Source organism: Monodelphis domestica, chromosome X (genome assembly GCF_027887165.1).
Source record: "Monodelphis domestica isolate mMonDom1 chromosome X, mMonDom1.pri, whole genome shotgun sequence".
Taxonomy (NCBI): Eukaryota; Metazoa; Chordata; class Mammalia; order Didelphimorphia; family Didelphidae; genus Monodelphis; species Monodelphis domestica.
This window is the reverse complement of record NC_077235.1, coordinates 72,621,294-72,693,382: the sequence shown is the minus strand read 5'-3', so window position 1 is coordinate 72,693,382 and position 72,089 is coordinate 72,621,294. Positions and strand designations below refer to the sequence as shown.

The window sequence follows — 72,089 nt, the reverse complement described above, 5'->3', positions numbered from 1 at the left end:
ATAGATTAAAGTATATCTAAAACATATTCCTAAAATATTTGTGTATATGTATAAACACATAAAAGACAAAAGTATATCTATAAAAGTATATCTATTTAAAAGGTTATATTTTCAAAAGAATATAAATATAAGTGTATGTATGTAAAATGTATCTATGAGTATATATGTGTATGTAAAGAAAGTATATGTATGTTTTATATAAAAGCATATCTATGCAAAAGGCTATACGTATATATTTTTGTTTGTTTGTACAGAGATGTTTGTCTCCAGGTTGTCTTCCCCATTAGATTTGGAGCCTGTTGAGAGCAGGGATTCGTCTTCTGCCTTTCTTCATTTCCCCAGCACTGGCACAGGGCCTGGCACACAGTGGACACTCAATATATGCCAGCTTCCTGAAAATCCCACTTCAGATTGGGAGAATGACCAAGAAAGCAAAATATCATTGTCCAAGGGGCTGTGGGAGGATGGAAAGTCAAGCTCAATGCTGGCGGATGGGTGAAGTGGCCTAGCTGATCTGGCGCCATGTTCCAAAGTCACTGGACTTCAGGAGTATATACATACCACGATAGTATGTGTACCCAGTAAGACCACAACTGGGCCTGTACTCCAGAGATCAAACGAAGAGGGAAAGGATCTCTCCCCTGAGTGTGGAGAGACACTCAAGTCGGGGAGATCTAAGAGAAGGCCTCTACGATTTTCCAGCTAGGAGGTGATGAAGGCCTGCCTGCCCCAGGGTGGTAGCTGTGGGAATGAAGAAAGTGCTCTCTATAACAGAGATACTGAAAGTAGAGACAAGACTCGGTAACAGATTGGATGTGTGGATGACACCAAGGTTGTAAGCCTTGGGGACTGGAAGAACAATGGTGCTCTGGACAGTAATAGGGAGGCTGAGAAGAGGAGAGAGCTTGAGAGGAAAGAAAATGAGCTCTGTTTAAACAGATTGATTCTCAGGTGTCTAGAGGAATATAGGTATGGGTGTCCAATAGACATCTGGGGATCCTCAAGTCTAGTTCAAGAGAAAGACCAGACTTGAATATGTGGACCCACGAGTCACCTGAACATAGATGATGATGGAATCTGTAGGAGTTGATGAGATCGCCAAGGGAAAATGTGTAGAGAAGAGGACCCAGGACAGAGCCTTGGGGGATCCCTCCAATTAGTAGGTGTGCCCTGAAGGAGCATGGGTCATAGAAATAGGAAGAGAATCAGGAGAGAGTAGTGTCACAAAAACCAAGTAGGGAGACAGTACCAAGGGGAAGAGGCTGTTTGATAGCATCCAAAACTTGGCTGCATAGAGTTTGAGAAGGACAAGGTTTAAAAGGCCAGTAGATCTGGCATCTGGGGGCAGCTGGGTAGCTCAGTGGATGGAGAGCCAGACCTAGGGAAGGAAGTCCCAGGTTCAAATCTGGCCTCAGACACGTCCTAGCTGGGTGACCCTGGGAAAGTCACTTACCCCCCATTGTCCAACCCTTACCATTCTTCTGCCTTGAAACCAATACATAGTGTTGATTCCAAGATGGAAGATGAGGGGTTAAAAAATCATCTCTCAGCTATGGTAGGAGCAGTTTCAATTGAACGATAAAGTTTGAAGCCAGAATGTAGAACATCCAGAAGAGACTGAGGAAATGGGGGTACCAACTGGACTTTGTATGGAAGAATTTAGCCATGAAAAAAGAGAACAATAACTATTGAGGAGAAACAATTTAAGTGAGAATCTTTGAGGATGAGGGAGACATGGGTGTGTTTATATGCAGTAGGGAATCAGGCAATAGTTACTTAACCCTCCGTCTGCCTCAATTGCTTCACCTGTAAAATAAGGATAGCACCAGACTCCTAGGGATTGTGAAGATGAAATGAGGCAATATCTGTAAAGCACTTTGCAGACTATACATCTTATAGGAATGCTATTATTACTCAATCAGAAGAAATGATGAATTCAGAGAAACTGGGGAAGACGTGAATGAACTGATGGAAAATGAGGTAAGCAGAAGCAGGAGCATAATTTGTACAATAATTAATACTGTAAAAATACCGTAGAAACACTTAAGAATTGCAATCAATGAAATGAGCAACTATAAGTAGAGAGGACAAGTGGCTGGCCTGGTGCCCCCTCCCAAAAGAGAGGGGAAACATTTACAGTACAGAAGGGGCTGCCATTTTGGCATATGGCCAATGTCCAGATTCATGTTGCTTGACTGACATTATTTCTTATAAGATAGTTTCATTCTTCTTGCCATACTATAGCCCCCCCCCAAAACAATAGAAAGATTCATTGGGGAGGTATTTTTTAAAAATACATAGAAGAGAACAGAAGGCAGCTCAGAAGGAGACAAAGATAAGCAAGATCACTTGGAAACTAACGTGGCAATTTATGATATGCCGCTTAGAAAGTAAGGAGCACAACGCCACATTTGGGATTCATGTACCATCCTCATCCTTGTTTGTCCCTTTGCTGGTGCTTGTCAAGCTGATATTAAGAAAAGAGAAAGATTACTTTTAGACCAAGAAGGGAGCTTGCCTCATGACCAGTGTCCTCCCTCTCCTTTCCCAAACAACAGTGGCAACCAAGTCCCAAAGAGCTGAAGAACTGGGAAAGGGACACTTTGTGAAAACTGTCTTGGAAGATTTCGTAAATCCGTTTTAACTCTTTCATTTTTTCAACTAGGGGTGGGGAGAAGAGAGAAGAAAACCAAGAAGTTGAATGAGTATGCGATTCTTAGGAAACTCCTCTCTTTCTCTCAGGAACTTGTCTTATCAATCATCACCTCCCAATTGCTCCAAGATGGCCTCTCTTTCTCCCCAGTGCCTAAAAGCACACTCAGATCTGCCCATCCTGAGAAACTAAACCCAAACAAAGAAAACCAGCTTTCTCCTAGGCCCTAACATTTGTTCAAGCTATCTTCCCATGCCAGCCTCTGCTGAATTTTGAGAAAAGGATCTTTGGTACTTCCTAATCCCCCATTTCCTGCTTAACCTTTTGCAATGTGGCTCCCAGACTCACCGTTCTCCTGAGCCTGTTCTCTCTACAGGTCAATAAGGACCTCTTCATTTTCCTAAGGGCCTTTCTCAGGTCCTCATCCTCCTGCAAACTGCTGTAACATTTGCCACCAAGCTGACACTCCCCATTCCAGTCCAGTCTCTCCTTGTCAGGTTTCCATGATTTGGCACTTTGATGTTCTAGCTGTCCGACCACTCCCCCAGGCACCTTCACTGGCTCATTGTCCTCCTCCTACTCCCCAATTGGGGCTATTCCCTCCAATTCTATTGCAGGCCCTCTTCTCTTCTTTCTCGCTGCTCATCCCCAGTGAGCTCATTCCCTCCTATGGATTCACTTCTCTCTAGGCAGGTGACCAACTCCAAAATTGACCCATCCAGGCCCACTGATTCTCCTCCCAACTCCCTCAGTTCAAAGCTGAATGCCCCTCATCTTCCTCCCTCAACCCACCCATTCTCTAAACTCACCCTTTTCTGTTCAGAGCACCACTATCCTCCCAGCCTCTTTGGTCCAATCTTTGACTCTTCCTTCTCCCCACCCCAAGTGCTATCAATTCGAACCCTACTCTTGTACGCCTTCCCTTCTCTCCATCCACTAGAGTTCAGGCCCTCATGGCTTCTCACTCATTCCACAAGTAGGAATGACACAGGTACTAGATAGCATGCCGGTCCTGGGCCTTGGGACAGCCTCTTGCCTGGACCACTGATGTAGCGTCTCTAGGGCTCTCCCTGCCTCCAGTCTTTGCCCTTCCCAATCTCTGGATCACTAGACTGTCCAAATAATCTTCCTAATGCACGGTTCCGGCCATGCCACTCCCCTGCTCAGAATCCTTCAGCGGCTCCTTTTTGGCCACAAGACAGAGGAGAAAGCCAGGCATTTCAGGCCTTCGACAGGCTGCTCCTTCCTACCCTTCCAGGTTTCTTTCACAGTGCTGCCCTCCACACACTGTGTGTTCCAGCCAAATCCAATTCCATACTTGCTTGTCCTGTGAATTCAACAGCCGGTCTCCACTCTCTAGGCGGTTGTCTAGGCTGTCTCCCCTCCCTCCATCCCCGTCTTCCCTCTCCCCTTCACCTCAGCCTATTAGACTTCCTTGTTGGAAGAGTGACTTCCGGTCAAGATGGTGGCTTAGAGAAAGCTAAAGTTCAGATCTCCTGAAACCCTTCCTTACCGATCTCAAACCGAATGCTCCTAGGACACCGAAATTCAAAATGATCAACAGCATAGACCCCGGGAGTCCTCCTCCTGGACCTGGACCTGGATCAAAAGGTACGGCCCCCCCCAAAAGCCAGAACCCGAGACCACTCGGACCTAAAGGGTAGGCAGAAGGAAGGTCCTAGGACCTATCCCCCCCAACCCAGAGCGCTAAGTCCGAGTCCAAGGCAGCAGAGGCAACCTCAGAGCCCCATGGCCTGCTATTCTGAAGGCTGCTTCCTGAAAACAACCCAACCCAGTGGAGGGGGCACCCAGACAGCAGGGAAACAGAGAGATGGGGGAGCTCGTAACCCCCTGGGAGGAGCCCTCGGAGCTCCGGGAAGCCGCGGCCCCTCCCCCTCAGAGAGCAGGGGCTTCTGAAACAACAGCAACCCTCAGGACTGGCAAAAGGGCCTCGGGAGCCGGCTACTCTGAAGGCTGCTTCCTGAAAACAACCTGACCCAGTCGCGGGGGCACCCAGACAGCAGGGAAACAGAGAGTGGGGGGGGAGCTTGTAACCCCCTGGCTGGATCCCTCCATCCAAGTCTCAAGTCCCTGCCTCAGGGCACACTCAATTCAATCCAGGGAAAGCTAATCTTCTTATCAGGAGCCCTCAGCTGCGGCCCCTCCCCCTCAGAGAGCAGGGTCTTTGGAAACAACAGCAACCCTCAGGACTGGCAAAAGGACCCCAGGGCTGGCTATTCTGAAGGCTGCTTCCTGAAAACAACCTGACCCAGTCACGGGGGAAAATTGCCCAGAGATTCTAGAACAAGGGGGCAATACAGCCACTGACAGAGCTCACAGAACACCCTCTACACTAAACCCCCAAAAGACAACTCCCAGGAATGTAATTGCCAAATTCCAAAACTCTCAAACAAAAGAAAAAATCCTGCAAGAAGCCAGAAAAAGACAATTTAGATATAAAGGAATGCCAATCAGGGTCACACAAGACCTTGCAAGTTCCACTCTGAATGATCGTAAGGCATGGAACATGATCTTCAGAAAGGCAAGAGAGCTGGGTCTTCAACCAAGAATCAGCTATCCAGCAAAACTGACTATATACTTCCAAGGGAAAGTATGGGCATTCAACAAAATAGAAGACTTCCAACTTTTTGCAAAGAAAAGCCCAGAGCTCTGTGGAAAGTTTGATACTGAAAAACAAAGAGCAAGGAATACCTAAAAAGGTAAATATGAAGGAAAGGGAAAAGGAGAAAAATGTTATCTTCTTCTTTTACTCAAACTCTCTTCTATAAGGACTACATTTATATCAATCTATGTATACTAACAGGTAGGGAAAATGTAATGTGTAAATAGGGGGAAAAGAAAGACCAAATAGAATAATCATTCTCACACAAAGATTCACACGGGAAGGGGAGGGGAAGAAAATGCCTATAAGCAGGAGACGAAGAGAATTTTTACTTAAACCTTACTCTCAGGGAAATCAACTCTGAGAGGGAAAAACATCCAGATCCATTGGGATCTTGAATTCTATCTTACCCAACAAGGGTAGGGAGAAGGGAAAACCAAGGGGGGGAAGGGGAAAACAAAAGGGGAGGGAAAGAGAGGGGGGAGGGGTGGGAACAAAAAGGGAGGGACTAAAAAGGGAAACATATCAAGGGAGGGGATAAGGGGGACTGATTCAAAGTAAATCACTGGACTAAAAGGTAGAGCCGAAGGAAAAAAGGTTAGAATTAGGGAAGGTTATCAAAATGCCAGGGAGTCCACAAATGACAGTCATAACCTTGAACGTGAATGGGATGAACTCACCCATAAAACGTAGACAAATAGCAGAATGGATTAGAATCCAAAACCCTACCATATGTTGTCTTCAAGAAACACACATGAGGTGGGTAGACACCCACAAGGTCAGAATTAAAGGATGGAGTAAGACCTTCTGGGCCTCAACTGACAGAAAGAAGGCAGGAGTGGTAATCATGATATCTGATAAAGCCAAAGCAAAAATAGACCTGTCAAAAGGGATAGGGAACGTAATTATATTTTGTTAAAAGGGACTTTAGATAATGAGGAAATATCACTAATCAACATGTATGCACCAAATAATATAGCACCCAAATTTCTAATGGAGAAACTAGGAGAATTGAAGGAAGAAATAGACAGTAAAACCATATTAGTGGGAGACTTAAACCAACCATTATCAAATTTAGATAAATCAAACCAAAAAATAAATAAGAAAGAGGTGAAAGAAGTGAATGAAATCTTAGAAAAATTAGAATTAATAGACATATGGAGAAAAATAAATAGGGATAAAAAGGAATATACCTTCTTCTCAGCACCACATGGCACATTCACAAAGATTGACCATACATTAGGGCACAGAAACATAGCACACAAATGCAGAAAAGCAGAAATAATAAATGCAGCCTTCTCAGATCACAAGGCAATAAAAATAATGATCAGTAAAGGTACATGGAAAACCAAATCAAAAACTAATTGGAAATTAAACAATATGATACTCCAAAATCGTTTAGTTAGAGAAGAAATCATAGAAACAATAATTTCATTGAGGAAAATGGCAATGGCGAGACATTCTTTCAAACCTTTTGGGATGCAGCCAAAGCAGTAATCAGAGGTAAATTCATATCCCTGAGTGCATATATCAACAAACTAGGGAGAGCAGAGATCAATCAATTGGAAATGCAAATAAAAAAACTGGAAAGCGATCAAATTAAAAACCCCCAGCAGAAAACCAAACTAGAAATCCTAAAAATTAAGGGAGAAATTAATAAAAACGAAAGTGATAGAACTATTGATTTAATAAATAAGACAAGAAGCTGGTACTTTGAAAAAACAAACAAAATACACAAAGTACTGGTCAATCTAATTAAAAAAAGGAAGGAAGAAAAGCAAATTAATAGCATCAAAGATGAAAAGGGGGACAGCACCTCTGATGAAGAGGAAATTAAAGCAATCATTAGAAATTTAGTTGCCCAATTATATGGCAATAAATACACCAATTTAGGTGATATGGATGAATATATACAAAAATACAAACTGCCTAGACTAATAGAAGAGGAAATAGAATTCTTAAATAATCCCATATCAGAAAATGAAATCCAACAAGCTATCAAAGAACTTCCTAAGAAAAAATCCCCAGGGCCTGATGGATTCACCAGTGAATTCTATCACACATTCAGAGAACAGTTAATCCCAATACTATACAAACTATTTGACATAATAAGCAAAGAGGGAGTTCTACCAAACTCCTTTTATGACACAAACATGGTACTGATTCCAAAACCAGGCAGGTCAAAAACAGAGAAAGAAAACTATAGACCAATCTCCCTAATGAATATAGATGCAAAAATCTTAAATAGGATACTAGCAAAAAGACTCCAGCAAGTGATCAGAAGGGTCATTTACCATGATCAATTAGGATTTATACCAGGGATGCAGGGCTGGTTCAATATTAGGAAAACCATCCACATAATTGACCACATCAACAAACAAACCAACAAGAATCACATGATTATCTCAAGAGACGCAGAAAAAGCATTTGATAAAATACAACACCCATTCCTATTAAAAACACTAGAAAGTATAGAAATAGAAGGGTCTTTCCTAAAAATAATAAACAGTATATATCTAAAACCATCAGCTAATATCATCTGCAATGGGGATAAACTAGATGCATTCCCAATAAGATCAGGAGTGAAACAAGGATGCCCATTATCACCTCTACTATTTGACATTGTATTAGAAACACTAGCAGTAGCAATTAGAGAAGAAAAAGAAATTGAAGACATCAAAATACGCAAGGAGCAGACCAAGTTATCACTCTTTGCAGATGACATGATGGTCTACTTAAAGAATCCTAGAGATTCAACCAAAAAGCTAATTGAAACACTTAACAACTTTAGCAAATTTGCAGGATACAAAATAAACCCACATAAGTCATTAGCTTTTCTATATATCTCCAACACAGCTCAGCAGCAAAAACTAGAAAGAGAAATCCCATTCAAAATCACCTTAGACAAAATACAATACCTAGGAATCTATCTCCCGAGACAAACACAGGAACTATATGAACACAACTACAAAATGCTCTCCACACAACTAAAACTAGACTTGAACAATTGGAAAAACATTAACTGCTCATGGATAGGATGAGCCAATATAATAAAAATGACCATCCTACCCAAACTTATTTATCTATTTAGTGCCATACCCATGGAACTCCCAAAATATTTCTTTACTGATTTAGAAAAAAACATAACAAAGTTCATTTGGAAGAACAAAAGATCAAGGGTATCCAGGGAAATAATGAAAAAAAACACATATGATGGGGGCCTTGCAGTCCCAGACCTTAAACTATATTACAAAGCAGCAGTCATCAAAACAATTTGGTACTGGCTAAGAAACAGAAAGGAAGATCAGTGGAATAGACTGGGGGAAAGCGACCTCAGCAAGACAGTATATGATAAACCCAAAGATCCCAGCTTTTGGGACAAAAATCCACTATTCGATAAAAAACTGCTGGGAAAATTGGAAGACAGTGTGGGAGAGATTAGGAATAGATCAACACCTCACACCCTACACCAAGATAAATTCAAAATGGGTGAACGACTTAAACATAAAGAAGAAAACCATAAGTAAATTGGGTAAACACAGAATAGTATACATGTCAGACCTTTGGGAGGGGAAAGACTTTAAAACCAAGCAAGACATAGAAAGAATCACAAAATGTAAAATAAATAATTTTGACTACATCAAACTAAAAAGCTTTTGTACAAACAAAACCAATATAACTAACATCAGAAGGGAAACAACAAACTGGGAAAAAATCTTCATAGAAACCTCTGACAAAGGTTTAATTACTCATATTTATAAAGAGCTAAATCAATTGTACAAAAAATCAAGCCATTCCCCAATTGATAAATGGGCAAGGGACATGGATAGGCAGTTTTCAGATAAAGAAATCAAAAGTATCAATAAACACATAAAAAAATGCTATAAATCCCCCCATTAGAGAAATGCAAATCAAAACAACTCTGAGGTATCACCTCACACCTAGCAGATTGGCTAACATGACAGCTATGCAAAGTAATGAATGTTGGAGGGGATGTGGCAAAGTAGGGACATTAATTCATTGCTGGTGGAGTTGTGAATTGATCCAGCCATTCTGGAGGGCAATTTGGAACTTTTCCCAAAGGGCGCTAAAAGACTGTCTGCCCTTTGATCCAGCCATAGCACTTCTGGGTCTGTACCCCAAAGAGATAATGGACAAAAAGACTTGTACAAGAATATTCATAGCTGAGCTCTTTGTGGTAGCCAAAAACTGGAAAGCGAGGGGATGCCCTTCAATTGGAGAATGGCTGAACAAATTGTGGTATATGTTGGTGATGGAATATTATTGTGCTAAAAGGAATAATAAAGTGGAGGAATTCCATGGAGACTGGAACAACCTCCAGGAAATGATGCAGAGCGAGAGGAGCAGAACCAGGAGGACATTGTACACAGAGACTAATACACTGTGGTATAATCGAACGTAATGGACTTCTCCATTAATGGCGGTGTAATGTCCCTGAACAATCTGCAGGGATCTAGGAGAAAAAACACTATGCATAAGCAAAGGATAAACTATGGGAGTGGAAACACCGAGAAAAAGCAACTGCCTGAATACAGAGGTTGAGGGGACATGACAGAGGAGAGACTCTAAATGGATACTCTAATGAAAATATTAACAACATGGCAATGGGTTCAAATCAAGAACACATGTGACACCCAGTGGAATCACACGTCGGCTATGGGGGGTGGGGAGGAAGAAAAGAAAATGATCTTTGTCTTTAATGAATAATGCATGGAAATGATCAAATAAAATATTATTTAAAAAAAAGACTTCCTTGTTCTCCCTTCAGGTTTGAGCTCAGGTGCTCAATCTTGAGTCAAGCCTTTCCCCATTCCTTCCACACTCTCTCCCACTCTGCCTCCCTCAACCCCACTCCAAGCAACAAGGGTCCTCTCCCTTCACCAGGCTTCACATTGTCTCTCCTCAAATGCTAATACAACTTACCTTCAAAGAATCAAGTTTCCAAGAACTTGTTGGACACCCCCTCGCTCCCATTCCGCCCTAGGAAAACTCCATGATGGCAGTGGGAAACGTGGGGATTCCCAGCACCCGGCAGAAGACCCACCACACGTTCGTCTGACAAATAACAAGGCACCCCACGGCCCCCTGCCCCAGAGATGTGAACCATTCCCCATCAGCTAGACCTCAAAGGTTTCTGAAGCACTTTGCTCAGAGGCCAGAGAGTTCCTGAGCTGGAAGAGACCTCAGCAAACATTTGTTCAGTCCTTTCTTTGTCTAGATGACTCAATGGGGGCTCAGGGAGGCATAGACATATGCCAGATGTCACCTTGCTAGGAAATGGCCCGTCCAGGGGCTAGCTAGGATGCTTCCTTCCCTCTTGGAACCCTCACTTCACGGTATTCCTTCTGTGCCATGATTGGGAGGGAAGGGAACAACCAATACCCTCAGGACAACCTATCCCCAGAGTGGCTGCTTGCCTTTGAAACGAAAGGATGTTCGAGATGGGAAAACCGGAGCCCTGAGAAGGAAAAGGACTTGGCCCATGCCCCAACGTAGCCCATTGAGGAGGCTTCCCAGTGCTGGCGTGAGCCTCTGAAGAGTCATCTCCCAACCAGCTGCAACAATGGAAGGCAGCAGAGGCCATCGCTACTCCCAGAAGTGTGAATTACCCAAGAAGGCACTGGTATTTGGCTTTAGAATGCATTCTAGCTTCCACAAGTCTCTGGCAAGGCCTGATATTCTAAGAATCTACTTCAGACAAAATGATGAAGCCACATTGTGCATTTGCTGAGTCAGGAAGAACTGGAAATCAGTCCCATTTCCCCTCACGGACCCCTCTTTCATTCTCCTTCCCTCCCTCTGTTCCCCCTCTTGGAAAAAGCCCCATACTTGGGACTGATGCAAGGTTTGCCCTCTCTAACCTGCTCTGCAGAAGCAAGGGAGTTCAATGGTTAGGCATCTGGGGACTTCTCTGCAAACAAAGGCAGTAGACCTTTAGAGTGGCCATGTCCCAGAAAGCCAGATGGGTCTCATCTAGTTCCCAAGTCCTTGAGCATTTGTTCAACACACATTTAGTAAGCATTTCAACACAAAACCCACTAGGTATAGCTAGAAAGAGAAATTCCATTTAAAATAACTTTAGAAGGCAATTTGGAACTATGCCCAAAGGGTGCTAAAAGACTGCCTACCCTTTGAGCCAGCCGTATCACTGCTGGGTTTGTACCCCAAAGAGATAATAAGGAAAAATACCTGCACAAAATATTTATAGCCAGACTCTTTGTAGTGGCAAAAGAACTGGAAAATGAGAGGGTGTTCCTCGATTGGGGAATGGTTGAACAAATTGTGTTATCTGATGGTGATGGAATACTTTTGTGCTCAAAGGAATAATAAAGTGGGGGAATTCCATGTGTGAAGAGTGAATCAAACTTTCTTTGTCTATCAATCAGCAATTTTTAAATTAATCAATGAAGAGCTTAAAGTACTCTTACCAGTCACTAAGTAGGAGAGTTCACAAGCCAATTGCCAAAGTGGGTGACAACTCCAGAGGTCACTGACCACCCCTTGGGCAGTACTAGGCAAATTTAAAGACTGCAGTTGGTTCCCATAAAGTGGAGGAATGTACAGGAAGTGATGTGGGTAAAGGACTATAAAAATTCCAGAACTTCCTGTCAAGAGAACCTTCAGATTGGATCTTCTCCTTGGAATTGCTCCTGAGGCTTTGCTTTTGGACTTCTCTCTGAATTCTGCGCCAGTGAGCTGGGTGAGTAGCTGGCCTTCCTTTCCAGGTTTCTGGAGAGATTGGTTCCAAAGAGGCCTTCTTTTCCTGGAGGAGGCTGTGTTGGTAGAACCTTTGCTAAAGACACCACCGGACTTTTGACTGAGGATTACCAGAAAATCCACATGGGGACAAGGGATGTGGTGAAGCCCGGCTGGGGCTGAGCCCCACACTGGAGCCGTGTTTAGGGTGATAGGCTGGATAATTCTCTACCCTCTTCTTACATTTTCCCACTTTCCCTCTTTCCATCTCTCTGTAAATAAAGCTACTAAAAGTAATTTTGACTTAAGCTATAATGTTTTAAAATCAGCAACCATAATATTACTTTAGAACTTTCATATTAGCATAAAACCTAAATTTTTAAATTCTTACACATGTGAACTGGAAAGACCTCCAGGAATTGATGCAGTGTGAAAGGAGCAGAACCAGGAGAACTTTATACACAGAGACTAATACGTTATGGCATAATCTAGTGTATGGACTTCTCTACTAGCAGCAATGCAATGATCCAGGACAATACTGAGGGACTTATGAGAAAGAACACTATCCACATCCAGAGAAAGAAGTGTGGGAGCAGAAACACAGAAGAAAAACATATGATTGACCACATGGTTCGATGGGGATGTGACTGAAGATTTTGACTTTAAATGTCACTCTTATTGCAAGTATTAATAATATGCAAATAGGTTTAGAACAATGATACATGTAAAACCTAGTGGAATTGCTTGTTGGCAGAGGGGGTGGGGGGGGGGAAGAACAATTGTTCATGGATAGGCCAAACCAATATAATAAAAATGACAATACTGCCTAAATTAATTTCCTTATTCCATGCCATACCTATCAGATGACCAAGGAATTATTTTATAGAGCTAGAAAACATAATAATAAAATTCATATGGTAGAACAAAACCTTTCAAATATCAAAGGAATCAATAAAAAAATCAACGAATAACAGAAGATAGACTAAAAGTACAAGATTTCAACCTTTATTACAAAGCTGTTATCATCAAAAGAATTAGTATTTGATAAGGAACACTATGGTAGGTCAGTGGAATAGAATAAGTATGTGATACTCAATAGTAAATGTACATAGCAATATAATTTTTGATAAGCACAAAGATTCAAATTGTTGGGGCAAGAACTCACTAATTTTACAAAAACTGCTGGGGAAAACTAAAAGTAGTTTGGCAGAAATAATGCAAAAGCCAACATCTCATACCATACACCAGTCAAAATGGGTATCTGATTTAAATATAAATGGTCATATCATAAGCAAATTAGGAAAGCATAGGGAAATTTACTTGCAAAAACTATGGATAAGGGGAGAGTTTGTGCCCAGAAAAGAGATATAGAGGATCACAAGAGGTAAAATGGATAATATTCATTACACAAAATCAAAAAGTGTTTTGCATAAATAAAACTAATACAGCAAAAATCAGAACGCAGGAAACAGTTAAAAATTATAGTAATTTTCTCTGATAAGGATTTCATTTCTAAAATATGCAGGAAACTAAATCAAATTTATAAAAATAAATATATCTACAAAGTGCTAGGTTCTTTAGAAAATGGATGCTTTGATAGAATAGGAGTCCTGCTTTCATGGAACCTGTAGTCTAGAAGACGATTCATTCTGGTGTGAACAACCTGAGCCCTTCCTTAGTAGAACTAAGAGATTTTCCCAGGAACCAGCAATCTAAGCTTTCTAGGATTGTTAGGAGAATCAAATGCAATAACATTGTCAAAGTGGTTGGTAAACCTTAAGCGCTACATAAAGGATAGTTATTATTTTTTAATTATCTGTTAATGTATTATGTTACGGAATGGTGGGCCAGATAGACTGTTATGTCATTGCCCATTATGAGAATTTCCTAATCCTCTTCCCATGTGGCGGAGGCCAAATGGCATATTCTGGCTTGTCACTGGTTTGGGGTTCTGAGGCTGCATCCCTGTGAAGTTGCCTCTACCAAAATAGCCTTTCCCCTGACGTGGCCTCTCTGCTCTTGTGGTCCCTTCCTCAGAAGTATTCGTGACTCCATTGGCAGCTCTTGAGTCCTGTGGAGAAAGCAGAGAAACAAGTGCCTTCCTGCTGGGAATATGGATACTGAAAACGCCCTATGCTGGGTCATCCCATCCACCAAGACAAACCCCAACTCATTACCCATGTTCATTCACTTAACCCCAGAGGTTTGTTCCTCTACTCCAAGCCTGCCACACAACAGTCCCAGAATGCCCAAAGGAGGACACCCTCTGTTTTGTGGATTCCCAATGAAGCTCCAAATACCTGCAATGTGCTGCAACACCCCAATCCTGCTCCCCCTTGGGGTCCCAACATTCTCCTAAAGCTTTCATGTACTTTTATGATGCTCTTACTCCATAGATAATAGCCTACATGGATCTCTTTCTAATTGAATTTGACACTCTGGTTTTAGCTTCTGTTTTTGTGGAAACTTTACATTTGATAAGAAACAAGACAAACCATATTCCTTACTGAGCAGAATGCAAAAAAAAAATAGTAAGTAGTTCAGGGAGCAAAAACAAAAGACACAGACCAAAAGGGAGACTTAAGAATTAAATCTTAACTAATGAGTGAATCAAAGAACAAATCATGAATGATGATGTAAAATAAGACCAATCACCCATAATGTCACCAATTTGACAAGAACTGTTTGGAAAACCTGGGAGTAGCTTGGCAGAAACTAGGCAGCGACCAACATCTCGCACCATATACCAAGAAAACTTCATTGGAGCCCTTCCCAAGCTTCTACAGCACTTTAAAAGAACAAAATCACAGGACAATATTGTCAGATTTTTAAAGAACAAGGAGGTCCAATCATATCAAAATGATTCGCCCCAAAGTCAACATTATAACAAACAAAGTAGATGATGACCAAGAATTGGAGAATGACTAAACAAATCATGGCATGTGGATGTGAGAGAATATTACTGTGAAATGGTAAATATGAAGAATACAGAGAAGAATGAAAAGATTTTCATGATATGATAGGAGTGAAATAAATCCAAACAAACAATAAACATCACTACATAAGTAAAAAGAACTACCAAGAAATAATTAAAACGGAATGCTACAGAATTTTTAAAAAGAAGTGTGGTTCTGAAACAAGATATGAAAAGACAGTTTTATCTATTCTTTTGCAGAGGTGGGAGGTCCATTCTTTACATTCGCAGGTTTTTTCTCTATATTGATCAGTTTTTCTATTTTTCCCTTCAAAAATATTTGTAATAGATTGTTGGGAGGAAGAAGGGGAGGGATATTGGGAAGAATTCTAGTGATATAAAAAAACGATATATCAAAGAAAGTTTACTTTGAAAATTTCTGCTTTAGAATATACTATAGACAAATGGGGAGGGGCATTGTATTACCATCTGGCCCTGAGATAATCATCATGACTCTATGGAGGTTTGCTCTGGAGGTGGGAGACCAGACGGGATTTCCTTCAGCAGAATGTAAGCCCTTTGAGGGCAGGGCCTGACTTTTTGTGCTTGTCTTCATAGCCCCAGTGCCTTGCACCCAAGCCCTGAAGAAATTTTCAAGAATGGAGCTTTCTCTCCCAAGCTCTGAAAAGGAGCATTCCTTATGGAAGCCAGAGCAAGGCATAACTCTGTGCTGGCTTGTGAGGGACCATCCATCTATCTCCCCTAGACTCAGTTTACTCACCTGCTTATGGAACCTAGATGGACCCGGGTAAAACAGTCTGTTGACTCTGTCCTGACTATTGAAGACCTTGAGAAGAAAAAACCCAACCATGTAAGTTCAATGATCACAGTCCTTCATCTTCTCCAAATTCGGGCCTGTCATCCCACATTCCTAGGGTGGGGGGAAACCCTTGGCAGAGCACTCAGTACCCCAGCTGTCTGCTTCCTCTACTGCACCCTGTCTCACCTCTCTATTGTGTGTCTGCAGCATTTCAGTGAGCTTGGTCAGTTTGTCGGAAAGCTCTTCCACTTTGGACTTCTTGGACTCCATTGCCCTTGGAGGAAAAACAAACATCAGTTTCCTGAGCATCCTCCTTGCCACGGACCAACAGCTGGGGCTGAGGACGTGGCAGACATCTCAGGTGAGAGCGACGGGGCATCCAGAGACCACAGGAGCAGGAATGAGTAAGTCCTTGGGACAGGACAGGGAGCAGATCTCCATCGGGAGAGCAGAATACATACCAGGGAAGGCGATAAACTTCTGTGAGGGGCTCACCATTTGGTACAGTGGGGGCCAGGTTTGGGGAGAGAGGGAGTGGGAGCCAGGCATCCTGTACGCCTGGTCTTTCCCAAACGTTTGTCTCCTGGGGAAATCAGGTTAGGACAGAGATCAAGTAGGGGACAAATGAGTAGTGGTGTAGGTGGGAGAATGGGGGAAGGAGCATGGCAAGAAAACCGTCTGTTCCTTCTCAAGTCTCAGAAGGACAAAATGGCCATGGCATCAGTTCTGAAGGCATTAGTGGCCTGAAGCCCAAACAGGGACCAGTGTACTACCCACTGGGGCCTGCCCTTTGTCTAGGGCAGATATTCTTGCAGGGAAGGCCTATTTCTGGAAGGGGAAGAGAGGGAGCTTATGGGCTGAATTTTCAGTCAAACTGGTACCCCCAAGTCATCTACTATAAAGGGTCTAGCATTCTTCACCACATCCCTTAGGATGATGCTGTGCCAAATAGGAGTTGTGGATGGCTATCATGTAATTGCAAGCTGAGCCTGTAGGCCATGCTAGAGCTCTGGCCACATTTGTTCCTTTTCCAGTCCCCCAAAAAGATACTTTTTTCTTTCTTTTTGTAAATCTTACCATCTATCTCAAAATTAATACTGAGTATTGGTTCTAAGGCAAAAGAGCAGTAAGGGCTGAGCAATAGGGGTGAAGTGACTTTCCCAGGGTCACCCAGCTAGGATGTGTCTGAGGCCAGATTTGAACCCAGGATCTCCTGTCTCTGGGCCTGACTTTCAATCCACTGAGCCATCCAGCTGCCCCAAACACATACTTTCCATTACGGTTTTCTTCTTTTTCAAGATGGGACTCTGCCGCTTGAGGCACAGAGTTTGACTTGGGGCCTGTGATCTCCTTGTGCAGGTCTGCAGTTGCTTGGCCCTCCTTTTGCTTCAAGTTACTCATGTTCTTGCCCATGCTGCAAGCACAATCATGACAATATCTGATGAGAACAACTCAATCCAAAAGCAATTTCCCCAGTCAGAAGTGGGATAATGGGGGTCATGCTCTTCCCCATACCAGGCTTTGACCTCACCTGAATGCCAGGGACAATCCTTGGCCTCATGGATGAAATGCCTTGATTCAAAATCAGTTTCCCAGGGGCCCTTGGGGCCCTGGCCCCCTTCCTCTCCAGCCTCTCAGATTCAGATCCCATTGGACCCCCAAGCATTTCCAACCATTCTAGCCCAGCTACAGAGCCTTCCTCCAAGCTCTAAGAGCTTTACTGGCTGGCAGGGAACAATGAATTCCACACTGCCCAGCAGCACTTTCTCTACTCTTTCTTCTGTCCTCCCATACTGCTACTTCATTTCTCACAAAGAGGTTTTGTCTCTAACAGTGAGATGGCTCACTCTTTGAAACCAGGGGCACCAAGTCTTCAAAAGCTTTGTCTTCCCCAGACCATCTAGCACAGGGCTAGGCACACCGTGGTTGCTCAATAGTTTCAATCACCTCTGAGCCCTGATGTGACAAAAGAGGGTTGCCCTGAAGTCAGCCCTCGACTCCTCCATTGGAGGAAGTTTACTGGATGCCCCCCTCTACAGGCCTTTCCAACTAGGAGAGTCTCCACATCTAAGCCCATGTGAACAGAATCTGAATAATGGCAGAGAATCCATCTTCTTCCCGTCCCCTCTCCACCCCCCTGCCAGTACGAGACCTTCCAGGGGAGCAGCCCGGGCTTTTTACCTGGAGAAATTGCCACTGAATTCAGTATTCATATTTTCTATCAGAGTGAGTAATTCCTTCATGAAACCCAGCTGTCTTTTGTCACGGACACAACCCTGTAATGAAGAAGCATATATAACTTCTGTTGAACAAATCCATGGCAAATGAAGAGGCTGAGCTGTCACTGTCACCTCATCCTCAAAGCCCATTGCCTCAGGCTCTGCAGAATGCTTGAAGGAATTCTGGACAGGGAGTCCAGAAGACCTGGGGTCCAGCCCTGGCTCTGCCATTAACTGGGTAACCTTAGGCACATTTGCATTTGGAACCTCAGTTTCCTCTTTTGTCAAATGGGGTTAACAATATCTGTTTCACCTGTCCTACAGTATTAGCGAAGTCAAAGTAGAAGTTGGAAACAACAAGTGTTCTGTGATGGTGGTGTTCGAAAGTGGTACAACTAGGCTCCTTGGGAGGATGTGAAGCAAAGCCATTTACAAGGCGAGTCTGTTGCAGAATTAAAACCTTGGCCAGCTCTAATTTCACCTTGTCTGTAAGATGAAACTTAATTGGCTTTCAATGCAAAGTCTTATACTTGAGTTTTAAGAAAGCAACCTGTTTATCTGGTAAGAATCTGGTAAGAATCTGCAGTGGTGGCAAGCCCAACATGTGTTGAGAATGTGACCCAGGAGCCAAAAGTTCAAGGTGATATAGGGCTGTATTAGAAAAGTGAGGGCACACAGGGTCAAGGAGGTGGAGAGAGCCACAAGGGTCTTAACAAAGGGTTGGTGAACAGAGGGAGGGAGGCAGGGAGGAAGGAAGCAAGGACTAAAGGAACAAATGGGTCCTCTCTCTCACCTTAATGAGATCCTGGTCATTTGGCCCACACAGCATCAGTTCATTGCCAAGTTTGGTCAGCTCTGTCAAGATCAGAAGGACTTGGTTACTACAAAGAGAACTTGGAAAAGAAGACTGTTCCGTGTCTCCTCTCAATGTCCCATGTCCCAAAGCTTAGCTATGAAGGGGATTAGTAGCCCCTTTCTGAACACTGCCATGCTCATAAGGTATCTCAGCTGTGCCTGATGTATGGGTGGGGGGGAGGGCCTTCCTTTTGTGAGGGCAGAAGCTAAATCAGGGCTGACAGGCACACTGGCATTCAGGGAGCTACAGGAAAAAGCATGGACCAGAGAAAATGAGGCACAAAAGTCACAAGGAGGAAAATCTAGGGAAGGGTGAGGCACAAGCAGAAAGGTGTACAAAGAGAGCTGGGCATGGGCGACCCTCTCCTTTTGGTCACCTTGGCAAGTGAGGCTGCTTTCCTAACAACTGGCTTTGTCATGGTGCTGGCTGTGAAGAGGGCAAACTGAGGAGACTGGGGCGGCGCCCCAATCGGCTTCATTAGCCGTGGCGCTGAACGGGGACAAACTTGGGGCAACACACAATTTTCCCTCTTAAATTCCATCTGGTTTCAGATGGGGCCTCAAGTCTTCAATCCATTTTGAAATGGAAAAGTTATTCACTGTCTTAAGGGGCTGAGACTTTGCTCAAATTTTCCTTACGTTCATAATTGGGCTGAGAACGATTTCTGCCAAAAACGGAAAGCAAACAGGAGGTTAGGGAGAAATCTCTGGGAGACCTTGACTCCAGTGTTGGTTCTCAGGAATCCCACAAGTAACATCTGTATGCAGACAGAAGTGTACGCCCACACTGATTGCACTGGGAAGGGACAAATAATGTCTGACTCTCACCTACCAGCACCATGAAAAAAGTCTCCTCAAGCCTCTGGCCCGGCTGAGAAGGTGAGCCTTATCCCGACTCTCAGTCCCCCTTTCCAAGCCTCTCACGCAAGGCCTAATTCTAGGAAGCTGTATAAACATTCACAGACTTTCAAGTTGCTCAGATGGAAATAGTCTCTCTACCAAGAGAAGCAATTAAGTGTGTTTGCTTAACAAAAGCAGACTTTGGCTAAGTCCAGAGTTTTCCAAAGGGAAACGCCAAATGAAGCAATAATTTCTTGTCTTCTTTCCCTGGATTTATTCCCTTAATTTCTTTTTTATTTATCTTTCTGCTAGAGTTGGCATTTTTAGCCCTATAGGAAATAACAGTGGTGAAGCTAGACCTCTTTGCTTTACCCCTGATCTTACTGGAAATGCTTTTAGTGTTCCCTCTGTGGCAGACAAAGGCAGCTTTTCAAAAGTAGATAGTACTCTTTACCACTTTAATGCAGTCCCTTTTTTCCTAACCATCTCTTTAATGGTCTTAACAACAAAATGGGGTACTGTATTTTGTTAAAAGCTTTTTCTTCATTTAGTGATGAAGGGTGATTTTGTTCCTTTTTATTAATGTGGTTTATTATGTTTATGGTTTTCCTAATCCTGCATTCCTCATGTATATCCAACCTGGTGATATTATATAATCATTTTAATAAATTGTCATAGAGGTCTGGACTTGATTTCAAATCTGGCCTCTGACACTTACTAGCTGCGAAAACTTGGGTGAGTCACTTAACTAATCTGACTCAGTTTCCTCATCTGTAAAATTAGGATAACAATCCAATTTACCTCCATACTTTGTGAGGATAAAATGTGATATTATTTGTAAAGTAATTTGTAAACCTTAAAGTACTATTACTAGGGCGACGCTTCTCACTAACTTCTTTTTAACACATATCTTCCATCTTAAAATCAACATAGTGTATTGATTTCAAGGCAGAAGAGCGGTAAGAGCTAGGCAACTTGAGTTAAATGACTTTCCCAGGGTCACACAGCTAGGTTTGTGAATACTTTATTCCCTACTTTTTAGTACTGTTCATTAGAGATAATAATCAATATTTGTCATTCTCTTGCTTTTTCTCTCCCTGGCTTACTTATCAGGGTTATATCTGTCCCTTAGAAAGCATTTGATAGTTTGCCCTATTGCAAACTAATTCTGTACTACTGGGATTCATTTTTCTTTGAATGTGTGAGAGAATTCACTTGTTAGCCCATCTGGTCTTGGTGATTTTTAATTTGGGAGTTCCTTCTTGGTTTATTCATTTGGGGGGGGAGTTGTGGTAAATTAATTATTTCTTATTTTGGTAATGTGGGTATTTTATAGGTTTGTAAATACTCATCCATTTTACTGAAATTACTAGTTTTATTGGCAATGCAATGCCCAATCACAATAACTAAAGGCTGTGATGATGAAGGGCACATCTCATCTCTTGGGAATGAGGAACAGCCTAAAGGCCCAGGATTTGACATTCATTTTCTTTCTTTCTTTTCTAAAACCCTTACCTTCCATCTTAAAATCAATTCTGTGTATTGATTCCAAGGCAGAAGAGTGGTATGGGCTATGCAGTTGGGATTAGGTGACTTGCCCAGGGTCACATAGCTAGGACATTTCCTGTTCAGACATGGCCAATGTGTGGATATGGTTGGATTAACTATATTTATTCTAAGAGAGAACTTTTCAGGGTGGGAAAAGGTCATCATGGAGAATTAGAGAGAACCAATGACAGTGATATCCCCCAAAAGAAGTTATGAATGTCAAGGAGACCTTTTTCATATGATTATTGATAGTTTTGATTTCTTCATCTGAAAACTGCCTATTCATATCCCTTGACCATTTATCAATTGGGGAATGATTTGATTTCTTATAAATTTGACTTAGTTCTTTGTATATTTGAGAAATCAGACCTTTGTCAGGTAATTTTGTGATAAAATTTTTTCTCAGTTTGTTGCTTCCCTTCTAATTTTGGTTGCATTGGTTTTGTTTGTACAAAACCTTTTAAATGTAATATAATCAAAATTATTCAATTTGCATCTTTTAATATTCTCTATCTCTTGCTTGGTCTTAAATTCTTTCCTTCCCCATAGATCTGACAAGTATACTATTCCATGTTCACCTAATTTATTTATAATATCACCCTTTATGTTTAAATCATATACCCATTCTGAATTTATTTTGGTGTAGGGTGTGAGATGTAGATCTATACCTAGTTTCTGCCATACTGTTTTCCAATTTTCCCAGTAGTTTTTGTAATATAGTGATTTCTTGTCCCAAAGGCTGGGGTCTTTGGGTTTATCAAACACTAGATTGCTGAGGTCACTTACCCCTGGTCTATTCCATTGATCCATCCTTCTGTCTCTTAGCCAGTACCATTTTGTTTTGATGACCACAGCTTTATAGGACAGTTTAAGATCTGGTGCTGCTAGGTAAGGAGACCTTTTGAAAATACACTAATGAGAGCAGAAAGAAATTCAGAAGGAGCCAAAGCAAGCAAGGGCAGCACTGGGAATGGCTGTGTTAACACACACTTTGGTGAAATTCCAGGAACTCTGTGTAAATAAGGATGAGCGATTTTGTGAGTAATTCTGTTCTTTGTATAAGGAAGTGTTCCTGTGTGTTGATGTTTGGCATATTCAAATTAATTTAAAAGGAGTAAATAAAGACCAAATGAAGCTACTGACATAATATAGTGATACCTATTATTTTGTCTTCATCATTTGAGTCCTGCCAAGCTTCAAATGATTCTTGAAATGAGGGATACAATCTAAAGGGAAAACACAAAGTACAAAGTGTGACATGATGTTAGAACTCAGAAGGAACAACGAGTTTCACAGTCCCTTTGTGATCTGGCCTCATTTTATATCTCTAAGACATATAGAAAATCTGTATCTTGAATAGAAACTGATATAGGAAATAAGCTAGCTAGATTAAGAGGAAGGGCCAAAGATGGAATAGGCTTTGGAAGGATACAGAAATTAGATGGTTCCATGTCACCTGATATACACCTGCCCACATGGTACACATCACCTATTCATCCCTCCTGCTATGTATGGTTCTGCCAATGGCCCTGACCTCTCTCCAAAATGGACAGTGCATAATCCTCATCTGCATCACCTCTCCTATGACCCATGGCATCTTCAAGGTAGGATGGAGGTAGAGGGGATCAATTTGACACTTAAAATCCCCTTTTCTTCTTTTTTCAAACCTTTAAGAATCAATTGTTTCTAAGGCAGAAGAGCAATAAGGGTTAGACTGTGGGGATCAATGACTTGCCCGGGGTCACACAGCTAGGAAGTGTCTGAGGTCAGATTTGAACTCAGGACCTCCCATCTTCAGGCCTAACTCTCAATCCACTGAGCCTCCTAGCTGCCCCCTTAAACTCCTTTCCCCTAATATTATAGAATTTCGTTGTTGTTCATAGGCCATCAGACAAAAAGGGACTTTCGTTACTTTCATTCCTTTCTTTTAAACTGATAGAAACAGTACCACAGGGGGAAGAGGCTTGCCAAAGGCTATATTTCTAAATCCTCTGCTCCATCAATAAGTAGCTAGCACAGCAAAGTAGAACTTGCCAAATTGGAGAATGGAAAAGTGAAAGGGACCCAATTCCAGAAAGTGAGCCACATGCCTCAATGACTTATGGATTCTGAGACACACAAAAGAACAACCCTGGGCAGCACCAAAGTCCAGAGGGTTACACAACATTCTCTGCCTCAGTTACATAACCTGTTACTTAATAGTCCAAATGACCCAGAATGGGAAAGGTGGGAGTAGGGAAAGGCAGCCTGTCATTTAAAATGTTATGCACACTGCTTTGTTCAACAGCTGCGCACACTTATGCCTAGTCTTGGTTGCTAAGGAAACATTCCCAATTAGAAGGCACAAACAGAATGGAGAATGCTATCTTGAAAGTTCTATAAAAACAAATAAACCACTCCAACACCTTAAAATGGTGCTCAGAAAACCCAAATGGTCCTATTAGGGAAACAAACAACCAAAGTTTGCTTTAGGGAACAGGGGCTACAAAAAGTCTTTTTAAAAATGAGAGGAAGTCTATTAAGGAGCAGTGGGAATCCATATGGCCATCAGTTGTACAAAACAGGGAATCCTGACCAGGCGCTTCTGCTCCCTGCAGCAAGGACTACTGCTTTCCCAGAAGGTCCCCCCAAACCAGCTGTCTACCTGGGAAAGACTTCCCATACTGGGATTGCACCGACACCGGCTTACTGGGCAATTGGCAACAGGGAGGCACACAAATTTCAGGGACTTTTGCAGTCGGGGAGAAACGTTGTCAAAACCCTAAAATTTGGGAAAGTTTGATCAACACATAGTACTTTATCTTGTATTGTTTTATGCAGAATGAAATGGATTAATGAATGTCCTTTGATGTTCCTGGACTCTGTAGGATTTGGTTTGCCTCTAAAAACATCCCCTTTGGACATGAACAGGCAGTTTTCAGATAAAGAAATCAAAAGTATCAATAAACACATAAAAAATGCTCTAAATCCCCCCATTAGAGAGATGCAAATCCAAACAACTCTGAGGTATCACCTCACACCTAGCAGATTGGCTAACATGACAGCTATGGAAAGTAATGAATGCTGGAGGGGATGTGGCAAAGTGGGGACATGAATTCATTGCTGGTGGAGTTGTGAATTGATCCAACCATTCTGGAGGGCAATTTGGAACTATGCCCAAAGGGCAATAAAAGACTGTCTGCCCTTTGATCCAGCCATAGCACTGCTGGGTTTGTACCCCAAAGAGATAATAAGGAAAAAGACTTGTACAAGAATATTCATAGCTGCGCTCTTTGTGGTGGCCAATAACTGGAAAACGAGGGGATGCCCATCAATTGGGGAATGGCTGAGCAAATTGTTGTATATGTTGGTGATGGAATTCTATTATGCTCAAAGCTATAATGAACTGCTTGATTTCTTTAAGAACTGGAAAGACCTCCATGAACTGATATGGAGTGAAATAAGCAGAACCAGGAGAATGGTGTACACAGAGACTGATACACTGAGGGCTGATCAAAGGTTATAGATTTTGCTATCAATGATCCCGAGAGACTTATGAAAAAAATGCTGTCCACATGAAGAGAAAGAACTGTGGGAGCAGAGATGCAGAAGAAAACATAGGATGTATCACTTGTTTATATGGATAGATGATTTGAGGTTTTGGTTTTAAAAGATTGCTTGATCACCAAAATGAATAATATGGACATAGGATTTGAGTGATAATACATGTATGACCCAGTGGAATTGCTTGTCAACTCTGGGAGTGGGGAAGGAAGAAGGGAAGGAGAGAACATGAATCAGGTAACCATGGAAAACAGTTTTTTAAATTAAAGACTTTAAAAACCACCCCTTTCTCACATTTGGAGATGGTAAAAGCATGGTTAAAAACTGTGACAGATCCGCACCATGCCCACCATGGGCATCCCTGCCACTTGGCACCTCCTCATGCTGGGCATGTTTTTCTTTTTAAAACGAAATCCTTCTCTTCGGTCTTAAAATCAATAGTGCATATCGGTTCCAAGGCAGTAGAGTGGTGAGGGCTAGGCAATGGGGTTAAGTGACTTGCCCAGGGTCACCCAGCTAGGAAGTGTCTGAGGCCACATTTCAATGTAGGACTCCCCATCAACAGGCCTGGCACTCTATTAACTGAATCACCAAGCTGCCCCAACTTAGAAATAGTCTTTTTAAAAAACCCTTATCTTCTGTCTTAGAATCAATTCTAAGTATTGGTTCTAAAGCAAAAGAGTGGTAACAGCTAAGAAATTGGGTTTAGGTGACTTACCCAGGGTCACATGGTTAAGAAGTATCTGAGGCCAGAATTGAACCCACATCCTTGTAACTTCAAGCCTGGCACTCTACCTCTGAGCCACCTAGCTGCCCCTTGATGGTGGAGAAATCAGGGGCTGCCTTGTCCAACCAATCCCAAAGAAATCCTTGATATAACATCCTGACAAGTGATTATCCATCAAATGTCTTCACAGAGATCATCGACCCAATATGTCAAAGACCTTCCTTATTCTGTCTTAAAAAAAACAAAACCCTCACCTTCCATCTTAGAGTCAATATTGCACATTGCTTCCAAGGAAGAAGAGCAGAAAAGGCTAGTCAGTGGGGGTGAAGTGACTTGCTCAGGGTCACCCAGCTAGGAAGTGTCTGAGGCCAAATTTGAACCCAGGACCTCCCATCTTCAGGCCTGGCTCTCAATCTATGGAGTCACCTCACTGGTCCTACCTCCCAGCCAATCTTTCCCCCTGTTGATTCTACCCTTGCAGCATCTCTCAAATAGACCCACTGCTGCTGCAGACCCTCATCACATCACACCTAGACTATTATAATTGCCTATTAGAGAGTTATATAATTATTGCATAAATTACATAATAATCACCTAAATTATATAATTTTATACATCATATAATTATTCTACAATTATAATTATAATTATATATTATATTGTTATTGCATAAAGTATATAATAATTTTATGTCATATAATCATTATAGCATTATAATTATATTATACATTAAGCTATTTATATTTATTACACAATTTTACTAATAATTTTATATAATCGAATACATATATAATTATTTTATAAATTATACAATAATTGTATATGACACAATTATTCTAACATTTAAATATTACATACTTATTACATATAATAATTACATACTATGTTCTTATTTCATTATAATTATAATCATACTACTACATAGTTATAATCATTTTATAGAATCATTATATTGATAGAATTATAATGTATTTTATATATTATATGATTATTCCATAAATTTTGTCATAATTGTTGATGTTATAATCATTATATATTTATATATAATTATTCCATAAATAAAGAATTTTGTATATTATATACTCATTCTGTTTGTATAATTAAAACAAATATATATTTGTATGCTATATAATTATTCTATAATTTATATAATAATTTTATATCTTATATAAGCATTCTATCATAATTATATGGCTAAATTAGATTGTATATTATATGCTCATTCTATTAAAACTGATCATTGTATATTTATCTATTATTTAATTGTGAAAGTATAATTTTAGATCTTATATAATTGTCATATTATGATTATAATGTATTTTACATATTATAAAATTATTTCCCAAGTAACATGATAATTTTGTTCTTTAGCCATTGCTATAATTACAATTGTAACGATAATATATTTGCATGTGTAATTATTACGTAAATTATATAATAAGTTTACATGTCATATAATCATTGTATAATTATAATCACTTCATATAGTATATAATTATTATATATTGCAACAGTTAGGCACACAAATTTTAAGGAGTTTGGAGCATAAAACCCTGAAATTTGGGAAAGTTTGATCAACACGTAGTACTTTATCTTGTATTGTTTTATGCAGAATGAAATGGGTTCATGAATGTCCTTTGATGTTCCTGGGCTCTGTAGGATTTGGTTTGCCTCTAAAAACACCCCTTTCCCATGTTTGGAGATGGTGAGAGCCTGGCTAAAAACTGTCTCCACTGTGGGCAATCCTGCCACTGGGCACCTCCTCAGGCTGGGCACTTCCCTTCTGTCTTAGAATCAATACTAAATATTGGTTCTAAGATAGGAGAGAGGTAAGGGCTAGGCAACCTGGGTTAAATGACTTGCCCAGGGTCACACAGCTAGGAAGTGCCTTGAAGTCACATCTGAACCTAGACCCTTCCATCTATCAGCCTGGCTCTCAAGCCACTAAGCTGCCTAGCCCCCATTATCTTTGACTATGTATTATACAGACCAATGCGACCCAGAATAGAAAAAGCTGGTTTCAAAAACTCAGGCTTGGAAAGACGTGTTTTCGGGGGGGGGGGTTGAATTTTTTCAGGGTTCTAAACAGAAACCATTTCCCCATTGTTCATTTTTGTAAGCGAATAATCTTAGAGAAGCAAACTGGGGTTTGGCAGTTTTGGCGAGCAAGTCTTTTCCTGCAGCATATACAGTGTCCAGCCTGGCTTAGGCCAGCCTGCTGGTCTCCTTCTCTGGAAGGTCCCCTCTACTCACAAAGACCCTCCAGCCTAATCTCTCGCTCTCTTCCTGTGAGAAGGCTTCCAGGCTCACCTCCATGTGCCCAGCTCCTGGGCAGTCAGTCAATAAGTGGTAAGTCTGTGTATTTGCCAGGCACTGTGCTGAGTAAGGCAGAAGCCAATCCCTGCCCTCCAGAAGTTCACAGTCGAAAGGGGGAGACACCAAGTAGGTACGAGCGCTATATGAAGAGGGAAAGCACTAGAAAAAAGAGGGATTGGGAAAGCTTCCTGGAGCAAGTGAGATTTGGAGGAAAGCAGAGAAGCTGGGATGTGAAGACGAGGAGTGAGAGAAGTCCAGGTCCAGCCAGAGAGAATGGCCAGAATTCAGAGATGGAGGCTCTTGTCTGTGGAACAGCCAGGACACCAGGGCCACAACGGGTCTATGATAGAGAAAGAGTGGAAAGGTGGCTGAAAGGAGAATGGGCTGGATCAGAGAGAGACAGGAAGCAGCAAGACCTGCCAAGCAGGCAACCGCAACAGTCTAGGTGTGATGTGATGAGGGTCTGCAGCAGCAGGGGGTCTATTTGAGAGAGGCTGCAAAGGCAGAATCAACAGGGGAAAGATTGGCTGTGGCTCAGTGGCTAGAGAGCCAGTCCTAGAGATGGGAGGTGCTGGATTCCAATCTCAATCTGGCCTCGGACACTTCCCAGCTGTGAGACCCTGGGTGAGTCACTTCACCTCACTTATTGCTCCTATTCTTTTCCAGCAGGCAATTACTGTTCCCTATCTTCCCCTTGCTGGTGTTCTGAGATGATCTTCCATCTCTTCAGGATAGATAGATGTGGTTTGTACCCAGTAACTGGCAGAGACTCCAGAATCAGAGAGAGAGAGAGAGAGAGAGAGCTCCAAAAAGGGAAAGACTTGGTCTTTGTACCCACCCTGGCTGGGCCAGTTAGTCCTGATTCTCAAACAGAAGGTAAGGGCTCTCAGAACAAAGAAGCTGACCTGGCGGCACAAGATGGCACACACTTCCTAGGACCAAAGGTGCAGGACTACATGATGACCACTTCCATCTGTGGAGGGGAGCTGCTCAGAACAAAGAGAAGAGGGTGGGGGATTACCGTGTAAACAGCCAGGCCAGAATATCCAAACGGTAAAGTGACGGGGTGCACAGGAACTGTTTGGCAGTCTTCTGTCTACTGGTATAAAGACCAGAGAGGAAAGGGCAGTCCATCATCTGAGTGAGGAAAGAGAAAAAGCAGATGGCCATATTTAGAGCCTTAAGGACCACAGGAAGTCCCAAGTCCCAGCTCCCCGCTGTTGCCAAATGTCCTTTACAGTAACCCTAAGGAACCATCCAGCAGTCACCGGTACTAATGCACACTCTCTCCCTCAGCTAAACCCCTGGGAAAGCCTCCTAGGTGCTAGAGATCTCCATTTGCTACTCAATCCTTGGCAGTCAGGCCTCTGACCTCATCACTCAGCTGCACCTGCTCTCTCCAAGGCTACCGAAGATCGCTCAGTTGCCACGCTGAGGCCATCAGATGCAGCAACTGAGATTTGATCACCTTGTTCTCTGCTGCCATCTCCTCTCTAGAGCTCCACGGCCCGACTTGCTCCCGATTCTCTCCCTGTCGGATCGTTCCTTGGCAGAATGCCATAGCCACTAACTGTGGGTATGTATGTGATTTGAATCTGCCACTGGCCTTCTCGTACCCACGTGCCTGCTTCCATAGTCAATTATCATTGATAAGAAGACCATTCTCAGACCTCGCCATCCAAACCTAATCTTTCCCCTGATTTCCAGTCTCAGATCCATCTCAAACTAGATACTCTTTTGATATCTTAAACTCAGCATGTTCAAAACAGAACTCGTAGGAAGCTCAGTGGGCTGAGAGCCAGGCCTAGAGATGTGGGTCCTGGGTTCAAATCTGACCTCATTCACTTCCCAGCTGTGTGGCCCTGGGCAAGTCACTTGACCCCCATTGCCTAGCCCTCACAGCTCTTCTGCCTTGGAACCAGTATACAGTATTGAGTCCAAGACAGAAGGTGAGGGTTTTATAAAAAACAAAAACTAAAACTAACAACAACTCATAATCAACCCCCCAATCTTCCCATCTTTCCTGTTCCTATGGGGGGGCGTTGTTATCCCCTCAGTCACTGAGGCCAGAAGCCTTAAGTGGATTCTTTAACTTCTCACTTGCACTCATTTCAAAAAGCCAATCTTTCCTTGCCCTCCCCAAATATTGCCCCTTTTCTCCACTCACCCAGAATTTCCTGCCTGGATAATTCAAATAGTCTTTTGGTCTATTTCAAACATCCCCCCCAAATCAATCCCTTCACTCAGTTGCCAAAATAATTTTTAGGTCTGTCCAAGTCCCCCCCCCCCCCAATATACACTCAATAAATTCCACCAGCTCTCAAATGCCTCCTGGATCATGTATAAGATGCTCTGTTTGGCAACCAAGTGATTCTGCCATAGATAGAGCACTGGGCCTGGAGTCAGGGAGACCCGAGTTCAAATCCAGGCATGGACACTTACTCTGTGTCCCCCTGGCATATCATTAACCCAGTTTGCCTCAGTTTCCTCATCCATAAAATGAGCTGGAAAAGGAAATGGCAAACTACTCCAGGATCTCTGCCAAGAAAATCCCCTGGATGGTATGGTCCATGGAGAAACAAAGAGTCAGACACAACTGAAAAACAGCCACTTGGCCCCTTTTCCCCCTTCCCAGAGTTCTTACACTTTACACCCCATTACAAACATTCTCAAGGATTCAACAACACTGGCTTTCTTACTATTCCTCTTACAAAGTTTTCCATCCCTCCATTTCAGTGCCTTTGCAGTGTTTGCCCCCATGACCAGGATATACTTGTTAAAAAACCCTTATCTTCTGTCTTAGAATTGAGACCAAGTATTAGTTCCAAGGCAGGAGATCAGTAAGGCTTAGTTGGAATTAAGTGACTTGCCTAAGGCCACACAGCTAAGAAAAATCTGAGGTCGTCAAATTTGAACCTCGGACCACCTGTCTCTGAGCATGGCACTCCGTCCTCTGAGCTACCCAGCTGCCCCCAGAATACACTCCTCCTCAGCTTCCCTGGCTCCCTGTAAGCCTCAGTTCACATCCAGCTTTCTCTGTCAGGCCTTTCCTGCCCCCAGCTTCCCCTTGCTGGTGGTCTTTCCTGTGATGATTTCTCATCTCTTCAGTATGGATGTTTTGTGTACCCAGTTACTGCCATAGTTTCCAGATTTGTATCCCCTGCATTTAGGATAATGACTGGGCCACAGTTAATCCACGGTCCACTACCTGGTCACTCATTGGCTAATAATTTTAGTTATTTAAAGGGCTTGTTCTTAAGTAAAATCTATCTCATTCATTGAACAGCTACTTATTATTATTCCAGAGGTATGACATTAGACACAGCACAACAGGGAATAGGAAGACAAAGTTAGAAACAGTCCTGGGCCTCCAGGTGACTAAGATATGAACATGGGTAACTCTAATAGAAGGCCAACTGTGACAGAGAAGAATTAGGGGAAATGAGACCTCATTTGGGGGTTCAGAAGGATGCTTGGGCGCTCCCTATGTTTTAGAAACAGAAAGTTACAAAAAGTGGGAGTTGAACAGTGGGAACCAAGGAAAGGAGGAAGGCAAGCACAGACAGAGGTGTGAGACCTTGGGGACCTATTTCTAGGGAGTCTGGGGTGTATGGAAGAAAGAAGGCGGAGATTAGGCTGGGGAGGTGGAGTTCCAGTTTGAAGACAGAGTAAAAGTTACTTTCTATCTAACTCTGGAGGTACTAGGGAGCCCTTGGAGGTCACGGGGCAGGTCAGTGACTGGGGATTGAACTCTCAGCCACTGCCGCTCTACTCTACAGCGGGACAAAAGTAATCTTGGAAACTGACATATGTAGGGTAGAAAGCGAGTCTAAACCTGGGCGGGGGAAGGGGGAAGGGGAGGCAGAGATAATGGTAGTTGGCAGAAATGGAAGACAAAGTGGGGGGAAGAAGAGTGAAGGAGGGGGGTGGAAGAGAAAGGGGGAGAGAAGGGGCAGGGAAGGAAAGGAGGAGGTGGAAAAGTGTAGAAGGAGGGGAAAGATGAGAGGAGGAGGAAAAGGGAAAGGAGGAAAGGGGAGGCCAAAAGGAGGAAAGGAAGAGGGGGAGGGGAAGGTGGGCCGGTGGAGAAAGGCGTGAAGGGGGGGAAGGCGGGAAGGAAGAGGAGGGAGGGGGAAGGGAAGGGAGAGGAAAGAAAAGGCGGGAAGAGGTAGAGGGGAAGGTGGGAAAAGGCATGGAGAGGAGGGAAGAAGGGGAGAGGGAGGAGAAAGGAAGGATGGGGAGGATAAGGAGAGGGAAGGAGTTTAGTTGAAGAAGAGAAGGGGAATAGATGGAAAAAGGAAGGAGTAAACTGAGGCAGGGAAGGCTGAAAGGCCAAAGGCCAGGAGTGATCCCGAAAAGTGCTGGATTTAAAGGCCTCAACTCCCTCCCTCGACCTCACCTCACAGCCAGAGCCCTCCCGGGGTCTGAGGCTTCTCCAACAGCAGCCCCGCCCACACCGCCCGCCTGCTCTTTCCAAACTCCCCCACGAGAAAAACCCCCACCCCCATTCAGGCCGTGAGGGCGTGCCCCTCCCCCTCCCCGTCTCTTCTCCCCCCGCCCCCCCCCCTTCCGCACCTTCAGTCTATCCAGGACCCGCAGGGCCTCCAGGGAGAGCTGGGAGTCCTCCTCCTCCTCCTCCCTGTGCTGCTGCTCCTCCTCCTCCTCCAGCTTCACCTGCCCCCCATCCTCATCCTCCCAGTCTTCGTCCTCGTCCTCGTCCTCGTCCTCGTCCTCCAAGTTGTTTGCCCAAGCCCCCTGCAGCAAGTTCTGCCACTCCTCGTCCTGATCCTCGTCCTCGTCCTCCCTGTAGTCCTGAACCTCGTCTTCATCCTCCCTCTCCTCTACTTCCTCCTCTTCCTCCTCCTCCTCATCTTCCTCCCGCTGGCACCACTCCTCCTCTGCTCCCCATAACTCTTCCCACTGCCTGTTCCTAGCTACAGAGGCCTCCGGATCGCTGTCGCTGTCCCCAAACCCGTTCCACCGATCAGCCATCGTCGCTGCTGCTCCAATTGCTCCCACTGCTAGACTGAGGAGCTGTCTGAGCTCTGTAGCGCGCGCTCACTTCCCAGATCTTTTCATTGGCTGGATCCTGCAAGATCACGAGGCTCCGCATCCCACTCTAACCTGGCTCCTCCTCCTCCTCCGACCCCCACCACCCTCTCGCCGTCCCATTGGCTGGCCTTAAGAAGGCGGCCCTGCCCACGGCCCCCCCTCCCGGTTTTTTTTTCCGAGGGGGAGCGACAGGTGTGGGAGGGGGCTACCGGGTCCCTAGGCGCGGAGGAGGCGCCTCCGGAGGGAGCCAAGGGGGTGGGGGAGTGACCTGGAAGATAGTTCCACAGGAGGAAGGGAACTCAGAAACAGTTTAAGTCCCCGCTCAAGAGGGACATTGGAGCCCAGAGGGGGGAAGGAACTGGGCCAAGGGCACCCAGCTAAGGAACGAACCTGGGCCCGGGAGGGACTTGGGAATCCCCACCTGCAACATCTCCCCCCCCCCCCCGTTGTCAAAACGAGAGGCCCAGAGAAAGAACAAGGCCTGCTCAAATAACTGGGGGCTACCACTCAGGACCCCCACATTATCTTCACCCCATAGAGGGGAGACCCCCACCCCCTGCCCTGGGTGTCCTTCCCCAATCAGTCAAGCAGCCCCCCGGGGAAATTGTCTAGCTGCAGGAGGAGAAGGACCCCCTCCTGGGCCCCAAAGGATCTCTGATAACTGGGTAGACTTTCTCTCCCCCACTCCTGCATTCTTTCTCTCTGTCTCTCCCTCTCTTTCTCTTGTCTCTTTCTCCCTCTCCCTCCGTCCTTCCTTTATCCTTTTTCCCTCTACTTCTTCCTCTGACCCTCTCCCAGCTCTTTTCTCCTCTCCCCTCTCCCTCCTTCTTTCTATTCCTCTCCATCCCCCTTCCCTTCTCCCTCCTCTTCCCCTCCCTTCTTTCACCTCTCCCTCTCCTTCCTTCTCCCTCTCTTCTTTCTCCCCTCACCCCCCCTCCCTCATTTCTCTTTTCTCTCTTTCGCCCTCCCCCCTCAGTCTCTGCCTCTGTCGGTCTCCTCTCTCCCCTCTCTCCTTCACTCCTTCATTGCTTATAGTAGGGTAGCATCCTCCTCTTTCTCCTCCCATTGAGGACTGCCCTGGAAAGGCTCCTAGGAACTAGGGGCTCATCCCACCCCCATCTTCACCTGACAGATGGAGAAACCAAGACTAGGAATGGCCAGAGCAATCACAGACAGGATTCTGGGCTTTCTGTAGGACTGAAAGGACAGCCTTGGAAAGCCTCGTGGTCATTCCCCACATTTGGGGGTGGGGGAGAGAAGGGATTCGATCTGGGTCCAGCCATAGAGTGGCCATTCCCAGCTTCCCAGGTTGAGAGCAGGCAGGACCTTGGGAGTCCAACAAGTCTAACCCAACTCCCTTTAGAAGAATGAAGTCAGGTATCCCACAGACAGGAAGGAGAGCTAGGATTTAAACCCAGAGGCTCTGGACCCAAACCAAACCCTCCCTACACTATTCCACACTGACTCAGCCCCACCCCCTTCCACACTGACTTCCCCCAGGGAAACTGAGGCCCAGGGAGAGGAAGCAACTTGCCCAAAGTCGCACCTTAAATGAGTGGCACAGGCACGAGTAGAACCGAGTTGAGGAGTCTCCAAATGGGAAGGATCTCAGAGGTCCTCTAATCCGACTTTCCGCCCAGCCAACTGTGACTTGTCTGAGGGATCTTTCTCCCTCTGTTTACACAGACTAAGAGCTCCCTAATCCAACCCTTCCATTGTTAGAGAGCTCCAATTGGGAGAAAGTGAGAAATTCCTCCAGGGGATGAAATCTGTCAACCTGTAACTACCCTCTGCAGGGAAGAACCAATTGAATCCCTCTTCTACAACCCAGCCCTTCAAGCACTTGCCTAGCATCTTGGTAGCCGACTCCCCCTTTGCCTCCTCATCACAATCTCCTGCCCCCAGAATTGAGTGGCCAGTGAGAATAGCTGTTGGAAATCTGCCCTCCCACAGTCTAGGCTCTGTGTCTCCCTCACTGTACTGAATCCTCTTCCTTGGCTACTTCAAACTCCAAGTTGACATTATACCTCCCCCCCCTTGCCTTCCTCACCCCCACCCCCAGTCACCCATGGGTTCCTCAGTGTTGGTCAGAATCAGGTCTAGAAGAGCTGTTCACCTCCTGAGAGAGGCTGAACTATTAGTGGAGTGGTGGTAGGTCTGGATCATTGACATGGCCCATCAGTCCTGTATCCTGCTGGGGCTAACATAGTCATCACCAGCAGAGCATCATCCATTTCCTCCATTCGTCCCCACACAGTCTCGGTTGCTCCCCAACTCCATCAAAATGATTCCCTTTGAGCAAGGACCATCTTTCTAGTCCTGCTTTGAGTCCCTTCTCAGTGATACCTGGGAGAGGAAAGATATATCTTGGTGTTTAAAATGCTAAGGTTGCCAGCACAGTCAGGAAGACTGAGAGAGTTTAGCAAGTTTGCCTCAGGTGCTCTAAATGACCTAAACATTAGGCCATTTAAACTGTTTAGGTCATAAAACACTGAACCAAACTTGGTGGTAAATGCCCCAAGCTGAGGGGCAAAAGCAAGAGAAAGTCAGAGTCGTTTTGCAGCACAGAGCAGCTTAGGAAGATAGAGAGGTCTTAGGACACTGCAGCAAGGGCTAGTCAAGAGGACAGCACAGTGGCAGCAGGATTTACTCTCGTCTATGGGACTTTCTTGGCAAAGATGCTGGAGTGGTTGGCCATTTCCTTCTCCAGTGTGTCACCATTTTACAGATGAGGAAACTAAGGCAAATAGGGGTTAGGTGACTTGTTCAGGGACACTCAGCTAGTAAATGTCTGGGGCCAAATTGGAACTCAGATCTTTTTGCCTCCAAGGCCTGAAACTCTATCCACTGTACTATCTAGCTGCACCTAATTTAGGTAGTATTGTCATTTTTATTTATTTTAAACTCTTACCTTCCCTCTTAAAATCAATAGTGAGTATTAATTCCAAGGTGGAAGAGCAGTAAGGGCTAGGCAATGGGGGTTAAGTGACTGGCCCAGGGTCACACAGCTAGGAAGTGTCTGAGGCCAGATTTGAACCTAGGACCTCTTGTTTCTGAATCCATTGCATCACCTAGCTGCCCCCATTTTAGGTAGTATTACCATCTTTATTATATTAGCTTGGCCTCTCCATGAGCAATTCATTTTTCTCTAGTTATTTAGGTATAAAGTCAGTTATTTGTGTGAAGATTGTTTTACAACTGTGTTCATATAGTTCCTTCCTGTGTGTGACTTGAAAAGGAGATTCCCAAGTATTTTATACTGTCTGCAGGCATTATAAAAGGAATTTCTCTTTCTGCCTCTTCCTGCTGCATTTTCTAGGTAATATATAGAAATGCTGATGATTTATGTGGGTTTCCTTTATGTCCTCTCAATTTGCTAAAGTTGTGAGTTACTTTGACTAATTTTTAGTTGATTCTCTAAATATCCTGTTATATCATCTACAAAAGGATAGTTTTGTTACTTCATTGCCTGTAAATTAGTCTTTCAATTTCTTTTTCTTGCCCTAATTCCTATTGCTGGCATTTCTATGAAGCAATAATGGTGCTCGTGGACATCTTTGCTTCTCCTCTTATCTCATTGGGAAGTTCTAGCTTATCTCCATTACAGATAGTACTTGCTCTTGGTTTTAGACAGATACTATTTATTGTTTGAAGAAAAACTCCCTTTATTTCTCTGTTTTCCGGTGTGCTTTTTTAAAAATAAGGATGAGTGGTGTATTTTGTCAAATGCTTTTTCTGCCTCTATTGAGATAATCAGATGATTTTTGTTGTAGATGTGGTCAATTACAGGAAAACTAGGTGGTACAGTGATTAGGGTGCCTGGCTGGCAGACACAAAGACTCATCTTCCTGAGATCAAATCTGGCCTCAGGTACTTCCTAGCTATGTGACCTTGGGCAAGTCACTTCACCTAATTTGCCTCAGTTTCCTCATCTGCAAAAAGATCTGGAGAAGGAAATGGCCAACCACTCTAGTATCTTTGCCAAGAGAACTGCAAATGGGGTCACCAAGAGTCAGACACAAGTGAAAAGACTGAACCACAATATGGTCCATGATGCTGAAAGCTTCCCTAATATTGAACCAGCCTGCACAGATACCAGTTTAAAAAACCGTTGCCTTTTAGAGGTGGATACATTTACTCTTTAACTTCAAAGTGGCTGGCTTTAAGTTTCTTTTTTATTGTCAACCATTTCTTTGCAAAGTTTCATATACTACTTTGTTGCATAAAAATACAAATTTCATTTTATTTTTAGGACAGGATTTTATAATTTTTGTCTATAACATTTTTGTCCTAATTTGGTGAAAAAGGGAAGAAAGGAAAAGAGATGGAATTTATTAGAAAAGACCTCGTTAATGGGTGCAAAAACCACATTTAAAAAACCCTTACCTTTTGTCTTAGAACTGATATTTGATATGAATTCCAAGGCAAAAGAGCAGTTAGGCAAAGGGTGGTTAAGTGACTTGCCCAGGGTCACACAGAGAGGATGTGTCTGATGTGTGCCAGATGTGATGGGCCAGACTTGAACCCAGTACCTCCCCTCTCTAGGCCTGGCACTCTATTCACAGAACCACCTAGCTGCCCCCAAATCACATGTTTTTCCTGATTGTCCATTATATTATGTTAGTGCTGTAAGTTTGTTGGTGCTGTTTACTTGAGACAAGCCATTCTACCTAGCCTGAACTTGTCCACACTGGGCTTTACTACAAAAGGCAAATATTGGGCTAATCATTTTGATGTGATCTCAGTTTGGGTTCGGGCCAAAGCATCTATGCTGCTGAGAGTCACAATCTACCTACATGCAAGGGAAAATACCCACAAAGGGGGAGGACCAGAACCTCCCAGAGTTATCCATTCCCAAGTGGATGGAGATTTCTAGCTAACTTGTGAATGGTGGAACCAGGAGGACAAGGAAGATGGCAAGAAGACTGTTGGGATTGAGAAGCATGGCTAGTGTAACACCAGTTAGAACAATGTAGCTCCCAAGCTCTAAAGGGCCAGTTGTCCAGAGAGTCGGATAGCAGCCTGGCCGGAAGTAGGAGCACTGTTGGGACTTGTTGGACAAATGAATTGTGGGACACATTTACCAATGAAAAGCATGTGGGGCCTAGGTAAGAAATCATTTTTCTGCAAAACTTTCCACCCTAAATAGATTCCAAAGAAGGAAACGAGTACCCAATTTATAGCAACTAAAGCCCAATCCATGAGATAAAGTGGAAACATTACACAAGGTAAAAGTCTCATGAAGTAACGAACGGAAATGCTTCATTATCTCCAACCTCTCCTTACCTCTTAGACCAGCTGTAGCCAGAACTAGCAACTTTGAAACCTTCTGTCTTGGGGTGCAGTTTTGGGAGGAAAGAGTTTGATCGGTATTCAAAGGAGCACATTTCATACTCTCCCAGAAGTGGATCGATCATGGGGGTGGGGGGAGCCTGGGTGAGAAATGGCCCAATGGAGAGTCATCGGAGCCGAGCCGGGAGACAGAGAAGAGGGGAGAAGACAGTGTTCCCTCAGCTAGAGAAGACAGTAGTACATGTTTCAGTCTTTCCACAAGAATGGAGCTGGGGGAGGAGAGGATTCAAGCGAAGAAAGGGAGGGACAAGGAGGAGAATTTTGCCCTACAAAGGGAAATGAAAGGATGCAATTAAAGAATGTTTTCAGTGATCATTGGCTGTTGGGGGGAGACCCAGGTTGCATAATAGGTGACCATGTGTGGGGATATTATAATGGATTTCATAAGACCACCTTCTCCGAGTAATGATTGTGCTTTCCAGGTCAATGTCCCACCCAAAGAGGGGATGCATGAGTCCCTAAGGACAGCCAAAACTAAGGGATCCTGGGTGTGGGGAAGGGAATGTATTTCCAGAGATAGAATAACTCGGCCTTGAGACCAATCAGTAGGGGCAGCTTGGTGGCTCAGTGGATTAAGAGCCAGGCCTAAAGATTGGAGGCCCTGGGTTCAAATCTGCCCTCAGACACTTCCTAGCTTTGTGACCCTGGGCAGGTCACTTCACCCCCATTGTCTAGCCCTTCCCTTGGAACCAATACACAATATTGATTCTCAGATGGAAGATACGGCTTTTAAAAAAGAGAGACAGAGAGAGAACAATGAATGATCCTGGTATGATCATGGTAAGTTAAGAGTGAGGGTCGCAGGCTTCAAGTTGAAAAGCAATTTGCCCCTCATCATGCCACCTCCTTCAGGAATAAGTATTCTATCACTGAGACACAGTAGAAGCCTCCTCCAATGTCAAGTAAAATAAAATAATTAGTAAAATGTGTCTATCTTATATTGGAAGAATGAAGAAGGAACAAAAATATTTATGTATAAATGGGAGAATTAACTAGAAGAGAATATCAAAAATATAAATAAATAAAATATTAATTTATATTATAAATAAATATTTCAAACACGATATAAACATTATATTATATTCATATATCATAGAGTAAATAAAATAATATTAATAAAAATAAATAAAATATTAAAAGTAGATTAACTTTTTTATAAAAAGGAGTCATAAAAATATTATTTAAGTGAAAAGATATAGCAATAGAGGGGCAGGGAAGACTTTGAAGGACACAATTCTGGGCAGTGGAGGAAGAAAGGCCAAAAGAGGTAGCTGATAAAAGACTGAAAGAAAAAAAAATGACAATTTAAAGTCAAGGAACTGGGGGTAGGATATAAGCAGGAATGGGAGAGAGACAAAGGGAATCGATTTATCAAAGTACTGTAGGCAAAATGAATTGAAAGGATAAAGCATTTACTTAAATGGGGAACCCAAAATATCACAGTCATAATATTGAATGTGAGAAGATTAAACAGATAAAAATTTTTTTTAAAACATAGCAGAATGAATGAGAAAATAAAACCCAACAATTTCCTGCATATGTGAAACACATCTAACAGATAAAAAATGAGAGGCTGGAACAAAATTTACAAAGACGCATCAGATAATTCTGGAAATCAGAAGTAGGAAGCAAAAATAAAAACTCACAAAGTCAAGATAGTCATGCAAACGACATTTTGCTTAAAGGATCCTTAGACAATGAATTGATAACGATGCTAAACATATGTACAAATGGCATAGCATCAATATTCATAAAACAATAGTTAGTTGAATTGTAAGAAGATAAAGATAGTAGCACAATAATAATATGTGACTATAATATTTCTCTCTTATAGAGAGATAAGCAAAAGCAAAAGACAGAACTGAACAGAATGCCAGAAATCCTATTTGAAAGACCTGAAATTTCACTGTAGGAATATTACAGAATATACATAATTCTCAGCATTATATGGTAGCATTGCAAAAGTAAAGCCTATGTGGTGGCACAGAGAAATTATAAATAAATGTAAAAAATGGTGAAATATTTTAAAAATCCTTTATGGACTATAACACAATTAATACACTATAACACAATTAATAACACAAATAATTAATTAATTAGGTAATTAATAAGGAACCCAAGCAAAAGCTACAGACCTAAAAGGAGACTTCATCCTCGATTATGAGTGAATCAAAGAGTAAATCATTGAAACAATAACTTGTGTGAATGCTTTCTTGAAGGAACAGGGGAGCTCTGGTTCTTGCCTATTTGATAGCTGTACCCCTCCAAAGGCCTATCAGCCTACCCTGGCCTTTGCTTTCAAGACCTTCCACAGCTTTACAAAGCCTTGGTCAGCATTTCTCTATTACCTGTGAGATAAAGTCTGAAGTCATCCTTCAAGTCAGCCTTCATGTAGAAGCTATTTTCCCATCCTTATCTCCTTCTACCCCAGCCAAGCTGCTCTTCTTGATCATTGAATGTATAGAAGTGAGAACTTTCCAACTTTATCACGAACTCCTTAGTTAGGAGGATCACTGACTCCCTATAGCACACTGAGGGCTGCCCGTGTGCCAGTAGTTTTTTGGGGAGTGCCATTTTAGTCAAGTCTCCTCAAAGTTTCTCCTACCTACTTCAGTGCCTACATTCATCAGCAAAAACTTCTCCCAGTGCAGGACTAAATGGTAAGTCAGCATCCACATTAAGGCAAAGGAAATGGAGAAAACACACCCAATCACACAAGACTTGTGTCCAAAGAATGTTCACTAAAGGATGTTCTGGACAGTTGACCAAGCCCTTCTGCAGGCTGGAGACAGGAACAGGGTTCTGTAGTTCCCAATTTGTATGGGTCCAATTTGTAATAATGATCTTGAATGGTAGAATTGGTTAAGAGGGAGAGGCATAGAAATGTCATGTTCTTCCCTCCTCTTCCCAGATTGTCTAGTCAGGTTGACAAGTGAACCAACATTTATTAAGCTGTGCCAAGCAGACTATTCCTCAAGGCCTTCCTGATGCCTCACACAGCTTAGCTACCTGCAAACTTTGACATGAATTCCAGTTCTTAAGCAAGAGAAATGGAGCAGATTTAGCCTTCCAGGTGATAGGGTGCTGTTTGGGCCCAGGGGAACACTTACCTGTGTTGTTATAATTGGGCAGATGTCAGCTACTCCTGGGGATGAAAGCAAAAGAGCAGGAAGCAAGTAGAGCTACATTGACATGCCCAATCCGCCTGGTTCCTTGGCTAAATGGCTTGAAAATATGTGTGCCCTCCCTATGTATTTTCTGGGCCCATATTTCCTCTGCATGTGTACCCTCTCCCAATGGTGGCAAGATAACTTGTGCCCGATGGGTGTTCTGTTACTATTTGCTGTGTAGTTTGATGAAATGGCTTTAGCTTCAAATCAGCGTATCCCCTGCGTATATGGTAAAAGTCCACACACTGGTGGCGGCTTGAGAATGGAGTCAAATCATTCAGAGAGTCATATGACAAGGGATAGCTTTTCTGGGGTTACCCACACATGGTACCTAATGCATCCCCCAGCAGCTCCCTATTTTCACAGAACGTAAGAGCCAAAGGGATTTTTAGCTCATGTTATGGATAAGGAAAGAGACTGTCGAGTTCAAGTTAAATCAATCATCTAACTTTATTGAGCACCTGTTTTGTGCTAGGCACTATGTTAATGGTGAGTCTACAGAGATAGGCAGAGACAGTTCCTGCCTTTAAGGAGCTCACAATCTAAAGGAGAGAGAGAACATTCAAACAACTATGGACAAGCAAGCTGCTTACCTGAAAAATTGGAAATGAGCTCAGAGGGGGCACATGAGGGGTAAGAGCGGGCTGTGGACTAGAGTGGGGAAAGACTTGAGTTGGAGAGCTCAACCAGAAGTTTTGATGGAGGATGGCACAAAGGTGGTGGCAGTGGCAGAGGAGAGAAGAGAGCATGCCAAGGAAGAATCAACAGAATTTGGCAACTGATTGGATAACGGGGGTGGTAGGATGAAAGGATGAAGAAGAGAAGAGAAGATGACACTTAGGTTGTGGGCCCAGAGGTGGTGCCTTCAACAGGAATGGCGGAGTTAGAGAAAAGGGAGGTTTAGGGGGAAGAGATGACGAATTCAGTTTGGGACATGTTCATGTCTAAGATGTCTCCAGAATGTGCAGTTCCAGATGTCCAACAGGAAGTTAGAAACGTGAGACTGGAGCTCAGGAGAGAGGTCAGGCCTGGGTTCAAATCTAACCTCAGACACTTCATAGTTGGGTGACCCTGGGCAAGTCACTTAATCCCCATTGCCTAGCCATTACTGTCCTTGTGCCTTGGAACTGATATTTAGGATTGATTCTATGACAGAAGGTATGAGTCATTAAAAAAAAGAAGTTACGAGATGGTGAAGCTGTGCCATTTTCTACATTCTTATTGTTTCTTATGGAAGAAACCAGAAATTTTTGGTATGCTCAAAATGGTATACTCGAGTGCTTGTCAATATCTCAGCTATGTTGGAATAAATGAAACCCCGAGCATCCTTGGCTACGCCTCGTCTAACACCTCCTCAGGAGCAGGGATTGCTTCATGTTTCTGACATCGTCTTCCCAGCCCCTAGCACACAGTATGACCCAACTTGCTTCCAATTCATTGCTTGCTTGTTAGTCATTGCCCCTGCTTCCAGCAGTATTCTCAGGGCTCCCCGTGCTCAAATCGCCAAGGAGTTGGGCATACCTGTGACGATGGACATTGCTTTAGTTGCCCCCACCCCCATGCCTTTCTTGTTCTCTGCCAATTCCAGGGCTCGGCCTGCATGAAGAAGGCTGGAAAGGAGCCGGACAACGTTCTCCCACTTCTGCCACTAACAAAATCCTGCTCTTTAGTTAACCGCCCAGAACTTTTGATTGTGTTGTCTCATTGTTATATTCTAGAATAGGGATTCTTAACAGAGTGTTCCTTTGCCTCTGCACAGCTCATAGATAGAGTGGCAAGGAGGGACGATGAATTTAGATTAGAAACAAAATTCTTATCAGCCAGTCAAGGAAAGGGCCCCCTCCACATCTGCGGCTAACTCTAACGTGCCTGCAAAGGCTATTCGCTATGGTCCCTATTTAGTGATCACTAAAGTTCCATCTTCTCAAAAGTTTCTAATATTATCTCTGGTCTTTGTTTCTTTCAAGATGTTTCTAGATCTCAAAGGGGCACACCGAGCTCCTTGTAGTCTAGTCAGAATTTCCTTCAAGTGGTCATTTTGAGATCATTTCTCTTCTGTTGAAAAACGAAACCCCCTAACTTCTTAGAATTAGTTCCAAGGCACAAGAGTGTTAAGGGCTAGGCCACTGGGGCAAAGTGACTTGGCCAGGGTCATTCAACTAGAAGTGTCCCAGGACCTGCCATCTATAGGCCTGGCTCTCCATCCACTGAGCCCCCTAGAAGCTCCCCTATTTCTCTCCTTCTTTGCCTGTGTGTCCCCATGACTAGGATCATGATTGCTACCTTGACTTTTTTTGGATTCGACTGGAGGATAATAATTTTAATTTATTTTCATTTTAAGCACCTTTTTTCTGTTACATGCAGAAACACTTTCTGACATTTTAAAATTCAGATTTTCTCCTTCCCTGCTCTCCTGCCCCAAGGCAATGAATGGTCTGAAATAGGTAATATTCATACTTTCTTGTGATCCATATTGCTCATGTCATGAGAAGACCTATCATACCTACAGTAGAGATCGCAGGAAGGACATGTAGTGGAAGATGACATGCTTTTATGTGCACTCAGATGCCAACAGTTCCTTCTTTGACTGCGGAGAGCATTTTCATCATGAGTGCCTTGGAGAAATGCTTTGCTGATATTAACCGTCATTCACAGTTGATCATCTTATAATATTTCTGTTACTGTATACATTGATCTCCTGGTTTTGCTTCACTTTGCAACCATTCATCTAAGTCTTTCTAGGTTTTTTAATTATCCCATTCATTATTTCTTATAGCATAATAGTATTTCATTACAACTGTACACCACACTTGTTCATCCATTCCCCAAGTGATGGACAACCCCTCAATTTCCAATCCTTTGCCACTCTAAAAAGAGCTGCTAAATTGGGGGTGGGGGGGACAGGTAGGTCCTTTCCCCTTATCTCTGAACTCTGCTCTCTACAGACCTAGTAGTGGTATTGCTGAGTCAAAGGGTATGCATACTTTTGTGGCTCATTGAGCCATATTGGTTATATCAGTTCACAGTTCCACCAACTATGTATGACTGTCCCAATGTTCCCACATCCCCTCCAACATGTATCATTTTCCTCTTTTGGTTGTATTAGCAAATCTGATAGATATAAGAGATTATCCCAGAGTTGTTTTTGATAGAGCCCCCAAGCATAGGGCCCCTGAGTAAAGGATACATAATACACTGAATATACCTGAATGTCCTAGAAATGACCTAGAAGAAAACATCATCTTGTGTATGTTTTCATGTATCTTATGGATACTCCAAATCCTCCAATCACAGAACAAGATTGTACCCAATAGATCAGTACTGTGACAGGATGCATTGTTCCCCCCAAGACTCTCTGTTAATGATTATCTGTTACTATGCAAACGTTGCATGTTACCATGTGGATGGTTATGTTTGGGTAGCAACCCAGATGCCTATAAATATCATCACTCCCCTCAATACAATAGCCATTGGTTGCCATCAGCATCTTTGGCCCTTTGGATTTGTCTGTCTTTCTTATGATCCTCATCATCTCCTTACCCCAATGAGGACTTAGCAGGACCCTCATAGGACCTCCAGAAACCAGCAGGATATTACTGGTCAAATCCTGTCACTATCATGTTTTAATTTGCACTTCTCTAGTCAACAGAGATATGGAGCATTTTTCATATGGATAGTTTTAATTTCCTCTTCTAAGAACTGCCTGTTCATATCCTTTGACCACTTTTAAGTTGGGGGAGGCTTTGTATTCTTATAATTTGACCTAGTTCTCTAGATATTTGAGAAATAAGACTTTTGTCAAAAATACTTGCAAATTTCCCCCATATTTGGGGTTTCCCTTCTAATGTTAATTCCATTGCTTTTATTTGTGCAAACCCTTTTTAATTTAATGTAATCAAAATTATCTATTTCATTTTTTGCAATGTTCTCTGTCTTTTTTTGTTCACAAGTTCTTATGAACTCTTATCCATAAGTCTGACAGGTAAACTTTTCCATTTTCCTCTAATTTGTTTATGGTGGTACCCTTTACTTCTAGGTCAAGTATCCATTTATCTTGGTGTGTGGTGTAAGACGTTGGTCCATGCCTAATCTTTGGCATACTATTGTCTAGTTTTCCAGAAGTTTTTGTCAGAGCGAGTTCCCCAAAGGCTTCAATCTTTGGGTCTGTCCAACACTAAGTTGGTATAGACATTAAATGCCATGTGTTGATTACCTAATCTCTTCCACTGATGCACCACTCTAATTCTTAACCCATATCAAGTTGTTTTGATGATTACTGCTTTCTAGTATAGTTTGAGATCTGGTATAGCCAGGCCTTCTTCCTTCATATTTTTTTCACTAATTCCCTTGATATTCTTGGCCTTTTGTTCTTCCAGATGAACTTTGTTGTTACTTTTTCTAGTTCTATAAAATAATTTTTGAGTAGTTCGATTGATACAGCACTGAATAGGTAAATTAATTTAGGTAGGATTGTGATTTTCACCATATTGGCTTGTCCTTTGAGCAATGAATATTTTCCTAATTGTTTAGGTCTAACTTTATTTGTGTGAAGATTTTTTTTGTATTTGTGTTCATGTGGTTACTGGGTTTGTTTTGGTAGATATGCCTTCCAGATATTCTATATTGTCTAGAATTATTTTGAATGGAATTTCCTTTTTCTATCTCTTGCTATTGGATTTTGTTGGTGGTAAATGGAAATGCTGATGATTTGCTGAAGTTGTTAATTATTTCTATTAGTTCTTTGATTGATTCTCTAGGGTTCTCTAAGTATGTCATCATGTAATCTACAGAGTGATACTTTGTTTTTTCATTGCCTATTCTAATTTCTTTGATTTCTTTTTCTGCTCTTATAGTTATAGTGACCATTTCTAGTACAATATTAAATAATAGTGGTAATAATGAAAATCCTTGCTTTACCCCTGATTTTATAGGGAAGGGTCTTAGTTTTCCCCATTATGGATAATAATTGCTCATTGTTTTATATAGAAATCATTTATTTTGAGAAAAGTTCCCTTTATTCCAATGTTTCTATTGTTTTTATAAGGAATGGGTATTGTATTTTGCCAAATGCTTTTTCTACATCTATTGAAATAATCACATGGTTTCTGCTGGGTTTTTATTGATCTGTTCAATTATGCAGATGAGTTTCCTAATATTGAATCAGCTCTGCATTCTTGGTATAAAACCTATTTTTCTTTGGGAACTCTTTCATGGCTTATTCAATTTCTTTATCTGTGATGGGATTGTTAAATTATTCTATTTCTTCTTTTGCTAATCTGTGTAGTTTATATTTTTGTAAGTATTTATATATTCCATTAAGATGGTCAGGTTTATTAGCATATAGTTGGGCAAAATAACTACCAATAATTACTTAAATTTCTTCTTCATTTGTAGTAATTTCACCTTTTCCCATTTTTGATATTGGTAATTTGGTTTTCTCTTTCTTTTTTTAATCAAATTAACCAATGGTTTCTCTGTTTAATTTATTTTTTCATAAAACTACCTCTTTGTCTTATTTGTTAGTTCAATTCTTACATTCAATTTTATTAACCACTCCCTTAATTTTCAGGATTTCCAACTTGGCATTTAATTGGGGATTTTTAATTTGTTCTTCTAGTGCTTTTTTCTCTCTTTTTTTGATGTAAGCATTTATAGTTATACATTTTCCCCTAAGTGTTGCTTTCACTGCATCCCACAAATTTTGATATATTGCCCCCTCATTGTCATTTTCTTTGATGAAATTGTTGACTGTTTCTATGATTTGTTCTTTGGTCCCATCATTCTTCAGGGTAAGATTATTTAGTTTCCAATTAATTTTAAGTCTTTCTTTCTGCTGCCTTTTGTTGAATGTAATTTTTATTGTCTTATGGTCTGAAAAGTATGCATTTAATATTTCTGCTTTCCTACATTTGGGTGTGAAATTTTTATGCCCTATTATGTAGTCAGTTTTTGAGAAAGTGCCATGTACTGCTAAGAAAAAGATGTATTTCTGTCTGTTCTAATTCAGTTTTCTCCAGAGCTCTATCATACCCAATTTTTTTAAACTTCAATTAGCCTCTTTATCTTCTTTCTTGTTTATTTTTTTTGGGGGGGTGGATTTATCTGCTTCTGAGAGGGAAGGTTAAGGTAGTAACATTTTATCATCTATTTCCTCCTGTAACTTATGTAGCTTTTCCTTTAGAAATCTGGATGGAGAGTGTAACTGAAATAACAATAAGGACAATTTTAAAGCAGACAAATTTAAAATTTTTGTTTTAAATTTCTCTTGTAAACAACTAATTGTCCAGTTTTGCTTTCTTATCCACTTTGCCACCTTTTCCCAATTTATGAATAAGTCCATCCTACTCACATTCATGGTTAAATTATTGGATTCACGTTTCCCTCCATTCTTGAAATAGAGGAAAGGGGGAAGGAATAAGCATGTATATCATACTTACTAAATGCCAGACCCTGTGTTAGGGATTTCCCAAATATCTCTTTTGATCTTCACAACAATTCTGGGAGGTAGATGCTGTTATTCCCATTTCACAGCTGAGGAAACTGAGACAATCTTGCCCAGTTAAGTGACCAAGTTCAGTGCCCAGGGTCATGTAGCCAGTAAGTTTCAGAGGCTTGCCTTGAACTCAAGTTTTCATGACTCTAGGCCCCTTGTTCTATCCATTTAGCTATCTAAACCTATGATTTCATTGGCATAGGGAACTTTTAGGTGAGGAAACTCTCTAGGCCAATACAGGCTGCCAACTTCTCTGCTACTTTAGTCTTAGAGTATGTGAGGTTATTATGTGCTGGAATCAGAACTTGAACCTGGGTCTTCCTGACTCTGAGGCCAGCTCTCCTTCCACTCCATCATATTACCTCCTAGCTCAGGTTTCTTCTCTTTGACCCAATCTCTCCCTTTAAAAGGAAAGAGAAAGAGGAGGAAAGACCCCCAAATCAGTACTAGTTGGGACAATGGGATTCGAATCTTCACTCTTACCTGTCTTGTTCCTCCAGGGTAATTTATGCTTGTGCACATTCACAAGCACATTGCATGTGAGACAGACACAGAGGGAGAGAGAGACAGACAGAGACAGAGAGAAAGACAGAAGGAGAGAGACAGAAAAAAGAGAAAGAGACAGCGAGAAAGAGAGACAGAGAAAAAGAGACAGACAGAAAGATAAGGAGAGAAAGACAAAGACAGAGAAAGTGAGACAGAGATAGAAATAGAAAAAGGGAGAGAGAGGCAGAGAGAAAGTGAGAGAGAAAGAAAGATAGAAAGAGAAGCAGAGAAAGAGAAAATGAAAGAGAGATAGACCACCGTCTCTCACTTTCCATTTTGTAATCAGCTCTCCCTCACTGAAAGGACTTCCAGTGCCTTAAAAAAGTATCAAGCCAGTTATTTGCCCACCTAACAACAGAGGGGTCTGGTGTCTTTTCAGGGTATCTATCTGACAAATACCAGGGTCCTTGCCAAGACAACTATACACTGCTGGTGATTTATTTTGGGCACAAGTGACATTACCAGAAGGCTCTTAAAAACTCATACCTGTCATTTTGGTGGTACAATATAAATGGGAACAGAGGGGGTATCTATTCATTGGGACAAAATAAATCATGGCAAATGAATATAATGAAATAGTTTTTTTTTAATTTAGAAACATTTTAGTCTCTTATTTTATTTTAACATTCTTTTTTTTTCATTTTGAGTTCCAAATTCTCTTCCTTCCTCCTGTGCTCCACCCCTTAAGAAAGCAAACAATGTATTAATTATACATATGAAATCAGGCAAAACATTTCCATATTAGCTCTATTTTCTGAAAAATAAAGAAAGTGAGAAAATTGCACTTTGATTTGCACTCAGAGCTCATCAGTTCTCTTTCTGGAGGTGCAGCTGTCCCTAAGATAGCCAGGTTTGTAGGGAGGAGCCAATAGATTAGGGTACCTACGATTCCTATTCATAAGTCAAATAGTGAACCTAGTTTAGAGGCATTGATCAGCCCTAGAGACTGAGTGAAATGGTCAATGAGGCAGCCACTATATTAGATAAACAAAGAGGTTTAAACTAAAGATGATGGGTGTCTCTGTCTCTGTCTGTCTCTATCTATCACCATTTGTCTCTCTTTCTTTGTCTCTTTGCCTGCCTCTGTCTCCATTTCTTTCCTCTCTCTGTCTCTCTCCCTCACACAGAGTAATTACAACAAAGGGTAATGAATGGCAGTGGAGGCACATGGGAGTTCAGGAGAGACAGAATCCAAGATAGGGGCAGGTAGTAAAATCATATCTATAAACAACTGTCCCAAGTTTAACTAACAAGTGAAAGGAACTAGATGTCTTAAATCAAGTGGCCACACAGGTTTCACTGAGGACCAGTGGGATGAAAACTCGTGACAATCCAGAATATAAGTCTGCTTGGATTTACTTTATTCAAAAGAAGCAGGATAGGCAAAAGGGGATGGGTTTGGGATAGAATTAAATATTAAGAAGGTATGCTTATGTGAGGAAATCCAGGAACAGAGAGGTCAAGCAAGACCTTGAGTATATTTGTGAAGGTCAAAAGAGAGAAAAAACAGAAGAGATTTTGTCATCAAAATGTACTGTAGACCACCGGGACAGAATGAGGAGATAGATGAGGAGTTTGCGAAATAGATCACAAGCTCCAAACAGAAACATGATATAGCACTAATGGGGATTTTCAGTTATCCAGGCATTGGCTAGATGTCTCCCAATCTGCCAAAAGCAGGACAGTTAATAACTTCTTGACTTGCTTTAGTGATAATTTCATCCTACTGTAATGGGCTCCTTCAAAGCATGCCCAGCTCATGATCCAACATGGAAGCACCCTGTTTCTCTGTATTTCCCTATCACATGGATGGTAAAAGCTTCTTCGATTGGCTCTGAAGCCAAATAAGATACGTCTTTCAAATTGACAAACTGGGACAGCCTTGCTGCCTTTCCTGCAGGGCCAGAGGGTGAAGATCATGCATGAGGACTCTATAAACTGAACCAGGAAGTGGAAAGGAATTCTTTATTCCATCCCTATTTTTAGGCCTAGTTGCCCTGAGAAATGTGTCCAGGGGTGTTTGTTTCTGTTCTATTTGTCCTTAGTTTCTGAGTGCAGCCAGTAATCCCCACTAGTCCTGGGAATTAGGGACTAGGGACCCAAGTTTCCAAGTGAAATGTTTCTACCAGCTAGCCCTTCAGGGAAGCACTGAGAAACCAGGATACCTGGCAATGGAGCCCAAGTTGGGGTTTGGCCTTGGAATCTGGGACTGTGTGCTATAGGAAATGAGTTAAGCTATGAATCGAAATCCATGGTTCCCTCCTTAGACACTGAAATGGTGTGGAGAAGGGGATTAAGCCCCACATGCTGGGCAATAAGTTTGTATATTTGTGATTTTTCTTTGAAATGAATATTCTTTTGTAAAAACTAATCTGACTGTTAGTGGATAAATGAATTTGTAGTTCTGGGGACTCCATATCCCTACAGTACAGGGAACACAACAGTGAGGGTTGGAGACAATGACAGAAAACTTAGATTCCCCAAACCCTCTTTTTTCAAGCCCTCACTTTCTGCCTTGGAACCAATACACAGGATTGATTGGGCCCTTCACTTCTGTGAGGACCCCTGGAGAGATTATCTGCCTGGGACTTCTGTTCTAGGTACTGTAGACTGAGTGATCCCAGAGAAATCGCCATCCCTACACCCCAATAAATAAGTAAATACATTCGGCTGTAGACAGTTGATTTGTTTTTCTAGAGTGTTTTCCTTCCCCAGTCAGTTCTGTTTGTATCATGCGGCAATTTTTCCGGTATTGATTGCTTAACTATTTAACATGAATCCCTTTTGTATTTTTGAATCTTGTAGAGTACGAACATAGTGCTTTTTGTACTATATTACTGAATGCTGAAAAGGGTCCAATATTATGATATTTAGTGGAATCATTAGATTGTTCCTGGCTAGTGGAAAGGATCCATATAGTTTTTTCTGCACTGAACAGATGGAGATTGCTTGCCTTTTGGGAAAGCAAAATGCCCTCCAACTTCTTAGGGTGAGAAAGCCTGAGTTTACAATGCACAGGCAGCCCACGTTCTTTACTGCTTCTCTAACTGAGCCTACTTGTCTTCTTGTCCTGATGGATGACGTTTGCAATTCCGCATAGTTTGCAAGGATCCATGGGGAAATGTTGAGTGCTCTTTGGAATAAGGACCCAGTAGAAATTACTGGACCTCCATGGGGACCATCTCTGCTTCAGGGCCTCCCTGAGAATGCAAATGTGCCCTGTTTAGAAAGGGCTACTTTTCCAACTCCAGCTCTCAGTGGAAGGACCTAATTCACTGAGAGAATCATGGAAGAGTTTCCACCCAGGACAGTTGCCCCATCTGAGAAAGAAGTGAGCTCAGGTCCCGACTCCCTAGGGCCCAGCTCAGTGTGGACCAAGGTTCTATACAGTATAGACAAGAAGCCAGTTTTCTTTATCTTTGGTCTTTTCTTTTGCTGATGGGTGAAAAAATCCCTGCAAGGCTAAAACTAAGAAAGCAGAAGTGTTTGGGAAATCTTGAAATGTTTCTTGTTTTGTCTAATCTGCAAAACTTTGTATCTAAGAATAATTGTGATTGACCAGGAGACCACAGGAAGATAAGACTTTTCAAACTGTAAGATAAGGACGGTCTTGCTTGCTTTCCTGTTTCCTATCCTTTTCCGATTGCGCTAGACGGTAACAATCATACACATTTCTTTCACTCACAGGATGGGCAGCAAGAAGCTGAACCAGTAAGGGGAGGAAGGGCTTCTTTGCCCCATATCTCTTTTTAGACCTCATGGCCCTGAGAAATGGGTCTGAGGGGGTGTTTGTTTTTCCTCTGCTTTATTTATCTGCAACTTCTGGGCATAGACAATAGTCCTCACGAGTCCCTGCAGTTTAAGTCATGGTGACCTTGGAGCTGGGATTCCAGGCAGTACGTCCCCGGCAGCCATCCCCCACGCCGGAAACCAGGGTGTTTCTTGAGATTCAAGTCCCAGGGGAGCTTTGGGCATGGAATTTACAGTTGGGTGCTGTAGGAACTGAGTTAAGCTGTGAACATTATAATCGCCTTCTCCGCCCTAGAGACAGAGATGGTATAGAGGGACAGATTAAGATTATGGTGGGCAACAAGTTTGGGTGTTTATGATAATATTTGGAAATAAAGATTTCTTTGTAAAAGCTAATCTGATTGTTGTTAGTGGAAATGGAATTCAGGGAGCCCACACCCCTACCAACTCAGAAACACCACCAATGGGGATTAGAGACAAAAGAGAGAACCGAGATGCTGCAACCCCTCTTAGGAAGACCTGAGAACCCTGAGGGAGAGGTGAAGGGCAACAACCCGGGCCTTCTGGCAGTGAAGGCCACAGTAGTCAGCATCATAATACATAACAAGAGAACATTCTCTTCTGGACTCGATTCTCACTAACAGAGAGGACCTGGTGGCTGGCATAGAAATGATGGAAACCCCAGGGGTGAAGGAAAGTTGTCACAGTCATTTGTTCTGTCCTGTCCAATTCTTCATGATCCCCATTTGGGATTCCCTTGGTAAAGACACTGGAGTGGTTCACCTCTTCCTTCTCCAGCTCATTTGACACAGGAGGAAACTGAGGCAAACACAGTGAAGTGACTTGCCACGGATCACCCAGCCAATGTCTAAGGCCAGATTTGAACTCAGGAAAGTGAATCTTCCTGGTTCCAGGCCAGTATCAGAAAGTGAGTACTTCCACCTAGAGTTTGTAATAGGGAAGAACACAAATCCTGATTTGGGGGAAGCAGATTTCGAAGAGCTCAGATGAAAGATGGGTAAAATCCCATGGAGTAAAATGCTTCAGGGGGGGTGAGCCCAAGAGGTATGGGAGATGCTCAGGAGTGAAAACACTATGCTTTTTAATGAAATATGATTTCTTTTCCGATATATGATCTCTTCCTCCTCCTGACCCAGTGAGAAAGTAAATGTTAAAAAATCCTATTACAAACATCTAGAGTGGAGCAAAAGACATTCCTGTATTAGCCATGTCCGAGAACACGTGGTTTAATCTGCACCCCAAGCCCATCCCTTCTCTTTCAGGAGGAGGCTTGGTCATTGGGGCCATTGGAGTTCCCAAGTCTTTCAAAGTTGATCATCAAGAATGAAACTTTGGAGGGTCCAAAGGTAAACAATTCTATTAAGGAAGAAGAGTGGGATTTGTTTAAAAGGCTGGACAGGGAGCTCACTAACCAATTTCGATGAAAAAAAATCAATACATGGACAAGGAAAGCAAAGCCTGTGTTAGAAGATGAAGAGGACTGTAGCAGGATCCTTTAAAAATAGTTTTAGGAGTGCTAAAACTCAAGACAAGTTGAAGCTATTGAGGAGAGAGATGGGGAGGGAAAGCTATATTAGGAGAAAAAGAAGGTTCAGGAAGGAAGAGGACCTTTGCTTAGAGGCACATGGCATCATGAGGACTGCCAACAGAGAGAAGGCTCACTCTGATTATTTTTCTGTTTTCTCTGCTAAGCAGAATGATCTTTATTCTGGGACTAACAGGGAACGGATGCTTCACATGAGTGAGGAGGCAGTAAGAGAGGAGGATGGAAGCACCCTTGATTCCAGCAACCCAGCCCAGATGACTTCCTTCACTGTGTCCACAAAGGCGATCCCTGAGCCACCAACAGTAAGATTTGAAAGATCGTGAAAAATGGGAGGAGTAGCTTCAGCTTGGAGAAAGGCACATGGTCCAATCTCCCCAAAAGAAAAGAGTACTGGAGATTCAAGTTATAGGCCAGGGAACTTCAGCCATATTCCTGGGAAATCCCCAAGTGCATCGATCATTAAAGAGATGGTTGGTAAACATCTAGAAAGGGAAGAAGTGATCAGAGAGAGCCAGTCTGATTTCATCAATCAGAGGTCATGCCAAGTTACCCTCATTCCCTTTTGGGGAAAGATTAGTATGGACATAGTTGATGCAGATTTTATAGTTTTTAATTGTCGACCTAATATTGAAGATTTCTAATTATACTTAATATAAATTTATATATTATGCTGTTATAAAATTCAAAATCATATGTAATCACCATTTTATTACCATAATTATTTTCCATTTAATATAATATTTAATTAGCACATGAATTATTTAATAGGTTAGACAATCATTTTATTATTAAAGTTAAAATAATGTTTTATATTATATCATTATTGAATAAATATTGAATAATTTCATGTAATAATGTTATTATAATATAATCACCCTATAATAATAATAATTGATGTATATTGAGATATTATATATTTTATATGTGAATATATAAAGTGACTGGGAATTTCTATATAATTTATCAAAAAATTATGTGAGAAATTCATATATCATACAATTATTTGCTTAATATAATTATAGTCAATCTATATTTGAACATTCTCTTATTATCATATCAATTATGCTATCACTTCATATATCAGACAATTATTTTTATTATAATTATAGTCCTTTTAAATTTGTACATTACCTAATAACATCAATTATGCAATAATTTCCTATATCACAGAAACATTTTATTATTACAATTATAATAAATGTGCATGACCTAATTATATAAATTAAATGATAACTCTAGATATCTTACAATCATTCTATTTATTAGAGTTATAGTCAATGTACATTAGCAAATTATCACATGAATTATGTGATAGTGCTATTTATCATGCAATTATCCTTTATTACAATTATAGTCATTGGGGGGCAGTTGGGTGGCTCAGTGGATTGAGAGCCAGGCCCAGAGACAAGAGATCCTGGGTTCAAATCTGACCTCAGACACTTCCTAGCTGTGTGACCCTGGGCAAGTCACTTAACCCCCATTGCCTAGGCCTTACCACTCTTCTGCCTTGTGAACAATACACCATAGTGATTCTAAGACAGAAGGTAAATGTTGAAAAAATTTATAGTTATTGTACATTAGTTAATTATCATGTCAGTCATGTGATTATACAATTATTCTGTTAATTTAATTATAGTGTGCATTTGTACATTACCCAATTATAACATCAATTATGTCATGCCTTCATATTTCATAAATCATTCTTTGATTACAATGTTAGTCACTGTACATTTACACAATGCCTAATTATAAAATCAATCATGATAATTTCACATAATAAAATCATTCTATTATTACAATTATAGTTAATGCATATTTATGTGTACATTGACTAATAATATCAATTATGTCACAACTTCATGTATCATACAATCATCATATTATAACAATTGTAGTCATTGTAAATTTACACATTACCTAATTATCAAATCAACTTTGTGATTATTTCAAATATCAAATAGAAACATTTTGTCACAATTTTAAACAAAGTACTTTTGTATATTACCTAATTATCCTATTGATTAGGTGATAACTACATATATCATATAATCATTCTATATTACATTTATAATCAATGTATACATTAATTAAATTCATATACCACAAATCATTCTCTCAATATATCTATATTCACTGTACACTGTGATTATTTTGTATATCATAAATGTCTACTATTACATTTACAATAATTGTACATCTGTACATAATCCAATTATTATGCCAATTCTGTGATAATTTCATTTATCATGCAATTATTCTATTAATTCAATTACACTCATTATGCATTTGTCAGTTACCTAATTATTGTATCAATTGTATCATAATTTCATATTTCATACAATCACTCTATTATTATAACTATAGTCAATGCACCTTTGTACATTACTTACTCATATCAATTATGTGATAACTTCATATATCACAGAATCATTCTTTTATTACAATTCAAGTTATTTTACATTTGTAGATTACCTGATTATAACATCAATCATATGATACTTTAATACATCATACAATCATTCTATTATTATAATTCTAGTTAATGTGCATTTCTACATTCCCTAATTAAAGTGTCAATTATGTGATAATGCAATCATTCTATTGGACATTCCTACATCACCTAATTATTAAATCTATTATGTAATTACTTTATATATCATTGAAACATTTTATTATTACAATTATTACCAATGTACATTTGTACATTACCTAATTATCCTATCAATTATGCTATTACTTCCTATCACAATCATTCTTTTATTATAATTATAGACATTGTACATTTGTACTTACCTAATTATGACATCAATTATATGATAATTTCATATATCATGCAAACATTTTATTATTAGAATTCTAAATCAAGCACATTTGTACCTTACCCAATTATCATGTCAATTAGGTGATAACTTCATATATCATACAATTATTCTATCATTACATTTAAAATAATAGTACATTTGTCCTTTACATAATTATTAAATTGAGTATGTGATAATCTCATATATCTCACAAACATTTTATTATTACAATTATAGTCATAGTACATATGTACATTACCTAATTATTAAATCAGTTACATGATAATTTAATATATCATATTCTGCTATTAAAATTATGGTCATTACACATTTGTATATTGCATAATTAAAACATCAATTATAGCATCATTTTATATATCAAACAATCATTTTATATAAGGTAATATACAAACTTAAAATGACTACAATTTGATAATAAATAAATAATAAATAATTAGATAAATATTATATTATTACAATTGTAGTCATCATATATCTCTGTTACCTAATTATTAAATCAATTATACTATTTCACATATCATATACTCATTCTGCTATTATAATAATTGTACTTTTATAGGTTATATAAATATTACATTAATGATGTGATAGCTTTATATATGATCTACTCATTCTATAACTATAATTATTACATATTTATATATCCTATAATTATGACATTACATACCATATAAATATTACAGCCATTCCCCAAAGCTTAGAGGGAGAGCTAGTCCACTGGATGACCATCAGGATCCAAAACGTTCTTGACAGACTGGAGCACTTTATTGAATCAAATTATCAGTCAATCAACAAGCATTTCTTGCACGTCTACTGTGTGTCCAAATACCCCAGAATCCTCTCAGAGACTTGGGCAGCTCAGGTAAGGGCATACATTCACAGGAACTGAAGGGATGGTGAGACCAGGCAGGAGTCCTGGCATCCTGGAATAGAATTCCATTCAAAATTAATTTAATTGGTCCGTCATGTCTCCAGGTAAGTCCCCTTGCCTAGACCCATACACATACAATTCTTGGAGCTCAAAATTGAGCCCCTCTCGGACATCTCTAGTCCAGTGAGAAGATGGCAGGTTGGTTATACATGTTTTGTGTCCCCAACTGGGGGGGGGGCAAAATCTAGTTCTGCCCAATTGTAAACGTCCTTCTCCAATGATTTCTTTTTTAACCCCTTCCCTTCTGTCTTTCAGTGCCAAGGCTGAAAAATGGTAAGGGCTAGGCAAAAAGTGACTTGCCCAGGACCACCCTGCTAGGATTTTTAGAAAACCCTTACGTTTCATATTAGAATGAATACTGAGTATTGACTCCAAGGCAGAAGAGAGGTCAGGACTAGGCCATGGGGGTAAGTGACTGGCCCAGGGTCACCCAGCTAGGAAGTGTCTGAGACCAGATTGGAACACAGGACCTCTCCTCCCCATGCCTGGCTCTCTATCCACTGAGCCACCCAGCTGCCCTCTCCAACCCATCTTAATTTTAGTGCCTTTGATGGCTTCCTATTTATCCTGTCTAAGGTGTTTGTGAGCTGTCTGCCCCGGAGGCTCCTTGAGGGCCAGAACAGTATTTTCCCATTGATTTGTTTCCCCATCGCTTGGCACAGTGCCTGGCATACTTAATAAATGGCTATTGACAGACTGACTCCTGACTACAGCAAAGTCAGTGTGATGGGGGCTGGTGGGTTGGTCTTTGCTGTTTTGTATTTTCTTCATGCCGGAACAAGCTCGCTCACAAGAGCCAATGGTCAAATTGTCAGCGTGAGATTTTGCACCTTGAACATTGGCGAACACCAAAGGAGAAGCTGATTTCTTTTTTGTTGTTGTTGATGTTTAGACTTGAGAAAATGGTGGCCGGCATGTTAATAATGCAGATTGACCTTCAATATGGCTTGCATGCATTTCTTTTCTCAGAGAGATGATTGTTAAACATTTCCCAGCAGGGCCTGCCTGGCCTGGTCTTCCCTAAGCTATCCCACCGAATAAAGGCCATTCCTGTTCTTCATGAGGTTTGAGAGGGCGCCCTATCTAGCTGGCAACCTTCACAGGAATACCTCTCTCTCCAAGAGAATGGCACTGCTCTCTGGAAGGCTGCATTCTGGGAATTCTCTCCTAAAGGGAATGTGCCTCCAAGAAGCTGGGCTACAAGTGGTCCCCGGGAAGTAGGGCTGCTGTGATCCAGAGTCCAGAACTGGGTGGAATAGTCTCCAATGAGGAGGGGGGGGGCAGAGGTGCACAGGGCTAGCAAAGCCTCCAGGGCATGGCTTCTGGGCCAGGTGGCAAGAGGACTGGCAAAGCCATGGAGGAGCTAGGGCTGCAGAGCCCCATCTCTTCCTGGCTCTCCTGGCCATTGAAGAAAGGGGGCAAAGCCCTCCGGAGAGGGGCCAAAGCATGGTTCCTCCTTCTGCTGAGCTGATGCTTGGAAATGCTGTCACCTTGTGGCCAAAAGAGGCAACACAGCCTCCCTCTGGTTTCCCAGTTTAGTCCACAGACTAAATAGACCAAGTCGCTATTCTTCCCTTGTTAATGAAATGAAGATTCGGCTCCACACATAGGGTGGGGTGCATTGCCCCTGTACTGTGGAAGCGGCACCCCCTTGGGGCAGCTCCATCCCCACAAAGAGTCAGAGGACTGCTACAAAGAGAAGCATGGGGCCAACCGATGCTACAACTGTGGGGGATCTCAGAAGCTTTCTGAACTACAGAAAAAGCCTTCACCTATGCCCCCTCCTTCCCAATACACACACCCAAGCTCAGCTTCCCCTTGACTTGGTCTAGTCTTTTTAAAAACCAACAACAACCCCTCACTCTCTGTCTTGGAATTAATATTAAGCTATCAATTCCAAGGCACAGGAGCGGTAAGGGCTGGGAGGCTGGAGTTAAATGACCTTCACAGGGTCTCACAGCTTGGAAATGTTTAAGGCTAGAATGGAACTCAGTACTTGAATCTCCAGGTCTAGCTCTCTAACCACTGAGCAACTTAGCTGTCCCTTGGTCTCATCTTTAAAGCACAAAATCATCCCATTCCCTATTTCATAAATTTATCACAAATTTGACTTGTTACTTTCCCACTCAAAACTCCTTAAAAATCTCAAAAAAAGAAAAAGGACAGAAAAATACAACCCATACCTAATCTCCCATTAAGCTCCTAATTAAGAGCTTAGGATATCTTTTTTTGCAAGAAATCAAAATTTTCAAAGCTACATTAATGAGTCTCCACTTGGGATCCGCTAATAAGGTAAAGGGTTAGTGCTACATTGGTGAAGATGTGCCACACGTGCCCCAGAATGCCAGAGGGGGCTGCTACATCTCCCCTCTCCACCACACCTGAGGACAATGTTCACGTGCCCTGCCCTTCCACCCAATGCAAGCACTTCCTCCCTCCACGGGTAATGCAGGGGGATCATAGACAACTTGAAGGTGCAGTTTGGGCATGTGAACTCTAAAAGTTTCACCAACACTGAGTTAGAGTCATTGCTATACTGCATTAATGGCTTTGTTCACATCTAGACTTTTCTTAAGTTTTTCTTATTTATTATTATGGACATCATAGAAGTCAACAAATATGAATATGTTCTTACACAGAGAATAGAAAAACAGTGTGTGTGAATCTTTTTTTCAATCCTTACCTTCTGCTTAGAATCAATACCATGTATTAGTTCTAAGGCAGAAGGGTGGTAAAGGCTAGGCAGTGAGGATCAAATGACTTGCCCACGGTCACACAGATAGGGAATGTCTGAGGCCAAATTTGAATCCAGGACCTGTCATCTCTAGGTCTGGCTCTATTCCCTGAGCCATCTAGCTGCCCCTGTGAATCTTTATTATATAGAGATTTTGTTGGTCAGTCATTTGATCATATCTGACTCTTTGTGACCCCATGAACCATAGCACTCCAGGCCCTTTTATCCAGAGTCTGCCCAAGCTCATGTTTGCTTCCACAACATTGTCTCTCCAACTCAACCTCTGCCATCTGCTCTCAGTTTGCTGTTGATCATTCCCATCATCAGTGTCTTTTCCAATAAGTCCTATATTCTCACTGTGTGGTCAAAGTACTTAAGCTTCACCTTTAGTCTTTGATTTTTAAGTGGAGAGTCAAAATTTATTTAAGTATCGACTCATTTGATCTTCTTGCTGTCTAAGAAACTCTCAAAACTCTTCTCTAGCACCCAAATTCAAAAACTTTGATGCTGAGGCACTCAGCTTCCCTTATAGTTCAACTCACATAGCCCTCTTACACTCCTACTGGAAAAACCCATAGTGTTGATGATATAGACACCTTTGTCAGCAAGATATCCTCTTCATCGCCTTGATTCTTGACTTTGGGGACATGGAAACTGTTACAAGGGAATCACTTTAAAAGACTGATATATATTAATTTAAGGTCGCCAAGGAATCAGCTAAGTAATTCCTAAATGAAAAACTCAAGTCAGCCGTCAGCCTTTTTTTGGAGTTTAATTACAATAGGAGCAAGAAAGGAATTAGAGGTATATATAGAGAGAGAAAGGGGAGAGAAGGGAATAGGGCTTAAATACCCCTTCTGTTTAGGCTGGGCCAAAAGGCCCAAGCCCTTAGATAGCTGGGGCAAAGAAAAGAGATCAGTCCCTTTCACTCACGTGTCCAAAATGGAGAAACAGTCTCAGAGGCCCCCACCTTCAGCTTCCTTCAGAGCAGCTTCCTCAGAGCCCAGGAACCACACCGACCAAACTCAATCCCCTCCAGTCTCCAGACCCTCCTATCTTTAAGGACACCATCCAAGTTGCCTCCCCTCAGTCCTCACATCTACCAATCACTCTTCATCAATTTCCCTGTCAATGGAGGCTCTCGCTTAACCCAGGACCGCCCAGAGGTTTCTGGTTTTTGCACATGTCTGTTGAAGGTCATATTTTCAAATGATTAAATCTATACTCCTTTGCTACAGCCCTTTCTAAATCCTGTTAACTTGAGTATGGTAGAGATTGGAATAATTAAATTTTGATCTAGGCTGCAGCCCTTACTCAATCCTGTTAGGACTGAATAGGGTGGAGATTTATTCCAAGTATCTCCATTGTATCAATTCTAAAATCAATCAAGACTCAAAGAAATTCCTGTTCTATGCTCAAGCATAGGTCAAAGTCCTTTCCATTGTTCAGCAAAGGGTTTCTGTCCTAAAGTAATCTTAAGAAGGGAAGAGAAGGAACCTCCCATGCCAATGGAGTTCCCATTCCAATAGACTATCAGTAAGAAATTTTCCAAGTATGAAATATCCCAATGGTGAAATTTTCAACAATTATAAGTCTAAGGAAATTTGAGGTTTACAATCCCCCCTGATGATCATTGGGAGACTAGTCTCCCCATTGATCATTTAACATAATCATTTTGTAGTTCTAAATTCACTTCTAACTAAAGATATACACAATATTCAATTTTCTAGGAGAAATTAGAATAGTGAGAGAGGAAATAGAAAAGAAAAGAAAGCAAAACCAATGTTTGCTAGGCGCATTGACAGAAAGCCAAATTAGGGGCAGTCCCTTTTGGCATAAATGTTACAATAAATGTTCAATCAAAAGTTCAGTCCAATCAATCACATCGAAAGTTCATTCTTAATCTTCTTGATGAAGTGTAGGTTTTTGGCATCTTTCTGCAACAGTTCATTCTCTGGATATAAAAGTTTCAAGCTTCTTTCTTGAAGATCTTTTCTCGAACAAAATCAAAATCTTTGAAAATTTTTTATAACAGTAAAATCTTAAACAAAAGTCTTGGATTTTTATAAAAATACAATCTCAAGCAAAAAAAATTCAAAAATTCTTAGATTTTAAATTAAAATACAATCCCCCCTGAAGTAAGTATTTAAAAAAAATATCAAGTTTAGTTCAGAATGCAATGTTCAGTTATGGGGGTGTATGTGTCAATTATCAAAAGAATAGAAAAATAATCAAAAACATAAGAAAAACTCAAAATAGACCTTGTATAGGTCCAGATTAAAGTAATTTCTATCCCACAAGTATGTAGGACAGAATGCAGTAATATTTCACTTAGCCATTTGTAGCCAATACTACAGGAAGTTGCCATAATATAAGAAGGAGAGAATTAGAATTCTATTTTGATGGGGAAATGTCATTCCCTTGTCTGATTTTTTTTTCTTCAGAGATATAGGGAGCCAGCATGATAGTCAAGCTTTGTACTTGTTTGAGTACTTCGAAAGGAGTGTAGATACAAGGAAGTCCTACGACTTAAACATAAGTTAAGCGTCGCAACCTTGAGTCTCACTTTAATATTTCATGTGTGCTCTATTGGCACTATTCAGGTTTAGTCTGTGCTCCTTGTTTTTATCCCTTTTCCTGGAATCAGACACAAACATTAATCACAGTCCTATAATATTTTATCAATAAATGGCAGGTTCCCATAGTTTAAAGCTTTTAGGCATATATTGATATTATAGCAAGAGTATATATATTAACTTGTATTACTGCAGGGAAAAAAATAATATTAATATTAATTATGTGTACCTTCAGTACAAAAAAATGAGAAAAAAAATCAAATATTCTGATAAAAAATAAAAGAAAAGAAATAAGAAAAAATAAGAAAAAAATCAGTAATTCAATATATTCTTGAAAGAAAAAAAACCAGCATCCATTTGTCTATGGATTATTATCTCCAATTCTTATGATAAGATAGAGTCACAATTCATATGATAAGATAGAGTTAATCAGTCTCAGCAGAAGATGCTTTCTTCACATGTGAGCAGTGAATCCAAGAGTCTCTTTCTCCAATCTTTATAGATGTTGGAGTAGTTAATAATATTTGGAATGGTCCTTCCCATGAAGGTTCAGTTGCTCCAGTTCGCTTGAAATTCTTGATATAAACTTTATCTCCTGGGTTCAGGTCATGCAGAGAAAAGTCTAATGGTCCAGCTTGTACTGCAGCTCCGGATTCATGAAGTTCACGTAGTTTGTGCTGTAACTCCTGTATATAGGAAGCAATAGTAATATCTCCCCCTAATAGCGATGTATAAGCCGGGGAGAAAGGCTTAGCCTGTATAGGCGGATGTCCAAAAAGCATCTCAAATGGTGAAATATGTAAGTCTCCTCTAGGCCTACTTCTAAGATAAAATAGGGCCAGAGGGAGAATTTCAGGCCATTTTAAATGGGTCTCAGTGCATAATTTGCCAATCATAGTCTTAAGTTCTTTATTCATCCTCTCCACTTGGCCTGAGCTCTGGGGGTGATATGGAACATGGAATTTTGGAGTTATCCCCAAGCAAGAATATATTTGATTTAAGACAGAATCGGTAAAATGACTCCCTCTATCGGAGTCAATATGTGCTGGTAGGCCAAAACGAGGGATAATTTCTTTTAAAAGTATCTTTGCAACAAAATCTGCTGTGGCTCGGGTTGTAGGAAATGCTTCCGGCCATCTGGTTAGTTGATCTACAATTACTAGACAAAATTTATAACGTCCAGCCTTTGGCATTGTTATGAAATCTATCTGTAGATGTTCAAAAGGTGTGTAAGCCAGAGGACGTCCCCCAAAGGCTTTTCCACGATATGCATGTTGGTTATATGCCTGGCAAATAGGGCAGGCTGAACATACTTTAGAGGCTACAGTAGTTATACCAGGGGCTATCCATACTCTCTTGACAGAGTCCACAATGCCCTGGGTGCCAAAATGACCATTTTTATGAATAGATTGGCAAATTTGGTTATAGAAACTTCTAGGGAGCAGGGGTTTTCCTTCAGATGACACCCATACTCCATTAATTTGTTTTGCTTTAAATTTTTGTTTCCATTTTTCCACTTCCTTTTCATTATAGGAGAGTGATAAATTTAAATTATCAGTGGTTGTTAATGTTAAAATTAATCCAGGTCCTTCTATGGCTGCTAGTTTTGCAGCGGCATCTGCTCGGTCATTTCCTCTAGAGACAGGGTCAGAGCCACCTGTATGGGCAGAGCAATGAACTACAGCTAGGGCTTTAGGCAGTTTGAGAGCAGAAAGAACTTCATTAATAATTTCTGCATTAGCTATGGATTTTCCAGCTGAGGTTAAAAATCCTCTTTGGAGCCATAGCATCCCGACTGAATGACAAATGCCGAAAGCATAACTAGAATCTGTATAAATTGTTGCCTTTTTATCCTTGGCAATTATACAAGCTTGTTTTAGAGCTATGAGTTCTGCTCCTTGAGCGCTAATGTTAGAAGGTAGTGAAGCTGACCATTCAGTGGCAAATTCTGAGACTACGGCAGCTCCAGTGTAACGTATGCCATCCCTCATAAAAGAGGAACCATCGGTAAATAAAATCAGATCTGCATTGTCTAAGGGAGTGTCCAAGAGATTATCTCGAGGCTTTTCTGCCATGGACACTAATGTTTCACAGTTATGTAGTGGTTCTCCTGAAGTGGGTAAATCTGGAAGCAAGGTGGCAGGGTTAAGAGTTGAACAGCGTTTCAAGGTAATATTTTCACTATTTAATAAGGTTATTTCATACCTTGTAATTCTCTGATCCGAGAATGCCTGTGTTCTATGTTTTACCAATAATGCTTCAATCTCATGTGGGCACATTATTGTTAATGGACATCCCAATACTAAATCAACGGTTTTTGTTACTAGTAAGGCTGTAGCAGCTACTCCTCTAAGGCATGGTGGTGCTCCTGCTGCTACTGGGTCTAGTTGGGCAGAATAATAAGCAATTGGGCGCTGAGAAGGTCCCAAAGTCTGAGTTAACACACCAGAGGCTACTCCTCTTCGCTCATGCACATATAAAGTAAATGGCTTGTTGTAATCTGGGATGCCTAGAGCAGGGGCAGACATGATAGCCTTTTTCAGATCTGTTAGAGCTGACAAGTGTTCAGGCTCTAATTTGAGGGGTTCAGGAACCGAATCCTTTGTTAATGCTATAAGGGGTTTAGTGATTTCCCCATAGCATGGAATCCATTGTCTACAAAACCCTGTTGCTCCTAAAATTGCTCTCAGCTGTTTCTTAGTGGTAGGAGCACTCAATTTTTGAATGTTCTCAATTCGTTTTGGAGAAATATAACGAGCACCTGCAGTCAAGATGAATCCCAAATATTCTACTTTTTGGAGACACCATTGAACTTTATCCTTAGAGATTTTATGTCCTCTTTTGTGCAATTCCAAAAGAAGGTGTTTGCTATCTTCTTGACATGTTTCTGCATCTGTTGAAGCCAAGAGTAGATCATCTACATATTTGATTAATTTGCTATTTTTAAATGTTATATTGTCTGTGTCTTGGCTCAAAATTTGCTCAAATAAGCTCGGACTTTCGACATAACCCTGTGGCAGCCGACACCAGGTATATTGTGAGCCCTTCCAGGTGAAAGCAAAAATATGCCTGGAGTTTTCATGTATTGGTATGGAAAAGAAAGCTGAACACAAGTCTACTACTGTAAAGTATGTAGCTGTGCTAGGAATAGATGAAATAATAGTATGTATGTTAGAAACTACGGAGTGTCTCTTTATAACGTGATTATTCACTGCCCTTAGATCCTGTACGAATCTATAGATGTGTTTGCCATCGGGTCCTTTTTTTGGTTTTTTAATTGGCAGGATGGGCGTGTTGTATTCAGATTTGCAAGGGATTATTATTCCCTGTTCTATTAATGAGTTAATAACTGGTGTAATACCCTCAATTGCCTCCTTTGAGAGGGGATACTGAGGGATAGAAGGAGGTGGGCTAGATTTAGTTTTTATCTGCACAGGAACAGCAGATTTAAGTAAGCCTACATCAGAAGAAGACGTGGCCCAAAGAGACTCTGGTATATCTTTAGGTATTTCAAAAATGGAAGGTTCTTTTGCCTCCTGGTTTTCCGAGAGAAGTACAGGGAGTAAATTTAAAGATTCCTCTGGTACTTCTAATGATAATGAGCCATCTGGGGAGCAGGTTATTGTGGCTCTGAGTTTGCATAGAAGGTCCCTCCCCAGCAAATTTAAAGGGGAGTCAGGCATCAAAAGGAAGGAGTGTTGTACCTCTAGGGGTCCTACAGACACCATTCTAGGAGGAAGTCTTTTAACTCTTTGGGTTATTCCTGATACTCCCATTACATTCTCTGAGCCAATAGAATAACATTGTAAATCAGGTGTTCTCTTTAATACAGACCAGGAAGCTCCGGTGTCTAATAGACAATCATAATAGGTGTTACCCACTTTTAAGGTAACATGGGGTTCATTAGTATGGGGAGGGCAGTGGATAGGGACAACGGGTAGTAGGACATCAGGGTCTGGGAAATCAAAGGTTGTATCCTCTGATTCCTGTGCCCCAGCCCCCCCGGGCACCATCATTGTGTTTGGGATATTCCTTGGGCACCCCCCTGAAGGGCACCTCTCTGAGGGTCATTAGTACCTCGAGTAATTTTTGGACGAGCGCCATTTCTCATATATTGTTGAGTATTATCATTAAAATTTTCTTCAATTTGAGCATTGTCATTAATTTCCCAATTCCTATTTCTATAATTCTGGTTTCTAAAGTTCTTATTTCTATATTCATTATAGTTATTTCCATAGTCATTATTATAATTTCTAGAATTCTGATTTCTATAACCATTATCATAATTTCTATAGTTATTATTTCTAAAACCATTATTAAACTGTGTATTCCTTCCAAACATCTTAAGAAAGGTTCTACATTCCATCATTTTGTGGCCCTTCTTCTCACAGAAGTGGCAAGTAATGGATTGATAATTGGATTTCTGGAGAGGGGCAATTGTCGTTGGTTCATTATCATGCCCACTTTCTAATTTAGTTATCCTATCTATTACACATCTCATTTTTTTCTTCATTTCCTCCATGTCATCATTATTCTCTTTCTCCTTTTCTTCGTTTCCCTTAAAAACATATATAGCTGTTTTTCGCAATTCTTCAAGGTCCATATCTGACCATCTTGGGCATTGTGTTTTAAAATAATTTTTAATTACTTTGCAAGAATTATTTACAAAGATTCTTCTAACTTGTCTTAAACTATTCTCTTTATTTAAGTCCCAATCTAAGTATCTGTCCCCAAACTTGATAATTCTGTCCATAAATCTGGAGGGTGTTTCGTTTTCCTTTTGCTTAATTTTTTCCAGTTCCATCCACTTATCTGTACTGTCCGCACATTCCTTCATGGCCGTGAGGATGGCCTCTCTACAACGGTATAGTTGTAGATAGTCCTCAGGATTATTATAGTCCCATTCGGGATCCTGAGATGGCCAATGTGCTGCATTACGCCCCCGGGTTTTGTTGACATGAGCAATTATTTTATTTTTTTCACGTTCACTTAAAAAAGCCTGTAGTAAGCTCTCAACGTCCTTGTAAGACGGATTATATTGAAAAAATATGTCTCCCATCTTTTTTGTTACTAGAAAAGGATCTTGTTCATATGTGGGGATATTTCGTGTAAATTCATTTATTTCTTGGGGAGTAAACGGTATCCTATGTCTTAAAGTCACCACATCCCCATTTCGTCCTATTTCAGGTACTTCTCTTAGAGGAAACAGGCCTCTAGTTGAATTTTGCACCTGTGGGTCAGTTTGACAAGGACAGGTTTCTCTAGGAGGACAAGATCTCCCTTGCATTGGAATTTGGTTTTCTGTAGGAGAAGGAACATGAGAAGCTGGGATTGCAGGGGAAGGGTTTTGGGGATTAAATTCAGACAAGATTTGCACTGCACGAGAGAAGCAGTCTGTTAACTGGGCTATAGGGAAGGTGTTTTCCATCTCTATTTCAGGGAAGGAAATTTCCTCATTCAAAGGTTCAGAAACAGGTCTGTTTCTGGTAGAGTGGGTGTTTGCCCATTGATCCTGTAAGAAACATTTTAGATCTTCTAATTGGGCTTGCATTTTTTCCTCAATTTTTCCTATTTTATCTTCCATATCTCCCATTTTATCCTCAATATTTCCTATTTTATTCTCAATATTTCCTATTTTATCCTCAAGTTTTTCTATTTTATTCTCAATATTTCCTATTTTATCCTCAATTTTTTCTATTGTATCCTCAATTTTTTCTATTGTATCTTCAATTTTTTCTATTTTATTCTCATTTTGTTTTATTTTATCCTCATTTTGTTTTATTTTATCCTCATTTTGTTTTATTTTATCCTCAATATTTTTTATTTTTTCATCTCTAAATATAGTATTGAGGAGTACAAAAATGACAGTACCTATTAATATAAAAATTTGGAGGTATCCTTCATTCCTCAATGCCCCTACTTCTTCAGCTGCCATATAATTGTCAAAGAATGTAGTACTCATTTTTATATGTATATTTTGTAATTTCACAAAACACGTGGGGAGCAGGGCAAAGCAACAAACTTTCCACAGGGTTTTTTTTTTTTTAAATCCAGGAAGTTGTTCCTTAAGGGAAAGGATATTTAGAAACAGTTCTTCCAGCCAGGACTTTAGAGTCCTGTTGCTGAGATTTAAAAACAGCTGTTTTCTGTCTATCAGAGTCACACAGCTGGGAAGTATCTGAGGTCCGATTTGAACCCAGGACCTTCTGCCTCTAGGGCTGGCTCTCAATCCGCTGAGCTACCCAGCTGTCCCTTAAGATTAAAGGGAAGAAAAAGAAAAAAACTGCTGATTCCAATTTAACTTAAGGAGAAAAGAGAAAAAGTTTTTTATACTCACGTGTTCTAGCAGCTGTGTCTTTAAGCCAAGTTTTTTGTTAAAAAGAAAAAGGACTAAGTGGTGAGACGGTATAGTAAAAAGGCAAGGAATTTCAAAAGTTTTATTGAGAGGATTCTTTAGACTCCCGTGTGGTCAGCCACAATGTAACAAGGGAATCACTTTAAAAGACTGATATATATTAATTTAAGGTCGCCAAGGAATCAGCTAAGTAATTCCTAAATGAAAAACTCAAGTCAGCCGTCAGCCTTTTTTTGGAGTTTAATTACAATAGGAGCAAGAAAGGAATTAGAGGTATATATAGAGAGAGAAAGGGGAGAGAAGGGAATAGGGCTTAAATACCCCTTCTGTTTAGGCTGGGCCAAAAGGCCCAAGCCCTTAGATAGCTGGGGCAAAGAAAAGAGATCAGTCCCTTTCACTCACGTGTCCAAAATGGAGAAACAGTCTCAGAGGCCCCCACCTTCAGCTTCCTTCAGAGCAGCTTCCTCAGAGCCCAGGAACCACACCGACCAAACTCAATCCCCTCCAGTCTCCAGACCCTCCTATCTTTAAGGACACCATCCAAGTTGCCTCCCCTCAGTCCTCACATCTACCAATCACTCTTCATCAATTTCCCTGTCAATGGAGGCTCTCGCTTAACCCAGGACCGCCCAGAGGTTTCTGGTTTTTGCACATGTCTGTTGAAGGTCATATTTTCAAATGATTAAATCTATACTCCTTTGCTACAGCCCTTTCTAAATCCTGTTAACTTGAGTATGGTAGAGATTGGAATAATTAAATTTTGATCTAGGCTGCAGCCCTTACTCAATCCTGTTAGGACTGAATAGGGTGGAGATTTATTCCAAGTATCTCCATTGTATCAATTCTAAAATCAATCATGACTCAAAGAAATTCCTGTTCTATGCTTAAGCATAGGTCAAAGTCCTTTCCATTGTTCAGCAAAGGGTTTCTGTCCTAAAGTAATCTTAAGAAGGGAAGAGAAGGAACCTCCCATGCCAATGGAGTTCCCATTCCAATAGACTATCAGTAAGAAATTTTCCAAGTATGAAATATCCCAATGGTGAAATTTTCAACAATTATAAGTCTAAGGAAATTTGAGGTTTACAAAACCATGCCTCCAGTTTGTCAGCTACCTTTGTCACAACCCTCTCTCTTCCTATCCCTCCTTTTTCAACTTCCTCCTCTTTTCCCCCATTAAGTAAATCCCGAGTGGACAGAGGTTGTTTTTTCATTTTAAGTGTACTTTTATTCCTATTTGCTACCTTTACTAGAATAAGTGTTTGTTTTCTTCAGTATATATGGAGTGTCTGAAAAGTCTTAGGCATTAGAAATACTAAAAATTAAAGGAGAAATTAATAAAATTGAAAGAGATCTATTGAACTAATCAATAAGACTAGGAGTTGGCTTTATGCAAAAACCAAATAAACTAGATAGAGCAATGGTTAATTTGATTAAAAAAGGAAAGAAGAAAACCAAATTACTGGTCTCCAAAATGAAAAGGGTGAATTCCCCACCGATGAAGAGGAAATGAAAGCAATCCCCAGGGGCAATTTTGTCCAATCATATGACACAAATCTGACAATCTAGGTGAAATAGATGAATATTTACAAAAATATAAATTGCCCAGATTAAGCTTTTATAGCTCAAAACAAAGCATTTTAGAACCCCCCCCCAATAAATCTTATTTGTTAGCACCAATGCTGCCAATTCATCTGTGTCTCCTGCCAAACTTCCTTATTTTCTCTTCTGTGTCTTTATAAAAATGCATCACCGGGAGCAATGCATAGAGCACAAAGACCAAAAGAAAGCTGTAACTTCCTGGAGGGCAAGGACTCTCCAGGGAGACATGTACACATAGTCCAAAGAAATAGGAGCTAGGTAGTTTGGGGAGGGAGATGAGCAATAAGTGGGGGATCAAGAAAGGCTTCTTAAAGAAGATGACTTTTTTAAAAGAAAAAAAAGATGGTACGTCAGGGCAGTGAATTGGCTCAGTGGATGAAGAGCCAGACCTGAAGATGGGAGGTGCTGGGTTCCAAATCTGACCTCAGATACCCTAGCTGGGTGACCTTGGGCAACTAGCTTAATCCTGGTTGCCTAGCCCTTCCTGTTCTGCCTGGAACTCATACTTTGTATCAGTTCTAAGACAGAAGTTAAGACTTTATGCAGGAAAAAACCAGATGATTTATCACTTGGTTACATGGGTCTAAGATTTGGGGTTTTGTTTTTGAAAAGATCACTCTATTACAAAAATGAATAATACGGACAATAAGTTGGAGTGATAATACATGTATAAGCCAGTGGAATTGCTCGTCAGCTCTGGGAGGGGGGAAGGAAGAGGAGAGGGAGAGAACATGAATCAGGTAACCATGGAAAAATATTCTAAAGAAATAAAATAATGTGAAAAAAGAAGTTAAGAGTTCTAAAAATGCATTTTATGTTTCTTCTTTTTTGTGGGGAGGGGAGTCTACTATTATCACCCTCTCCCACAGCCCTCTTCCCTCCTCCAAAAACAGTTCTTTATAATAAATGAACATCAGTCAATACTTAAATTAATTCTGACAATTCCCTGGAAGGTCAAACACTGAAGGTGAAGATTAAATACTTTGGCCACAGAATGAGAAGGGAGGACAAAGACCCCTGATATTGGGGAAGATTGAAGGCAAACGGAGAAGGGGAAGGCAGAGGATGAGATGAATAGATTGTGTCATGGAAGCAAAGACTATGAACTAGTACAGACATTGGGAGATAGTGTAGGGTAGACTGAAGGGCCTGGAGTGTCCATGGGGTCACAAAGGCTTGGATATGACTAAGTGACTGAACAACCAAAGTGTATGAACAAGGGGCATTTAGGTGGGTCAGTGGTATCAAGCCAGGCTTAGATATGGGAGGCCCTGGGTTCAAATATGGCCCTCAGACACTTCCTAGCTGTGTGACCCTGGGCAAGTCACTTAGTCCCGACTGCTCAGCACTTACTGCTTTTCTGCCTTGGA

At 41.3% G+C, this 72,089-nt stretch overlaps 1 protein-coding gene across 1 annotated transcript; it reads right to left on the bottom strand.

The window, feature by feature from the left end:
- Positions 1–12,971: 12,971 nt before the first annotated feature.
- LOC103101846 (rho GTPase-activating protein gacV-like) lies at positions 12,972–32,873 on the bottom strand. Its single transcript, XM_056809831.1, has 9 exons — positions 32,348–32,873; positions 28,797–28,912; positions 22,348–22,415; positions 18,740–18,801; positions 17,909–18,003; positions 16,998–17,141; positions 15,914–16,001; positions 15,689–15,754; positions 12,972–14,064 (listed from the first exon to the last, which is right to left on the bottom strand). The coding sequence occupies exons 1-9, from the start codon at positions 32,762–32,764 to the stop codon at positions 13,858–13,860; spliced, it is 1,263 nt and encodes a 420-aa protein (XP_056665809.1). The 5' UTR covers positions 32,765–32,873; the 3' UTR covers positions 12,972–13,857.
- Positions 32,874–72,089: the final 39,216 nt, after the last annotated feature.

What these genes read in the sequence shown, in the direction of transcription:
- LOC103101846 (XM_056809831.1), bottom strand. Translation starts at nt 32,764, where the DNA reads ATGGCTGATCGGTGGAACGGGTTTGGGGACAGCGACAGCGATCCGGAG. An exon ending in GGGTCCTGGATAGACTGAAG is followed by an intron (nt 28,913 to 32,347) that starts GTGCGGAAGGGG and finishes TTCCTCACTCAG; the next exon opens with ATGATGGACTGCCCTTTCCT. An exon ending in GAAGAAAACCGTAATGGAAA is followed by an intron (nt 16,002 to 16,997) that starts GTATGTGTTTGG and finishes TTTTCCTCCAAG; the next exon opens with GGCAATGGAGTCCAAGAAGT.